Source organism: Sturnira hondurensis, unplaced genomic scaffold (genome assembly GCF_014824575.4).
Source record: "Sturnira hondurensis isolate 20B ecotype Veracruz unplaced genomic scaffold, ASM1482457v3 Scaffold0019428, whole genome shotgun sequence".
Taxonomy (NCBI): domain Eukaryota; kingdom Metazoa; phylum Chordata; class Mammalia; order Chiroptera; family Phyllostomidae; genus Sturnira; species Sturnira hondurensis.
In genome coordinates, this window is record NW_028092059.1 from 3,748,556 (window position 1) to 3,820,644 (window position 72,089).

The window sequence follows — 72,089 nt, forward strand, 5'->3', positions numbered from 1 at the left end:
ATCTGTTAAATGAAATATAGTATTTAGGAAATGGTAGCATAGAACTTTCCACCAAACCTATCACATGATGACCCCCTCTCCCTGCAATTATGCTTCTTTACTCAAAAGTCACATATCTATGCAAGAGAAAGCAGTGTCTTGCGCAGGAAACAAATCACTACAGACCTCCAACTGTATTAAAATATATAGATGCTTGTGAATTCTCATGATTTGTAACTGCCCCACTGACTCGGCCCCTCATCTCCAATATTTTACACACCAGATTGGCAGGTTTGTAGACAAGTCTTTGTAGGATACAGAACAACAATAATTAATAATAAGTAAATATAATATATGGACAAATGACCCATGTGCCAGTCAAGGGCGTGAACATTTCAGGGAGAAGAGCTCTAGGGGCCAGGGCTTAGGCGATGCCTCATGTTTCCTAGCGAATGATGTTAAAGAACTATCTTTTCTGTCCACAGCTCATCTAGGAAGGAAGGGAAAGTTTGAGCTTTGTCCATGAGCTGAATGATAAGAGAGGATGGGCAAAAAAGGCATATCTTCTCTTTTGGAAAAAGAACAATTTTTTTATTGTGCTCATCTACCAGTGAAATATTTTTCACTCAACATATTTGCATTTACTTACTCAAAGTATTTATGTTTACCATTAAATCATATTCTATATGTATATAAACATTAAAAGACACACTAAAATACAGATTTTTGAAAGTTGACATAAAGATGGAATAAACATTTAAAGGTTTTTACTAATGTTTTCACTAATGTTTAAAAGTTTTACTAATAGTATTTTCATATTAGAAAGGCATAATATACACTTAGGGAAAGGTTTATGGCTAGCGATATTAACTATAAATACATATTTTAAATGGACTTGTTGATAATTTCAACTTTTTGGAAGAAGGCATGTCAATATAAACGGGTAATTGTTTTAGCCTCCTACTGTGGCTAAATGCCCACACCAATAGTAGAAGAAGCATCAGCTGTGCCTGTTTCTTGTCATCTGCCTGTGCTTGCGCTATGCTATTACATTCAATTTGTGGCTCCTTTGCTAGAATCTTTTTAAGCTTTCCCTTTAAACCCTACTTGGAAATTCTTTTTCCTCAAACTTCCTATCACTCCCTGAATGTGCATCACTCTGTGTCAGTAATGAGTTACTATCTGCATATTCTTGTGTATCTTTTACTCACATTCTCCTCGTTACCTACCTGCCATAATATGTTTAGCCACAGCAAGTGCTGAATAAATACTTATCAACTCAAAAGTGATACAGGGAGAAGACACTTATTTTGTATAGAAGCATGCTGAGACAGAAGAAGCTTTTCATTTTCAATTAGCAATAAATTATCCTTATTTCTTCTTTTATAAATAAAAACTTTAATTACAATTAATTTTCAGCAAAAATCACAAAACAGTGCTTTTCTATGAATCCCCTTGCCATGCCAACAGAATGATTACTCATACTCCACTAGAAATCTGGCACATTACATTACTTTCACTTATTTTTATAACATGTAAATTGTCTCACATCTGATAAGCCGGCAACAGAAGAACTCCCTAGAGATGGACTAAAATAATTCTGCAGGAGCAAGTGTCTTTAAATCTAAAAAAACTTTCAGAAAAGATCTTTGAATGTTATATAAAGAGAATAATAAATGTACATTAGCTAGTCTCTTCCACTAGTTTCAATATATAAATATAATATAAATATAATATAGTGTTTCATAAGATCAGTTTTTATACATACATTTATTGAAAATAATAGTTTTATTACAGTAAATGTCAATGATCTCACATCACATCTCCAACCTCACAAACTAGGAAACTTTAACATACATAAAAAGTACTAAAATAAATCCCAAATCACATACGGTGACTTTCTACAAAAACAGAAATCAAATCAATAAATTCACATAAACACCATGGCCAAAGTAAGCAAAAATATTTGTTACAAAAATCAGGAATATTTCACATCCCTCATATCTCATTTCCTCTGAAAAGTCTTATACTATGAATAACTGGGTTTGTGGGTTTATTATTTAACCTTCAGTTAAAAGAAAGTTACCCAATTTTTTTAAGTTAATAGTTTACTTAAAGTTCTTCAAAAGCGTGTTATGATAGTTTGGTTGACAGTAGCCTGAAACTTTCCTTACCTTTGCACTTGACCAATAGGGAGAAAGTCAAATAGCCACAGGTATCTCTTAGAGATTTTGTTTAGGACCATTTGCTTTTATTTCCCCTCCATATTTAGGTATTTTCCATTTTTAGTAGATCCATGGCACGCAAAATCATTCAGTGAAGCATAAGCTTCTAGATCCAATTTGTCTTTCATTTGGAGAAATATTAAAAGGTTTCATACTCTCCATTTATTTACACCAGGTGATGAAGAATCAACACGCCAGCTTTCTGAAAAGTCCCTTGCTGATGTAAATTGGGGGCAAAACGTGGCTGTAGAGCATTCTGTTCCAGAGAGCCCCTGCTGACAGAAGTTGTAAAGGTGAAGGCAGGGGTGCAAATGGGACCACCAAGGTCCCTGACATCTGCCACTATATTGGTATAAGAGTATTAAGGAGATGAAGAGATGAATGAAGTGTTTTATCCACAGGAATTCTAAATATTCGGGGATACAAGTGCTGCTAGAAGATCACCAAGGGGCTCACTGAACAAAATACGGTTCTTTAACTTTACCACTTTCGTAGAACCAGTCCTAAAAATAGGAATTGATTGTGGCACATATTAAGATTTTTCAGTCTTTTTTCCCCCATAACATTACTTATGCTCCCAGACAAAATTTGGCAAACCCCCTGGAATTTAAATATCTGTGAATTAATTGAAAAAATATAGTCCCTAAAAGAGGTAAAACAACCATAGCCTCTCAGCATTCTGGGAGAGAAAGTATGTAGACATTAAATCTAAGAGACATATGCCCATGTTTTAAGATAGTTTGTTATGCAGACAGGGAGCCACATATGCATTCTAATATTATGCTATTCCATAAAGTGGCTGACAAGAAAAGATGACATTTTTAACCTTTATTCTTAGTTTTTAATTGATTAAAAACAATCATACTTCTCTTAGAATCATTGATAAAAAAGTATCTTAATTATTCAGTCATTTTTAAATGCTAGAATCATTACCCACATACTTGTGTACAGAATATTAGAAGAAAAAATAATCAAAGTCTTTTTAAAAAGATAAAAAAGTACAAAAAGGTGTTTTTAATAGATATTTTTAGTTATCATTATTACTAGTTAGAGTGTTTGATAGTTTCTCATTTACTCCTGGAGAACACTAAAGAGTTTCAAAATCTATTTGCAATTTGTCTAACAGCAAAAAAAACAAAAAATATAATGTCACCAAAGTCAGGATTTTGCTGTGATTTTTAGTTTTATTTTCACACAAATAAAACTAAAAATCAGCCCTGGATGGTGTACCTCAGTGTATCGAGCTCAGGTTGTAAACCAAAGGGTAATGGGTTCAATTCCCAGTCAGGGCACATGCCTGGGTTGCAGACCAGATTCCCGGTGGGGGCCACATGAGAGGCAACCACACATTGATGTGCCTCTCCCTCTCCTTCCCTCCCCCATCTCTCTAAAAATAAATAAATAAAATATTTTTTAAAATTAAAAATCATAAAGAGCTGCCTGCCTGGTAAGCATTTCAGCTGTCATCATAACAGCAAACTTCTGCCTACACATGAGTGAGCCCCCTGTGAGTTTTGGTGGGGCACACGTGAATACTGACACAAGTAGTTTCCAGTCCACACAGAGAACAGCAGCTGTGCAATCTTAGGAAAAGCAAGGCTAAGGATAGGCATGGTGTGAGCAGATGAAACCCAAGGAAGAGGAAGCTTGGGTCTCTCAGTTACCTGCCATTAGGGAGACTCGAAGTGTGCTTCCTGGGTCAGCAACGTCAGCATTACCTGAAACGGCCACAGAAAAATGGGCCCACAAAAATGCCCACACCCTCGTCCCTGAAACCTGTGAATACGTTCCCTTAAGTGGCAAAAGTGACTACACATGGGATTAAGTTAAGGGTCTTGAGATGGGAAGGTTACCTACGTGTGCTCAGTATCCCCACAAGGGCCTTTCCAGGTAAAAGGAGGAGGCAAGAGAGTCAGGGATCAGAGTCATAAAGAAATTTGAAGGCCATTTCGAAGTTGGAGGAAGGGGCCATGAGTCGAGGAATGCAGAGAGACTCTAGAATTAGAAAAAGCAAGGAAACATATTCTCCCCTAGAGCTCCCAGGAAAAGAACATCTGGGCCCACACAAACCTATTTCTGACTTTTGACTTCCAGAATTGGAAAGTAATACATTTGTGCTGTGTTAAGCCACCAAGTCTGTAGTAATTTGTCATGGGAACAATAGGAAACTAAAGTATCTGGGAACTTCTTAGAAATAGTTGAATCAAAAACTTGGAGGGAGAGGGTGGCTGTTTTATTAAGACCTCCAGGTGAGCCTTTAAGATACTAAATGTGGAAAACCAGTGCTTTATATCAGTTCCTCTTCTTGTACAGAGTTTTGCCTAAATATATAGTAGGCAATATGCATTATAATGTCAAGCCACATCATACTGAAGAAATTGCTATCAAATGAACAATCAAATAACAGTTATGTGATATGTATTATCATCTATTGCTGTGTAATAATTTATCACAAAAGTAACATCTTAAACCAACACGTGTTCATCTTAAAGTTTCTGTGGGCACAGCTTACCTGGGTCCTCTGCTTCAGTCTCACAAGGCTGAATTCAGGGTCAGGGGCTCATATGGAGGCTCATTTGAGGAGTATTCACTTCTTTTTTAAAGATTTTATTTATTTATCTTTACAGGGGAAGGGAAGGAGAGGAGAGAAGTATCAGCGTACGGTTGCCTCTCGTTAGTCCCCTGCTGGGAACTGGCCTGCAACCCAGGCATGTGCCCTGACTGGGAATTGAAGGGCGATCATGTGGTTCCCAGGCCCGCGCTCCATCCACTGAGCTACACCTGCCAGGGCAAGAAGTATTCAGTTCTAAACTCGCTTACATGAATGAAGTTGGCAAAATTTTATTTTTTTAAGGGCTCTTGGACTAGAAATCTCTCAGTTCCTAGCAGGCTGTTGGCCAGAGGCCTGATTTTCTCGATGTACCAGCCTCCCTCAAATAGTGAGTTGTTTATCAACGCCAGGAAAGATTGTTTTTATATACCATTGAGCTATTGTCTATAGATTATAGCTGTCCAGATGAAAGTAACAGTCTCTTGTAAGCTAATCCCAGAAATGAAATCCCATCACCTTTGCTCTATTCTACTGGTTAGAAGCAAGTCACTGGGCCCATATTTGAGGGGAGGGGATTACACAAGGATGTGGATGCCAAGAGGCGGATATCATTGGAGGCTAGCAGAAAGCCTGCAGGTCACAGACCCTAAAAGGGTCAATAAAATGCCACCATCTCTTCTTCTTGCCTTTACACATTCTTTAGAAAAATTCATGGCAGAATAAAAAGCATCCTGCACTTCCTTCTCTTCCTCAGATTTCCCCCTCAGAACTCAGACTTGAAAGCCATCTGTCAAGACACTGCAGTTGAACCTTGAACAGTGCAGGGATTAGGGGAGCCAACCCACTGTGCAGTGGAAAATTTGAATATAACTTTTGACTTGACCATAACTTAGTTGTTCCTCAGTATTCCCAGGGGATTGGCTCCAGAACTTCTCCGCAGATACCAAAATCCATGGATGCTCAAGTCCCCTGTATAAAATGGCATGGATCAATGCATAGAGTTGGCCAGCTTTATCCATGGACTCCCAATGGCTGTTTGAACACAGTACAGGTATTTTTTTGTAAAAATTAGCATATGAATGGACCTATGCAGTTTAAACCTGTGATGTGTGAATCAACCGTGTATTGTACCATTCAAATCTGTCTCTCTGTCTTTGGTGTATAATCTGGAATTAAATATATTACCAATGAATATAATAATCAGAAGTACTAGTAATCAAACAATTCTCATGTAAATGCAGTATATGAATTAAAATGTTTATATTTACAATAAAATAGGCTTATACAAAGAAGTAATCCAGGAATGACAAATTCAGAATCACATTCACCGATAATAACTTTGACTAATAATAAAATGCACATTACTTGAAACAAATATCATAGTCATTGAGGGTAAAAATGTTTTGTATCAGCATGTATTTTCATGTTAGGAACTCGTTTTTATTCTCTCAGATCCATGTCCTTAACATTCACTTCCAAAAACTGATAGTGGAGTAATTCATGTTATATAACAGCCATGGTTTTCTAACATGGCTGTTAGAAATGTTATATAACATGGTTATATAACAAAGCCTTGTTTTCCCTCTGCATATTTTTAGGGGGGCAATAAAATACATATACTTTAGATTAAAATTGAGGTCATGGGCATAAGTCATTAAAAAAAAAGAACCATCTTATAGGCTTCATAATTTGCTCTCACCTTTGGAAAGCCACTTAAGCTTCCCTAGACTGTCTTAATTGTACCTAGAATGCTAACAGGATTCTTTTGTGACTTTGGGGGGCAAAAAATGGGGGGAAAGATTACCCTCGCGCCTCCTAGTTTCCCCAGTACAGGTTGCTATGGGCTCATTAGAATACTCCTTAGACTTTGTAAAGCAAAGCATAAATTACATGATGTTTTTAGGCAGCTCGCCTACTGAGGCCACGATTGAAAACCATGACAAAAGTGTTAGTCTCCACATAGGCGTAACAGAAGCACTTAGACACTGTACGTAACATGGAAGCCAAGGGGGCAGCCCCTTCACCAGGTGGTACAGTGGAAGAGGGACAGTTTAACTGCTGACTGATTATAATACTACAGTCTTTTCCCTAGATAGTTCTGATACTGCTCAATACTGGTGCAGAGCTGCCTCCTCCTTCTTAGACAACAGTCCTAAAATGCTGCTATGTGCAACATAATTAGAGACCAGGCAAATGCCTAAATATCCTTATCCTAGAATATTTCTAATAGTGCTCCACTGGGCAGTGCAACTTACAGAAATAATCAAACCCATGAAAAATCAGTGCATTCCCCCTTCATTAAAAATATGATGACCTTTGGGCCCCTGGACCAGAGATATGAAATAGGTTATTCTCATTAATTTTGATGCCCAGGAAATTGGTTTAATGCTGTTAAAAGAAAATATAACATGCTTCTTTAAATGAATAAAGGTAGAACAACATCTGAAATACTCCTAGAACGTTTATTTTTATATTAGTAGAAAATTATGCTTGATGGGAAATTAACTTAGTGTGTGACTCTTTTAATAGTAACACTTGACAATTTTATCATTAGAGTGGACACTTGAGAATCAAGGCCAAACTACAGAACTGGAAGGCCTTATTTGTATTAGGCATTTCGTGCCAAATGAAACATGTAGAACACCAAGAGGAAAAAAGATCTTAACTATACTGCATGTTTTAATTCAGATAATAAAAAACTGAAAGGTAAAATGATGCCAACATTTCATAATTAAGTGAGAAACTTTAGAGATATGAGTTGTTGGAAAGGAAATACAACTATAACTATTTATACTCTATAATATTGGCACTTCCTTTTCAACTGACAGGACATGTAGAATAAGTCAGTCTTCCACAAACAGAAATAAAAATCTAATTGAAATTGTATAACAAGTCCTCTACGACTAGCTCGCCAACAGGAGAGCAATGGGACAATAAACATTTTCCTACTTCCAGAAGAATAAGTTATAGAGAACTTTGGGTAATGCAGCTCCAAGAGTAAAAGACACAAAAAGAACAAAAGGCACAAAATGCTGAAATGTCCCAGAATTCCCACCTCAGAGGATGGCCAGAGGTGTGTTTTCTCCAATTCTGCTTTTGTATGATTTCTCTGAGGCCCTGTGTTAACTCTCACTGGTTCAAGCCATGGTAGCAAATAGTCCAGCCTCAGGGATTTGATACAGGAAAGTTTATTTCTAATTGCTTGCTCATGTTGCCATAACTGTTCTCCATGCCTCTTAATGCCTCTGGATATTGGCCTTCCCATCTCAGAGTAAAGAGCAAGGGAACGGCCTCACAGTGACTCTTATAGTCTCTCGTTGAAAGCGGTACACACCACCTACAATGTCAGTCACTCAGCCAGGCCTCGTGGCAACAGGACAGAGATGAAGAATCCTGTAAGAGGGGGAACCATTGGACAGTGTCTTCACCTATCACAAGTCATCACACTCAAACAGAACACCTCGTGTCAAGAGTGACCAGCTCAGGCTTTTCTTCATTATGATAAAGAAAAGAGCTGAAGGTGAGAGTTAAGGTCTGAAGCATTTTCTCCACATAGAAAAAAATCACCTTTGTCAGGGTGCAGAGGTACAAATACATTCTAGCAGGGGTGAGTCAGCTCTCCTTGGCTCATTGTCATGACATCTATAATTATCAGAATTTTACTCTGAAAGTCATATATAATCGCAATAAAAATTCTAAAAGGAATAGAAACAACACAGTGAATTAATAAGGGCCACCACATCCATTACTCCTACTCCTTATTGATCCTCATTGCAGATAGTCTCTCAAATATCATTCCAGAAATTAGTCATAAATAGACTCTGAGTTTTCTCATTTGAAAACTGAGAATAGTATCATGTCAAATGATTGCTGTATCAAAGACTTAAGAGATGAACAACATTTCGAAGAGTATGTTACACATAGCAAATTGCATACAATTGTTAGTTACTATTATTATTTTTGCCAAACACTGTTCTAAGTGCTTTGCATGTATTAGCCTGCCTGTGCACATACACACACACTCTACCCCAACCAACACCACACACACATGCACTTTAATTGTTATATAACAATATTGTCTTGGAATAGCTTTCCATGTTATTTTAAATATTTCCTACTCATTTTTGAAAGACTATGAAGTACCCCACTGAATGGGTTTAACTTCATTTGGTTAGCCCAAAACTTTTCTCAGGACTTTCTTACTTTTTGTTATCACAAAGAACACAGAAATGAACAACATGTTTGTGCTATAATATAAATCACTAGAAATGGAATCAATAGGCCAACGCTAAAAATTTGTACATTTAAAATTTTTGATTTAGCCAAGTTGTCCTTGAGTTAGTCATTGGGGTTTTTCCCAGGCCATGGTTCTTGTTGAGGTGCCCTTTTTCTCCCTCACTGAACTTAGGCATCACTATGTGATTTACATTGGCCAAGAAAATATTAGCAGAAATAACATGGTACATATTTCACTGCAGCCTAACCCATTCCCTCACATCATGTGAAAGACCATGTTCCAAAGAGCGGCTGCTCCCTCAGCTTGTCTTTTCCGGCGGACAGCGTGAAGGCAAGCTCTTCCCCTGCTCACGAGAGAGGGACATTTAGTGTAATCGAGAAATAAACCTTTCCAGTTTTAAATCTTTAAGAGCTTGAGATCATTTGTTTTCACAAACAAGTTTGTTAAAATATCAGTAATTATTACAATGAACTTGCTCTTCATTTACAAATGACATATGTAGCCCTGGCTGGTGTAGCTCAGTAGATTGAGCCTGGGCCTGCGAACCAAAGGATCATGGTTCAATTCCCACTCAGGGCACATGCCTGGGTTGCAGGCCAGTTCCCAGTGGGGGACGCATGAGAGGCAACCATACATTGATATTTCTCTCCCTTTCTCCTTCCCTTCCCCTATAAAGATAAATAAATAAAATCTTTTTAAAATGACATATGTATATTTATACTTGAATTCTTATTTGGAGAGAATCAAATTATAACCTGTTTTCTGTTCTAGGAAATTGGAAGAGATGCATAAATATTATATGGTGTACCTGACAAAGGCATGTTTCAAAAAGGGATAGATTACTGTTAAAATTAGGCAGACTATATTGGTTCCCTTCTCTGTGATTACTTATAATTTAAAGAAATTAGGTATTTTAATAAGCTATGAAAGCAATTTTAAGGTTGGTGATTCATTTTTATGATATTCACTGTGTATCATAAAATTGAGACAAATACTTGTCACCAAAATCTATGTAGTTACATAAAAATCAACTATAAAAATTTACTGGAGTGCCATAATCTTCAGTGGAATTAGAGTCTGGATTTCATTTTCTGATATGTGGGAAAACATAATACACCCCTTCTTCCGGTCATGTTTGTTATACTGCATTTTAAATATCTTTCCTAAATAAAATCCTGTAAAGCCAAAGATGATACACCACATACAGCAGACTGAACTGAGGGGAGAATCCTTGGAGCACTGCATTGTTGTTTTCCTGTCTGAACCGAATCACTCCCATTCAGTCACTATCCCTGGTCTGAATGGAGAAGACCTGAGTGCAAATCCATTAGGTCCAGACCAGCTTCCAACAGTGGCTGACTCTCCCTGAACGGGAGCATATTGCTTCTTGCCTTAGGGGATACCACAAATTTCTGATATATTTTTCATGGGCTTGTTTATGACCTCCATGAATGCTGGGATAGCCTCCTTCACACCTCCAGAGGTGAGCGGCTTGATCCTAATTGTGACCCCCTATTTGTTCCATATCTCAACAAAGGGTAAGAGCCATCTTGACCTTCGTGCGTCTTTGGCAACATCTCTAAATAAACACTATTGTGCGCTTCTAGGCATTATGGTTAAATTTGGTAAAACTCTAATTGTTCTGACAGCTCATTTTCATTACAGTTGTGAGGCTAGAGGAAACATTTCTTGGATACATTTCTTGGACAAATAAGGATTCTGACCAGATGTTGCCTTGAGGTCTGACACAGGAAAATGTTGAACTTTGAACTTCAGGCTGGACTGGGGTGGGAAGCGAGGCCTAGGAATCTCTGCTCATGCCACCATGTTAAGCTCCTCAGATTCCATGCTAGGAAATAAATGTTTAAATTTTGTTTTCTTTTTCAGGGGTGATGACTTCCCCTTGAGAATATACCTATTACTGGGGATCTGAGGAGAAGAGGAACATAAGAAGAAATGCCTGGTACAGAGTCCGGGTTGCCACTTCATGGATGTGAACTACCCCAGGATGCTGTAAAAGCACCACCATCCTCAGCCTGCACAAATGGCCGTTCTGTGCATTTGCTGCTCCACTGCTCTACAGGAGGGAAAGCAGGGCTCCCAAAAGGATGCTTCTTCAGAAGGAAGTTGCCCTGAAAGTACTCTCAGTCCCAGCAGAGAGCCATCTCAATGGACACGTTTTTTTATTTTTAAAAAGAAATGTTTACATTTTGTTTAAAAAAATAGGAGAATCAAGGAGAGAAGCCTAACACTAACTTGCATGAAGCTAAACAACTATGTCATAAGCTTACAGGAGTTCATGTTAAAATACCTTTGATTTTAAAGCTGAGCTATTAATTTTTAGTTTCAAATTTGTATATATTTTACTGAATGTCAATAAAAACCAGAGAACACATATGAATGAGACTTTATTTGTAAATCATATGAAATTTGGGACAACAACTAACTTTTGCTAGAAAAAAAATTAGTTACCCATACAGTTTTGCTTACAAAAACAAAGCCATGTAATGTCTCACTCATTTAAAATTTTGCTATAGTAACTGTTTCCCTTTTGTGTCTTCTAAGATTGATTTTTCTAGTAGAGCTCATTAGAGTGGTTTATTAGCAATTTCTATAACATATAACATATACACCTAAACATATCTCAGTGTGCAATTGATTGTTCTACCACCATCCCAAAATAAATATTGCTGTTAAATATTATACTAGGGGCTGTAAGAAAAATATAACATTGATTTTATAGGACCAACTCCCAAAATATTATATAATTATTTTTGGCTTTGTAATGATATACTTTAATTCAATAATTCAATCAGAAATTAGAGCTTTTTTCTATTTAAAGTAAACAAAGGCCAATTTGCATGTATTTGCTTCTATTGGGGTAAAACTCTTAGTGAAGCTATTTAATATTATGGAGGAGGAATGTTTTTTGTCAACCACATTATGGTGTGTGCTACAAAAGATTCTTGTCCTTTTCATTTGAAAACATTTTTAACTTGAACAGTTCAAAATCCTCTCAAAATAATTTTACGCTTTACAAAAAAGATTAGAAAATAAGCGAGTATTCACAAAGTAAATATTGAAAAGATACTGAATAGAGTTTTAACTGGTTTTTGAGAAATACAGTGTAGTTTGAGAAATACAGTGTGATGTCTGGCCTTTGGCATCTCTCTGTGTGTGCTGCTTTGAGTTCTCTGAACTTTCTCAGGTAGATCCATATTTCCTTTGTAGAAGAATTACCCATAAAAACACAAAATAAAAGGATATAGAAAAACTTACTAGTGACTGAAAACTGAAAACCAAATAAGTAAATTAACTAAAGCCTCACATCTAATTTATAACAATTGCTGGGCTGAAACAACTCTGTAGGCTTCAACTCTTGTGTTATCTCTTGAAACAAATAGCTTGCTGCCAAAGTTACCTGGAAGCTTCTTTGAAAATGGTATTGGATTAGCAACCCCAGATAATTTTTTACATAGATCATCTTATTAAAAGCCCAATAATATGAAAAACATTCTTTCAGCCACTTGCGACCATTATTTTAAAATTGGTATTACTTTAGCTAAACTCCCCATTGAATTTACACAAACTTGGATTAATCAGTTATCTGCTACCTTCATCTCCATACTCACATAGCCTCAGAAATTCATCAGCTTTAAAAATCATGGCCTGTAACCTGAAGGTGTGATTTCACACCCGCCTTACAATCCTTCCAGATTTCTTAGTCAATTCTCTTTTCTATTTTTCATAAACACTAATGGGAAGTTTCTAGGTCCATCCGATCACCTTTCTCAACACTATCAGAAAAGTTCCTCGGAGCACATGGGAGATATTAGAAAGACTGCAGAGGTTCTGCCACGTGATGTTAGGGCTCAAGCCATTTTTATCTTAATGGTATAATACAGGGGTGGCCAAAGGTAGTTTTACACTAGTATGTGTGAAAAATGCAATAATTAATAAATAATAATATGAGAATAAACTGAGTTTCAAGTACTCACAACTGTAACTACTTTTGCCCACCCAGAGACAGCATAACAGCTAAGAATTGGGCAGCACTGGGCATGTCAAGTAGACAGACCCGTTTCCTTCTCACCACTGCTGTCTCTACAGAAAAGGTGAAGAAGTATTTCTAACAATCATTGATAGAAGGTCAATTATTGTAAAAACTTAAAGGGGATAGTAATCAATCACTCAACAAAATTTTTGTGTTTGCTGTTATACATTTCATGTGAAATTTTTCAGTCAAAAAAGTTTTGGGTTTTTTGCCCTGACTGGTGTAGCTCAGTGGATTGAGCATGGGCCTGCAAACCAAAGGATTGTGGTTCGATTCCCAGTCAGGGCACATGCCTGGGTTGCAGGCCAGTTCCCAGCAGAGGACGCATGAGAGGCAACCATACATTGATATTTTTCCCCCTCTCTCCTTCCCTTCCCCTCTAAAAGATAAATAAATAAAATCTTTAAAAAAAAAGTTTTGTTTTCACTGTTAGAGGAAAAAAATGGAGTCCTCAGATTTTATGATATAACTCAAACATTTGTGTCCATATACTCTTTTTCTTGGTAACTAAAGCTCAGAGTTAACTGCATGGCTAATTCTTAGAAAAAGTGTTTTCCCACAAATTTTCCTTACTTTAGCTACTGTCATATTATACACTGGGATATAACATATCTAAATATTAACACATATTTATGATATATACATGTACTTTTGTAATGCACACACATATTTATACTTATAATATATTTATATATGTATTTATGTGTGTACATACATACATATATGTATGTATGTATGTATGTGTGTATACACATACACAATGAATGTGCACTCCAGTCTGCTCTCCTTGGCCATTGTATTTGAAGTCTGTCTGGAAAAAGCCAAGTCATTGTTAACATAACGAGAATGATTTGGGCAACATAGATGTAAACTGGCAGCCAAGAAGAGTGGACTAGAATGCACATGTGTGAACAATAATAACTTCATTATACTAATCAGTGGGTGTGGTAGGTGCTGTTGAGTGAGCAAGTGTACAGTGTGACCCTCGCATTCAAAATGACTGAGCAAGTATAGCAATGAATCTGTATCAAATTTTGCATAGAGTTTGAACATTCCTCCACAGAAACTGTTCAGATGATTTAGAAGGCCACAGCTATGGGCCACTGATGATTGGCAGCTTCATTGTGACAATGTGCCTGCTCATGCATCATGTCTTATGCACAATTTTTTTGACAAACATCAAATCATCCAGGTGACTCAGCCCGCCTACCACCCAAATTTGGCATCCTGCAACTTCTGGCTTTTCCCAAAACTAAAATCACCTTTGATGGGGAAGAGATTTCAGACTGTCAATGACATTAAGGCAAATACAATAGGACAGCTGATGGTGACTGGGAGAACTATGTGAGGTCCCAAGGTGCCTACTTTGAAGGGCACTGAAGTATCACTGTCTGATGTGCAATGTTTCTTGTATCTTGTATCTTCTTTAATGTCACTAGTTTTTATATTATATGGCTATATATCTTCTGGACAAACTATATATATATCATATGTATATATCATATAATATATATATCATATAAATGTAATATGCATGTCTGTATATAAAGCAGACATAAGCAGATAAAGTGAAGCAGATTTAAGAAATTAATATGACTCTTCTGTAGAGTGTTGAGAGAATTGATGAGAGAAGTTAAATCAATTACTTACCAACACATGAGTTGTTAACTATTGGCATATGGTAGACACATGGATTAGTTATTAATTTCCATCATACAAAATATATAATAAAGGCAATTTGTACTTTTTAGAAGCCCTGGCATCTTATATGGATTCAATGTTACATAGCACCCTCTAACCAAAAAATATTAAAGAGGAAATTTGATGTGGGAAATCTCCTTGACTAAATTCAAGAGCCTCAATAATCAAAGTTGGGCTTGTTTACCACAAAAGACATAACAATTTAATTAAGAAAATAACATAGTTAACACATTGTATTTCTTTAGATAACTTATAATTCATGAGAAAAGTAATACTTACTGGCTAATCAGAGGGAAATATATGATGAGAAGGTGGGATTTTAGACTATGTTCACCACTGAGATGGACTTGCAGAGTTTGGTAGGTGAATGTCTTTTCCAATATAGGCTTACTGGTACTGATGATATATACAAAGTAAGTGAAGCATTAGAAGCCACTCCAAAGATGTGTCCACAGGAACAGATCCAACCAGTTCAGGTTGTGGAGACGTGGAAGCAGGCAAGTTGGCAAGAGTCAAATTGGGAGCTGCCTATTGAAACAACCTATTGAAAGAATCATGAATAGAACGCTCATACCCAAAGAGATGAGTTGTGTGGTTAGAAAATCGGGGTTCATTCCCCAAGGAAGCAGAAAAGTTTTGTTGAGGTCATAGCCATTCCTTTTGGAAGGAGTAGTATTTGTATTTTGTGGTGTTTCTTGAAAAAAAAACAGTAATTGTAACAAAATTTGCTGAGAATGAGATATATTATAGTATGGTATATTACAGAAAAGGTTGTAATTCTTCTGTTAGTCTATTTATATCCTTCACTAAGTGACTTTACAGGTTCTCACGCCAAAAGCCAGAATTCATTTTCCCTTCTCCTCAATTTTGACTAGTCTTGTAATCTGTTTGGTTAATAGATTGCAGCAGAAGTGATGGTGTGTTAGTTCCAATCTTAGGCCTCAGAGGCTTTTCTTTCCTCTCTCCATTCTCTTAGAACCCCAAGAAGTCCTCATGAGAGCAAGCTCATGTTGCTCTGCGGCATGATCACAGCACACATGAGACTAAGATGAGCAACCCCAGCTGAAGCCATTCTACACTAACCAGTTCCAGCTGACCTGCAGGCCACCTCTCAACTGAACTGATTAATTAATAACCGTGGAGTATGAGCTAAATTTTTTTAAATGGTTAATGTTTTAAGTCACGAAGTTTTGTAATATTTTTAGCACAGCAAATGCTAACTGATGCAGAAATAATTGGTTTCTAGAATTGAGGTGCTGCCATGACAAAAATCTAAAATAAGTGCCATTGGCAGTGAGCACTGAGTAGAGGCTGGAAAAATGGCAAACAAACTCTTAGCAAATGCTGGGGGGAAAAAATAAATGGGTATTGGAGATTTAAAAAATGGCTATCTGTATTTTTTAGAATAAAATAATTGGCAAAAGTGTTCCCTACTGGAACTTAAAAAATAGAAAAATATACAATTAACTTTTCTTTTTGGTGAAAGAAATTTCCGCAAAATGCTGAAATGTCAGCTGCATACAGGTACAGGAAGAAAGGAAGGGGCTAAATAAAGAACTGGCCGATTTGCAAGGGGAAATCTGAGAGAATAAAGAGGGGACAGTATCTCTGAGATGTGAACTAAAATTCTTTCTTATTTTCATTCTTCCCATCCAATAAAAATTCTCAAAGTAGACTGCAGCTTGAGGAAAAAGATCCATTCAAAAGTATAGCTCAAGCACCGTTTTTAAAGCATTCTGAAAAAATAAATATGTTATAAAGTAGATTCTCTCAATAGACAAAATTGCTCCGTGGATTCTTAAGAAGCCAAATCCCAAAGTGGTAGTCAATAAGCCTGTCCATAGAGAGATGTCTTTAAAAAAATCACAGGTATAGACTTTAAATAAAAGGAGTGAGTGGGAACAAACCAAGTTCAAAGAAAGTCCACAGTAATTTGGAGGAAATATTATATGTAAAAGTGGTATCAACCTAAAATTTAAAAAAAATGATTTTACTTAAGTTCCAAAAAGAACTCTGGACTCCCAACTTTCTATGATCAGGAGGCTGACTGAGAGCATTTTCAAAGGTCAAGATGAAAACTGAAAAGAAACATATCCTAGAGGGCGGAGCCAGGATCCAAGTGTAAAGCTGAAAGGCACAAAAACAAACTGGAAAACCATTTCGAGAAAGCATGTCCTCACTTGATTCAAAGCATACTTACTACTCCAAGTTAAGGAAGCCTAACAACATTTTTCCAGCTGTATTTATAAATTGCTATGGACCTATGACTTTTATGTACCCTGCATTTTTCCTCTTTTAGGATGGTAGTATTTATTTATGTTATTTTATCCTGTACCAACAGTCTATATTGGATGTTTGTAGGACAGATAATGTTTTATTTCATGGTCTTTATCTCTAGATCAAGGAAATGCACATAGGGTGCATTTGTACTTGACATAGGTAATTACATTTAAGAAATCAAGCCTTATGTCATAGTTCTAGTGCATGAATTATAGAGATCCTCAGATAAGAAAGAGTATATTTTCCATGGGGAGGAATGTAGGAAAAAAAGTAGACTGTGGTAGATTCCAAAATTAGAATTCTTCCTTGGACCTACGTTCTTTGTAATGTGACAATACAGTTTTTCTCCTTAAGAGATGGTTTCTATTTCCCAATATCTTGAGACTGGGACAGCTTCATGACTTGCCTTTGTCAAAATAAATTGGAACTGTTCATGCAGCAGTTACAAGCCTAGGTCTCAAGCAAATTTAGTGTTCCACTTGTTCTCTTGGAACCACATCCAGCCACAGAGTACCTAAGCCCAGGCTGTCATACTTGAGGATGAGAGATCACAAGGAACAAGAAAGAGCCACCACAGTGCTACCATTCCAGACCAGTAGCTCTAGCCAACCAGGTCACTGATTTCAGATACATGCTTCAATGTGGGCGAGTCCAGAAAAAAATCTAGCGGAGGCCACCCTTAATTGTTGACTCACAAAATCATAGTTTAAAGAAACAACTTAGTTCTGAGGTGGTTTGAGACACAATGGGAGCTAACTTTGAGCATGTTTCTAAACTTTTCTCAGCTTCTCTTCTTCACCCAGAAAACAGTGAGAAAAAGAACCCACCTTTTGATCATTTAGCATACCATATATGCAATAAACACTGAATAAATATAAGCTATTATTATCCTTATTATTGTCTCTAAGAGAAAACGTCTTTACCAATATTATAATCAAAATAATATCATTTGTTGTATACCTATTGTCAGACCACTGAGCTTAACATTTTGCTTGTTATCATTAATCCTCACAACAAAATTCCAAGTAATTATTTTGATTTCCCTTTTATAGATGAAACAAATAACAAAGATTTTGAGTAACTACAGCCAGATCTATGAGCAAGTAATACACCAAGCCAGGGTTTAAAAGCCAATCTGACTCACATGAACAAGTATAAAGGACACATGGACAATAACTAAGGTGGGGGCGGAAATGGGAGGGAGGTGGGGAGCACTGGGGGGGGGCAGGGCTGGGAATATAAGACAGAAAACTACTTGAGCAAGAATTAAATAAAAATAAAAATTAATAAAAAGCCAATCTGAATCTATTATACCATGATCTCTGTGGTGGATTAAATAATGACCCAATTCTCTTCCCTATGGTATTATTATTTATCAGTTCTATTATCATGGCCTCGTGGTAAGTGACACACATTCCCCTATCCCTAGACTATAGCATTAGTCATGTGACTTGCATTGAAAATGATTAAAAGATATGACATAAGTAGAGACCTGAAATACGATTAGGCACTTAACACTTGTCCTCTTTTGCTTCTGTCATAGCCATCAGAAAACCCCTGAGGTAACTGATTTCCCTCCATTTAGGCACTCTAAATGAGACACTTGGAGCAGAGCAGCCCTGCTCTGTGTGTTCACAGATGCAAAACAATTATAGTCAATTCACAGGTGCATGAATGAGAAATACATGCTTAGTGATGTTTGCTATAGAGATTTTGTGATTTTATGTTGCCTAGCAAAATGTGGCTGATACAGCTTTCTAAAGTCTTCAGATGTTGAATAATATGGTAATAACAAAACATTTCAAAGCACAAACTATGCTATAACCTGGTATAAGTAGACAGAAGATAAGTGAATTTCAAACAAAGAGAGGAAAACAGCTCTTTCATATGTGACATAAAATTATAGTCTCAAATTTGAGCTATCCTGCTTAAGAAATCTATGGTTGGAGATTTTGTATGAGGTTTATATTTCTAGATTTGAGTGATTAAATAAGCTTATGCAGGGATGGTTGGACTCACCAGCCATGGGATGTTCAAACTGTGCACATTCTAAAGAAAAATTTGGTCCTGGCCTGGCCCCTGGGAGATAACCTCTACCAGGGATGTCCAACCTTTCGGCAGCCCTCGGACACACTGGAAGAAAAAGAGTTGTCTTAGGCCACACATTAAATACATAAAGACTAAAACTTATGAGCAAAAAGAAAGTTTTAAGTAAATTTACGATTTTGTGTTGGCCACATTCATAGCCATTCTGGGCCACAAGCAGCCTATTATGGTCTGTAGGTTGGACATCCCTGCTAGTAAGTCTTTGGAATATCCTGCTCAAAGGAGTGTCTTTATCTATCTGGGGCCTTGGGCCATGCCAGACAGTTTATGCTAACAACATAATTTATAGTGGGGCCCTTCAGTTACAGGTATTGGTGTGTCCTTTGGAGGAGCTGGAGACCAAGTTCAACCTTAGGGCATCCCAAGTGCACTGTGTGCCTACATAACCAACCCCAATTAAAATCCTGAACACCAAAGTACTGGGTGAGGTTTTCTTAGTTGGCAATGCCTATTATGTATCATTGCTGAAAGAATTAGGAGATGTCTGTGAGTCTCCACTAGGAAAGGCCAGCTGGAAGTTTGCATCTAGTTTCTTCTGAACTCTGACCTATGTGCCTTTTACTTTGCTGATTTTAATCTATATCCTTTCACTGTAGTAAATTATAACCAGGAGTATAACAGGTTTTTCCAGTCCCATGAACTCTTCTAGAAAATTACTGAACATGAGGATGGTCTTGGAGATCCCTGATAACAATGTTTTTGGCCTCATAAATTCATGGAATTCAGATTGCTTGACAGAAAAGAGAGAGAGAGAGAGAGAGAGAGAGCACTAAATGTATTGTACAGGTATGGTTACTAAATTCCAAGTGAAAAGTACTATAACATCTCTAGGAATCCTTCTAAGTATTCAAAACTGTCTTTGTAGCCTGGGTCTACTTTTTAAAAAAAAAAATAATAATTCTAAGGAATGTACACTTCTGGATTAGAAAAAGGCTGCTGTGTGATTGGATGGCTTCTGGTAGAACATTGCTGATATCTGATTCTCTGAGCGAGTGCTGTAGAATCGGAGCAATCTAAACTCAGTGAAACTGTGTCTTTACTCCCCTAAAATAAGAGCAATGGTTTTTAATGTTTTATTTATTTGTTTATTTTTGTTGTTCAGATACAGCTGTCTCCCTTTTCCTGTCACCACCTTCCCCCATCCCACCCACCCCCACCTCCTACCCTCAATCCTACCCGCCTTTGGCTTTGTCCCTGGGTCCTTTAAATACATCTCAAGCATTTGATCACTCATTACTTTATTTGATAGAACAATTCAATACAGACAAAACTGAGCCATGGAATCACATTATAAGTTGGGGATGGAAAGTGGAATAAAGAACTTTTTGTTTCATAAAAAGGCCAAAGTCTCTGGATTAAAAGCTGCAACACAAAGCACTTACAAGCCAGAAATAAAAAAAATTTAAACTCAAAATTGTACGTTCTTCTAGCAGTTAAAGATCAAGACTCTCAAATTATAACAGTATTCTTATTTCTAACATAGAATTATACACATTGCAAAACTACCAAAATAATTGAAAAGAATAATATATAACAGAATCTACATGTGGCCCTTAAATCCTAAAATATTCACTGTATGCTATTTTGCAGTTTTCCAACCTCTGTTTCAGAAGAATTGTGCTTATTCTCACCCATGGTGGTAGGGGTAATGATCAGAATGTAGCATCAGGGACTTCTAAGACTCCCATGTTCAGTTTCCTGACATGAGAGCTAGTTACGCTACTGTGCCCAGTAAGAAATTCATCCAGGTGTACACCTATGATGCCTTTATATATTCATATTACATTTCAACAAAAGTTTATATGTGTAAATGTAAGTATATATACACATACATATGTAAACATAAATATATGTTTACACATGCACCACCTTTGTGTGAATGTACATTTATATATATATGTGTGCACATACATATATGTGTGCATACATACATGTGTGTATAAACACGTGTGTGCATGCTTACCACCTTCACCACTATTTCATTCTAAATCACCTGCACCTTTCACTTGAATTATTACAATAGCTTCGCATAGATTTTTGCCTGCCCTGAATTATTTCTTCACAAAGCAGTAAAGTAACTTAATGTGCTCAAATGCTTTTTGGGGCTCTCACCAAATAGATTCTGAAAAGCTTGCTATGACTTGCAAGACTCTGTATGACTGATGTCCCCTCTTCTTCCCTGACCTCTTTTCCTGTTCATTTTATCTATCTATCTATCTATCTATCTTTGTTTTCATTGCTGAGAGTAGTGCAGATATTTCCCCCCATTCCCTCCTTTTACCCCCTCCTCTCAGCCCTTGCTTCCCCTTCCTTCTGGCCGTCACTGTTTTCTGTACCCATGGGTTATACATATATGTTCTTTGGCTATACCCCCTTGGTTTTTTTAATCCAGTCTGAAAGCCCTCCATGCTTATCCTTACAAACACCAAATCTAGCAGGCTTTCCACCTCAGGGTCTTTGCACTATAGATTACAGTTTCCTACTTATCGTGTCTGGATTCTTTCTCTCTAGGTATTTTCATGGTTTAACCCCTCACCCCTTTTTGGTCTCTATTCAAATGTCGCTTAACTAAAGAGGACAAATAAGAAGAATGTTTTTCCTTTGCACAGTTACACTCTTTCCCTTTACCTTACTTTATGTTTTAACAGTTTTTTCCACCATATATAACACATATATTACATTTGTGTTTATCATCTATTCCTCCCCTTGAGATGCAAACAGCTTATTTGTGACCATCAGTTCCATTCACTGCTTACCTCAATACCAATAGTAGTTCTTGAGATATAGTAGGTGATCAATAATGTTTAATGAAGAACAAAGTTGTCAGTGGTCATGGAATGAGGAACCCTATAAACAGTAAGATAAATTGGATGTCTCCGTCTTGTTTTTTTTAAAGATTTAATTTATTTATCTTTAGAGGGAAAGGGAAGGAGAGAGGGAGAGAAATATCAGTGTATGGTTGCCTCTTGTGCACCCCCTGCCAGGAACTACATCCCCTGCTGGGAACTGGCCTGCGACCCAGGCATGTGCCCTGACTGGGACTTGAACTGCAATCCTCTGGTTCGCAGGCCCGTGCTCAATCCACTGAGCTACACCAGCCAGGGCTCCATCTTGTTTTTTAAGTAATCAAATATCCTGCCACTATAGACTACAGTTCCCTCCTACACAGGTGTGTATTTGTACAGACCAAGAACTCTGACTCGAGCATTGTCTCTTGTCAGTTCCTAGGTGGGTGATTATGGTAAGTCTTTTCCCTAGGCTCTTAATCAGAGATGCTTACTGCAACTACTTCATGATGCTATTGAAAGAATCTGAGCAGTTCCATATGTTTTAAACTTGGCAGAAATAAGCACTAAATATATACTGTGTATTGTTGCTACTATCAGAATTATTCTGGTGCCCACAAGGTATTTGTGAATACTTACATTTATCGTATTTTGGAAGGACAGTGGAAGTTCTTTACGCTCAGGGCTAAATAATTTGAAAACGTAATTGGCTGGTAAGTGTTTACTAAGATGGGAGATAACAAGGCAGAAAATACTGGCTTACATATTCATATTCTAGGCTAAAGCAGTAACCAGAATAAAATAAACAAAGGTCAATTTTGAAGGAGGGGTGGGATTAAAGAAGATTTGAGAAGAGTAACAAAGTAGAGAACAAATAGGTTGGCTAGGGCAAACAGGCTTCAGCTAATAAAAGAGATACGGAGAACTAAATAAAAATAAAAATTAAAAAAGAAAAAAAAGAGATACGGAATCAACAGCAGGGCCATGAGAATGCTCTCATCAACCAAGCAGAACCAGACTGGGGTGAAGGGAAGAAGCTGACAGGTATCTTCTGTGTCCGGCAGGCATACACATTGGAGATCAACTCAGTCGATATTTTATTGATTACTTTTAAAGACAGTTGTTCAGTACTTAACTCCGCACAATGAGAAGGTTAAAAAAAAAGAAAAGAGGAAAGAGGGGAGCATCTCACAGCTGTGACCAAATTCTCATTAGTAGATTTTACCATAATCTTAAATGTAATTTATTTTCCAGGCAAATTTATCAATACTGTCCAAAGTCTTGATTGAATAAAATTTTCTATATATATTATATATTTCTCTCTATATATATATATTATTTTTATTTTATTATATATATAAATAAAAATTTCTATGTATCCATTTATATTTATATATATAAATATATATAATGCAGGTAGTATTCATAAATTAATAATTTAACTTAAAACAATGAGTGGTTTTAGGGAGGTATAAAAAGTAATATAATTCGTGCCTGCTCCAGCTCAGAAGACTCAGAAGACTCTCCCTTGCTAGACACTAACCTGCTGCCACACAAACCAGGGCTTCATCTGACTCCTGAGACTTACGGCTTTCCTGGGCTTCACTATGATCCAGTGCACCAGGGCACATGCCTTCCTGGACTAACAGGGAGGCTAGCGACAACGTACCCCCGATCCTGAAGGAGAGCTGCTACATGAGGATGACTACTTTGGGACCTTCCAGAGAGATGGGAGAACTGTGTAGCTGGCTTAAGATAAGAATATGAAGAACTTTTGGGGGTTTTGTTTTATAGCCTTTTGGGGAACAAGAGGAGTGCTGGGTCTGGTGGGAAAGGAGGGCTTGGAGCATAAGTGCTCTGAGCCCCTCCAAAGTTGGAATATTTTAAATAAAGACCAGTTCCTTTCAGCATTAATTGTTGGGCCATTCACCAGGGCACCATGTGAATGGTCTCCTCTCTGCTGGGCTACAATATTATATTCTACTTATATAGTAGAAATACACCTCTTTTTGTATATAAAGATTTTATATAAAAAGATGTTATTTCAGCATCATAAATGCTTAATTCCCCAAATGCCATTCAGTTACTGGATAGTTTTAAATAAAACAGCCCAATTATCTAATATGGAACTCACTCTGAAAGTAATTTTCCATCCTATTAGTTTTATATCACAAGTGATGCAGAACATGCTTCAGACACTATATATCATCTCCCAGTGTGATTTATAAAAACTCAGACTAACAGAAAATATTCAGATCTTGGTTAATTTGTTACTTATTTAAAAACTGAAATGTATTTTCCAGTCCAACTACAGACTATGTTCTATACAAACTCCTTTCAAATCTAGTTAATTGCACAAACAAACAAAAACACCCTGTGATGCTCTCTTCCGAAGTAAAATGTGAATCTGAAGCTAGTAAATGCAGCTGTGAAAATTTGAGGATCTGTCCAAACAGATAACATTAAGCAAAAAAGCTACTGTATCAGTTTTCCAACAGATTACTTGATCATTCCATAGCTCGTGTGACATTGTGTAAACAGTAGTCTGATCTGTCCCAATGTTTTTTCCTATTCTGTAGATGGAGCAAATTTGGTATTTACTCCATTACTCATTCTTAAGTGGATAACACTCTTCATGTCTGTCTTTCTCTTACACCACACACACAGCTATACACAGAAATTACACTAAGGACCATATTTGGGAAAAGGTTCATTTATACAAAGCTAAAGATAAAAACCACCTTAACTGTTAAGACCAGAAAAGCTGATCAGCTTGCTTAAATTTATTACCAACAGCTGCTATCATAAAACCTTTTGCACAGATAACCATTTTCTGGACACAAACAGCAGATTTATCAACCAAGAACTCTTTAGTCCAAAGTGCATGTAAATAGATATTTCGAGAAAATCTCCAGCAGAGCCAATGTTCATAACTCCTAAGTGGTACAGTAACTGATAGTCAAGGTTAGTGAGCAAAATGTTTAAGGTTCCTATGTTTTTATCAGAAATACACATACCTATCACAATACCACATTTGAAAAAAAACAAAAAAAAAGTTTTGCCTTTGGTCATTTAAAATGCTACATAAAAGTATATTTTAGCAAAGTATGCAACGTTGTTTAATTTATTCATGTGAATTTATTCATATTCAACTGAAACTAAATCTAGCATTAATTCACTGGATCTGTTATTAATGAAAATTAACCTTTTTTTCAATTACATAAACACAATAGTTATTTGCTGAGACCTTCAAGGTGCAGTCCCAATATAGTCTTTATAGGTATCATTTAAACCTGACCCCTAATTTTCTAGTTGTTTCCATGAATATCTAATCCTAAGTATTCATGTGGACAAGAAGGAAGAAAATGTATGCACTAGCTTACCTTAATTAGATCAAGTTATAGGGAAATTCAAGAGGTATTTATTAGTTGTCAACAACCAGTAGTGTAGTTATTGTGCCTGTTTATACTTTCCCCATTGTTATTTAAATTAAGATAATGCTCTAGTTTCTAACCTAGTCTTATTCCAATTGTTAGGCAAATGAACTTCATTGATTTAACAAATAAAAGGATGCCACTTGTTTTGTTGAAAATATCATATATTGAGGTGACATCTAAAAAGGTTTTTCCAGATGTGAAGATGATAAAAAAATCTCAGATGAAAATGTCATGGCTTATCTACATTAGTCATGACATACTCACTGGATAGCATGGGATAATCTGTTATACCTCAGCTGCAGGGTAATGAATAGAACTTCATCTCTACTGAGCATCACTAACAAATCAGGGTTTCACATGTATCATTCTCCATTTGTAAACATTTTCACCTACTAGAACTTTAAGAACACCTGCAATCAAAAATGGAGTTCTTTAACATTATCCCTTACCTCCCACCTGGTCATCTACAGTTTTATTATATTAAATTCAAAACAAATAGTCATCCCTGCCATTTGTCTTTAATAATTCATTCTGCGTTAAGTTGTGATTAAAACCTAAAGAATTTTGCCTAAAAAAAATCACAGAAACACAAATCTTCACTGTGGATTCAGATAAAAATGGTTATTATTAGATATAATAAAAAGGAAGGAAGGAAGGAAGAAAGACCTAAGCTTGGGGGAATGATCCCAAGATAAAATCAAAAGTGAGTCAAATGAGAGAGCATTTTTTTGGTAATTCTTAATAACTTGAGATTGTTAATTAGACAAAGTTTTTCTCAGAGTTGTCAAACTTCTAAACTTAATTCGTCTTTAACATTTAATGAGTTATGTTTCCTTTTGTGTGAGATGAAGTCTATTTGTGCAAAGACAATAGCTAGAATTCTCCACTCTAATCTGTCTAAAATTCTAAGGGAATAAGACAGTAGTACTTCCCAAGACTAACATCATTATTCTCAAATTATTTCCTCTTTGCAGACCCCACTGTCAAAGCCATTGAAGAGAGCAACTCTGCTAAACCAGTATCAACTTTTGTTTTCTTCTCAGATTGTATATGTGCAAGAAAAGAAAAAAGAGTGTCTCTGACACATGGGATTCTTCTAGGTAGTGTTAAAAACGCACACAGTAGCTTTTATACTTCTACATGGAAATGAGTTTCAATATGAAGAGAAACCTGCTAAGTATCCTGATCAATCAAGTGTAGACATCAGTTATATTTTTAAAAAGAAATACATTAAAAAATTTAAAGTAATTTAAAAACATGTTAAATTAATAACATTATTTGTTTTCTTCTATTTGACATACCATGTTAGATCAATTACTTTACCACACATGTCCATGCTGCATTCACCTCTCAGGAAAATGACATTTATATACTAACCTTCCTTGAGAAACAAGCTTATGTAACTTTTATTTAAAGATGTCACTCTATCCAACAAAGCTGTCATTTTAGAATGGAACAGGTAATGAAGCAGGTAAAATGCTTCCCAGGTAAGTGAAAGTTAAAGGAATTCATGATCACAAGTCCTTATTATATGAATTGTTAAAGGGACTTATCTAAGAAAAAATGAAAACTATCAAGGTTCAAATGATAGCAAACTCACACTCCCAACAACTGAACCTAAAAAAATAAAAGCAAACTAAGCAAACAACTAGAACAGGAAGAGAATCACACAGATGGAGATCACATGGAGGGTTATCAGTAAGGAGTGAGAAGCGGGGGGGATTGGGAGAAAGTAGAGGGAATAAGAAGCATAATTCGTAGGTACAAAATCAACAGGGGGAGGTAAGAATAGTATAGGAAATGGAGAAGACAAGTTATATGTACGACCCATGGACATGAACTTGTGGGGCAGGGAATGCTGGAGGGAGGAGGGTGCAGAGTAGAGGGGGATAGAAGGGAAAAAAAATGGGACAACTGTAATAGCATAATCAATAAAAGAAACTTAAAACAATGTTGCAAGCTTCTACTTTTAATGTTTTATAATGTCTTTAGTTTTTATAACTTCACTTTCTCTAAATTTATGTTTGTTATTATCCATACCAAAAGACAAGATGTTATGAAGATAAAAATCTACTAAGGGCTCTTTACCAGTCACTTCTGATAAAGATTTAAAGAATATTTAGACCACAAAGTAAACAAGCCTTCTTAAGGACATATCTATACATCAAAAAGCAGGAACAGTTTACATTCCTACAAGATTAAAAACACTTTTAGTTGGACTCAGAAGAAATTAGGTTACATCCTGTTTGAAAAATCGTAACAGTACTTAATAATTAAAGAAAGTCATTAGGCAAATAATAAGAGAATTTTGAAGGGTAAGATTTTGTTAAGAATAAATTCTGAAAACATTCTCATGCTAATTGGTATGTCTTTACACAACAATTATGTAGAAAGAAAAAAGTAAATTGGTAGTAAAGATGAACCAGAACTAATTTTTTTTTCTTAAATCCCCATCAGACAGGTTCTGATTTTGAAGAGCTGCAATGACAGTTTAAGATGGAGGTATTATCAAATATTCTTTACGTGACTTTCAGGCATTTCACTACGGTGTGCTAAGTCAATATTCTAACAGTCAGAAGAGATATATGTTAACATTTATAAAAGCCTTCTATCATGAAAATGAATTGCTCAAATGTAACCAATTTTCAACACGTCACCCCAATGTTCATTTCCATTTTCTCTCTCATGCAGGGAGCTGGCTCATAAAACCCCTGCTTTTCACGACCCCAAGTTCTTCTTTATCCCTAAATAACCAAATCCTCAAGAGAGCAGCAGACAGCTGAAGAGGACAATTTATTTAGAGAACTATTGTATGAGGAAGAAAACAAGTTGCCATTTCCAATTTGGAACATAATTAGGGAGACAATAGCCTCCTGACTGGTGCTCTTTGTTCCCTCTAGATATTTATGCGGGACAGTAATTGGAGTGTATTTTCCTGCTTCATTTCACATTGTCTGGAAAAGGGTTTCTCATGCTCCATGACTTTCTAGTTAGATTCAGAAGAAAACATCTTGCAGTTACTGCCCTGTGCTGTGGCCACACATCACTGCCTTCTGGACAGTGTCAGCTGCTAAAACTTTTCCTTCTGCCAAACAGCAGAGTTAACAGAATTACTAGAAGGAAAAGTTGGTGACGGGGGGATTGGGTGAGTGAAAGCTTTCTATCTGTTATTGGAGAACACAGGAAAGGTCAGCCGCCCTCTTTTTGAAACAATGGCATATGCATTTCAAAATTCAATTAATATAAATATATCAAAGCATTTGGTCAATGAATAATATCAAATGAAGTGCCAACGCCCATTGCATTTCCAGGGAGATCCTTTCTCCTTTTCCTATACAAGCAAAGAAAAACTCGTTTTCCTCATCCCTTGCCAAGGGACTGTCCAGCTACTCATGTGAAAAAAAAAATCCCCATCGGCACTCATCCCACTGTCCCAATGACAAGCAGTGGGACAAGGGAAAACACATTAATATTTACTATGAAGTAATTACTGAGAACTCTCCCTGCTCCAAAGCACAGTGTGTGCATATTCAGAATAAAACTGTAAAAGATGAATATTGAAACCCAACCTATATATTGAGCGACTACCCTGACATGTTGATCAAACCTCACATCTGATTTATGATGTAGTTATATCAGCCTCACTTTTTATAACTAAAATTGGAGTTTAAAACTTAAGTTTCAAACCAAGTAACACAGTCATGAAGAACTGAGACTGACCCTTTCGTTCATCTCCTCACTTACTTCACTGCTGTATACTTCACTTAGAGAAGTCAGTACCTTAATTTGACTTACACACACTGATTTTAAAGAACCAAGAACACTTCGGATCTTCTGCAATGGTGTCAATTTTACAGAACACAGTTTTTTGAGCTGTGAATATCTGCAAGCACCAGGCCCAGGGCTCAGCACATGCCCACCAATGGACTGGCTCAGATCATCCCCATAAGCATCAGAGAGAAAATTGCTTGTCAGCAGTACGTTCAAGTATTTTATAGATACACCATCACCATGGCAATTTGCTAGCCTTCTATGACCCATACTCTGGAAAATGATGCAAATTTGTGAAAAGTTTTATGCTATATATTAAACCTTGATATAATTGGAGTATATTAAACCAGTTAAATATCCTTCTTTTTTCTAAGCTATATTAAATGCTAACATCTGCTAACCTTTGTTTTTCAAGCTTTTGACAAGTTTGGGGCTTTAAAACTTGACAATATATTTACCTTAGCATTTAATATTGGATATGCTATTCAGAATGTGATTGTGTTAGGCTGCAGTAATAATTAACCCCCAATCCTGTTGCTTAAAATAATACAATAAAAGTTTTACTCACACATTTTTTCACTTCTCATTGAAATACATTTGACATATCATTATATAAGTTTAAGGTGTACAACATGTTGATTTGATATAGTTGTATATTCCATTATCATATTAGTTAGCACCTATATCAAATCACATAGTTATTTCTTTTCTATGGTGAAATAATTAAGATCTAGTTTGTTTGTAAGTTTGATGTTGATAATATCACATTGTTATCTGTAATCATTATCCTGTGTGCACTGTTTTTTCCGCATATTATGTGCCTACCACAGCTGAGATAGAGCTCTGTTACTCATCATCCTCATTCTAAGATCTGGGCTCATTGAGCAGCTGGTGTTTGTACCATGGCCAGTAGCCAGGAGAGAGCATGGCAAATCTCACACTGGCTTCCAGAGCTTACAGATAGTGTGACATGTATCATCTCCACTCACATTTCATCGTTCCGAACCAGTCACATAGCCAAACCTGTCGATAACAATGGTAGAAATGCAACCTGACCCCTTGTTCATGTGGACCAGAAATATTTCATCAACAGCTTTAGTGATTAAAAAGTGTGCTCTTTGGTTGCAAAATATGTGTGGATCAGTCTCCTTCCTGAATGTAAACATTTCCATCCTCCCCAAAGGAAACAACCCAATGCAGTTATAGTTTTAAGCCCAAATAAAATCTGTAAGGAATGACATCAAATTCTACCTACAAGCATAAGGAATCACAGATAAGCAACATGTAGAGTTTCAAATTATCAACCATCTTTCACAAATGACATGTCTGAAAATCTAACAAGTGGCTTCTCGCTCTAACAGACTATCATGTCCCTACTTAGTTTTCTATTTGTCTGTCAGGCTGATCCATGGGTTTAGGCCCCAAGTCATCAAGATGAGACCTGGCATTAATCACTGAAATTTATGATACTTTGAAAGATTGCACCTGATTAATGGAGCTGCCACGCTTTGTATATTTTCATAGCCACACGCATTCACAGGCAGTGCCGGTAGCATGCTGAAATTGTGGGAGGACCATTAGATAAATGGGGGATTGGCATAAGTCCTGGAATCTCTGTCCCTTTATGGTGAAAAAGCTGCCACATTTCTTCAAGGACTACCTAAGGTTCAAAGCACCTGTTTCCCGAGAAATGGTTTTACAGTAGCCTAATCCAGAAGCCAGAAAGTTAACTTTTAAAAGGTTTTAAAATCACTAGATTCCTGAAAGTTTTAAAGTTCTGGCACCCCTTTGTAGACTGTCATTCACCAGTTCCCACTTTGTTCTTTCTCCTCCTCTTTGAACTCTATTAATAGACTAAGTATCCTCGTGTTTCTAAGTGGCCTCAGTTTCCTCGTGTGAAAAACAGAGTAATAACGGTACAACTTTCAGAGGGTTGTTATGGAAGCAGATGAAATAGTCACGTAAGCTCTGTAGCCCTGTGCTGGGCATCTAGTAGAATACCTATCCATAAATGTGATATCCTGATATCTTCAATCAAATAGCATCCTTCAATTAAACACCAAATGAAGATTAAATGAAATAATTTAAGTATAGCCATCAAAGTTTGTAACACTGTTTCTAACTTTCCTTAATTTCGAGTTTGCATATTTTTAGATTCCAGCTTAAAAATCTGCATTATTTCATGGCTGTCTTTTTGCATCAGTGACTCTGGAGTTAAATGGTCACATGCACAATGCTCCTGGGTGGTCTTCCTCAACCTAAACCTGGACTAACCTTTGCTCGGGCTGACATCGAGGGAGATCACAATCCAGGGTGGTATGGCCCTAGGCAGGCGAATGCAAAAGCACATCATCTAATGAGGAACAAAGTAAAACTCAATTAAATGAATGGGAACAAATTTCCTGGAAGTGATATCCACATTCCTTGAAATTCCTTTTTATCAATATTTGTTCCTCTATTTACATGTGTTTAGTTAAAGTTTCCATCATTGCCCACAGTCATAGGTAGACCTCCCAGGTGTATCACATGTGGGAAATTTGAGGTCTGCACTTACCTGCTTTCTCCACTACATTCCACAGAGTATGAGCTCACCCTACACAGCTGGCGGGAGCTTTTGAAGTTCTTTTCATGTACCCTGCCATGCTTATTAAATCCTTTTTCCATGTTATTTTCCTTACATAAACTATATTATTTTGCCTACCTAACTGCCAAAAATACAAAAGAATGCCTTTAGCCATTCAAAGATCCTTCTTTTTATTGTATAGAAACAACTTTTTTAAGTCCTAAAGTTTACAGACTTAAACTCTGGGGTGGGAATATGCACCTGCTACAGTGTCTAACTCTCACACCTGGGACATGTATTTTAAGGTATCCCTTTCTTGTTCATATCACAGGTTTGTATTTTTCCACAAATAATTTCTGAGCCTTGTCGACTGACTTATTTTTGATGCTGGAAAACAGGCTACCAAACCCTGTGGAGAAAACCCCTTTTAGTAAAAAGGAAAACAGGTGGAAATTGAAGGTGGCATTTACATGAACAGTATGGGCAGTTGAAAGCAAAACCTTTCTGATTCATGACTTCTTGATCATCTTGACAAAAGCCTGAAGAATGTAAAAACTGGAGATTAGGTATGACATAACAGGTTTTCTAGACCTGAGTGCTAGGACAGGGTTCTAACCCCACCCTTCTTAAAAAAGTGTTTATGTGTTTTAAATGAATAGTATTTTTCAACTCATGTAAACACAGCAGAAGGGTCGCTTAAGAAATTCTGCCTTTTGCCAATGACTACAGATCCCGTCCCTGAAAACAGAGCCTGGCCAATTCAACACTCTATAGTAGACAGTTTATACCTGGAAATTTCCAACAGGAGTCATCACAGGACAGACATAACAACAGAACAAATAATATAAATTTAGTGTCTGGATAGACTTGAGTTGTGATTCTAGATATTAATTGTGTTTGTGTAATATTTATAAGCTTCATTTTCTTCACCTTAAAAATGAAAATAATACATATTACCTGGCAGGGTTGGGGTTCTTAGGACAAAGAAACCCTCAGTTGACGTTATTTCCCTTCTACCGGCATTCCTAGCTCTTCTCCCTCAATGGCAGCCTCCCACACAGCTGGTTTGCCTGTTATTCTGTCCCCGGACTTCATCATTTAGGTATTGTGCAATGGTAATTAATCCTCAGGAACCCTTTGATTTAGGTAATTTTATCTGCATTTTTAGAGAAGGAAATGGGTGTGTATAGAGGCATATTGATCAGAGTATAGTCAGGAAAGTAAATACCACTCTGGGTATTTCAAACAGAGGGACTCTAAATTTGAGAACTGTTTACACATGTGATGGAAAAGCAGGGCTCTCTCAGGAACAGCTGAGGGAGCGAAGCAGTTATCAAAAGCGGGAAGTTCCTCCCCACCCAGGGTTGGAGGTCAACAAGAAAGAAAACCAGAACCCAGGAAACCCTATGGGAACTAAGTCAGGTAGATGTTAGGAGGGAGCTGAAGCTGCTAGAATATGCAGCCATTGCTGAAAGCACACTGCTGAAGTTGGAAGAGGACCGGTGCAGTTACATTCCTGAGGTCAGGTGACCGGTAAACCGAAGAGCTGAATTAGAATCCAGATCTTTCTAATTCCTTTGTATGGACTGAACAAAATGCTATAGTTGAAAAGGCTTATAAATCATAAATTATAATAGACAATTATGCTATTATAAACCCCCTTCAAAAAATAAATCAGAAAGAATCCTTTGCTCCAGAACTTAGCACTGTTTCCTCAAGTGATTTCATCTGGTCTGATAGCTTTGGGTCAAAAACAGACCTTCAAAAATTTTTTTTAATAAAAGTGAGTTTTTGCCAATATTTTCATTATGGTATCTTTTTAGTCAATAGATTTCACCATAAACTCTCATTTCCAAACAGAAAATCAGAAGACTAGCGTAAATATACAGTAAGATAGGACTTTGAGTTGAACTTTTTTTTTGGGGGGGGGTTAATCTTATTTCTGTGGTTGAATTACACTTTTGAAAAAAATATTATATAAAGCAGAAATGTTTGAAGCAATGAGTAATAAGACTGGACTCCTGAAATGTAGTTCACATCCACCTCATTTCCTAAGTCAAAATCTTGGGATAATATGTAAAGGAGTTTGCAGTGAAAGATAGTCAATCCAATGTGTATTACTTATTCATACATTTCAAATGGCAATGAAACTAGCAAAGGTATTCAATGAGTGGTTTTTACTCCCATGAAGTAGGGAATGCATAATAGATGGAAAAAATAAAGGGCTCACTTTGCAATACTCACTACAGCCCAATACAAGACTGCTTAACGCAGATAAACTTTCCAAAGTATTTGTTGAAACTGCTGACCTAACTACGTGAAACTGCTGTTGAACTTCTGCCAGCGACCAAGGGCTCTGCTTGAATTCCATTTCACAGTTTTTGGGTTTGATGGCCTTTAGGCAAGCACAATTCATACCCGTTACATTGCTTGAAAAGATCCATCTGAGAAACTGTTACACAACAAAGAAGCTAGCACACATTATCCTAAAATATTACTAGGCTTAACGAAAAATAAAAAGTCCTCTGATTTCTTATAGTTCTATGTGGCACCATTGGGATTTACATGCAGAAACTGCAAAGTATTAGTATCTATGTACTGGCTTTAAAACCCAATAAGTGTTCGTTATTTCAGGGATCTGAAGTTTAACCAGTTTCTCACATTTTTCCAACTAATCTGTGAATAAGGAAGGACATTTTGTTCTACAAGCTTTGTAAGAAATAAAAGTAATTGGATTTTGTATAGAGTTCAACTAGTTGTTTAGCCAAACTGTGAAAAATGATAGACAAAACAAGAAGGGGTAACTGGTCCCTTTTACTTATAAACACAAGTGACCAAGAACTATAATGAGGTGCATTATTATAGCAAAATTTCAATGAAGTAATGTTTCCCACTGGAAATATAGTCATAATTTTCTTTGTGATGATTTGTCTAAAAATATTATTTGTGGCATTAGGAAACTCTAGATTTGAATATAAAAAGTTGCTTCGGGTGAACTGTTTAAAGATTTAATTAAGGACAAAATTAATAGAAAAATCCCTGAATTCAGATCAGTACAGAAAAGAAAAAAAATAAATGATTGGGTTAGGCAAAATACACAACAGGCCCTAAAAATGTTGAGTATAAAATTAACTCATTCCTTATCAAGGTAGATAAAACCAAAGAGCAAAGAAAACACAGAATTTCATTATTGCATCACCAATCAATAAGTACATGACTGGTAGTAACTGTATCATTGCATAATATTACAGGTAAGTCAGTTTAGGTTTTAAAATGATGAGAAACAAGAACTCTTGCTAAGTCAGACTACAGTTTTGAGAACTGGGTGGGATGGTTTTATTTAGCTGAGAATGTTTCCATCGGTGCTTTCCCTATGGTTTTATGGTTGTTTTGCAATTGTTTCAGGATTGAAATCTCTTTCCCCTCCCTTTTGAGGGGCTAATGTGATTCTTAACCAGTAAGATTCAGCTGGACTGACACCTCAGGTGGGTAGAAGTACCTAACTCCTCTCCCAGGCTGGGTCATGTCACTATCTTCTTTCCAACTGCAGATTTGTAGTGTCTTACTATTCTAGCTACTTACATGTCTCTCCACCTGTTCTGTACATTCATGGGATGCAGGTACCACTCTGATAACCTCAATACATATAACACGAGACTTGGCAAATGGGTAGGCACTGACTAAATGCTTGCTAGTTAACCTCAGAAAAACTCTTTATAAGGCCTGAGATTGGTAAAGAATAAACCTTTCCATTTTGCCGAATTCTGTTCTACAACAATCTTTGGTTAATGAGTTTTGTTTCACCTCAGCCTAAACTTTAAAATACTAGTTGTTCATGTCAGGAAAAATGCAACCTCTCAGTTTTTTCAAGGAAGAGACTGAAGTCTAAAGTCATTATCTCAACTTTAAATAACTATGTGGACTAAGTCATATTTTAATTGAAAATTATATTTTAAGCATTATTTTTTAAAACTTGAATCTATAATAAAGCTAGAATAAATCACCTAAAATGAGAAGCAAAGAAGAGGGGAGACACTGCATTACTAGACCAACTACTCTAATTCTTTAAATTTTACATTCATTATTTACCTTCAAAATTAAAAAGTTCAGTTTTGAATCTATAGGGTTCTTCATATTTGGCGGTGCCTGATGAATCAATTGTTTCCTTGAAGAATGTTCTTTTGGCAACTTAGGGTAATAACATGTAGTTTGCTCAGTTTCTTGTGATCCTATCATCAGTGATGCATCATCACAGTGTCCCCTTGCCTGTCAGGCTCAGTGGAGGGGGGTGAATGTGGGTACTTAATTGCTCTCTCTCGCCAGAACTGGCAGCTGTTATTAAGAGTTAGTACACATGGGCACAAGGAGCCAGGGGAGGTGTCTTAGCTTAGCTTGAACATATATGCTGTACCTGAAAAAAAACTTATCTCCAAATCTGCCAAGCTGACTTCTTGCATGATCATAATGTTCCTTAAAAAAAAAACACACTAAAATCAAAACCCTCCATCTGGAGCTATGGTCATATCATTTCCATCTATCGCTGGCTTCAAAAGACTGAATCTTTTACCATGCTATTTGAATCATTTAAAAAATAAAAGAGGATGGAGCCTTGGAATGGTTTCTCCACACAGAAGCTCAGCTGGATAATGCTTCTGAATTTTAACTACAAAGTACCCATGCTTTGTAAAGCCACAGACTTTCCATTCAGGATATTAAAAACAAAAAAATGCTCCCAGTGAGATGTCATTCTGAACTTGTTACTTAGCTAGTTAAAGCCTGCCAAGTATTAGGTATTAATTTTCACACAGATTTTGTTTGTTTAATATTTTATTAGAAGTACAAATTTGCACCCCTAATATTTTTTAAAAATTTAATTAAATTTACTGGGTGACATTGGTTAATCAATTTAAATAGGTTTCAAGTGCGCAATTCTATACACCATCTATGTAGTGCCTTCTGTGTTTACTGCCCAAAGTTATAACTTCCTATACTTCCTCACTGGGTTAAAAAGGATATATAGTTTAGAGGAGAAAAAAAGAAAGAAAAGAAAATTAATCATCACATCCAAAAATCTACTAATGCTAAAAATCATCATTTCTTCATGTTTATATGAATATATAATCAGGTATATAAGCACTATGAATCAATATGTAGCCATAATCATTGCATGACTGATCTCCTCCGGCAACGCCCTAAACAACGTTCACATGTCAGGAAGGGGAGATGAGGTAGGGAAATGAGGAGGGAGAAATGCCACTGAAGAGATCCCAGGAACCGATGGTCATGGTTCCAATCCAAGCTCAACGAATCGGCCTTTGGTCTTAGATAAAACACTTAACATTCTGAGACTATTCCCTCACAGATAAAATGAGGATCATAGATATAGTCATGACCTAATACACTGAGTTGAAGCTACAAAAAAAAGAGTGAGAAGTCTTTCTCTCTCTTTAGTCCAAGAACTAGAGAAAGGAAAAGTGGTTGTAGGTGCTCTAGAGCTAACACGTTTGCCTGAGCATAAACTATGGACCTGTCAACTTCTCACAGGATGAGTTGGTCAAATAGAACTTTATGCATCAGAAAAATAGGTATAATAGCAATATCTACTTCGTCGGGTGGTTTTCAAAGTTAAATGCACATCAAAGAACATGGCATGGTGACTAAGTAATAAGAAGAACTCAATAAATCGTCACAGCTTCTTACAGTAATGATAATGGTAGTTAAAGACATGGTAATTTCAGCAACCCAAAGTCAGTCACACCAGAGAGAGAAAATGCCTTCGAGGTTAGCAAAACTTAGGAGAAACTGACTGAAAATAGGAACATTATTCAAAAAGGCAGATGTCAAGCCAAAGCAAGATTATTTAGCAGAAGAAATGTAGATACAGAGGAGCCACTGAGGAAACAGAGATATCGAACAGGGAAGCACTGTCAGTGAGGGATGGGGGGATGCTTGTGAGTACAGCACCAACAAACAGTTGTATTTCCACTTTAAAAACTCACATATCAAGTTATGAGGTGCTAGTAACATTAAATAAAGAATTGTGATAATTCTTTATTTAACAAGTCTTTGTTAAATAAAGAATTATTAAACAGCCCTGGCTGGTGTAGCTCAGCAGATTGAGTGCGGGCCTGCGAACCAAACAACCGTGGTTCAATTCCCAGTCAGGGCACATGCCTGGGTTGCAGGCCAGTTCCCAGCAGGGGACTCACGAGAGGCAACCGTACATTGATATTTCTCTCCCTCTCTCCATCCCTTCCCCTCTAAAGGTAAATAAATAAGATGGTTAAAAAAAGAATTATTAAACAACACATTTTCTTGTGATTCTAACATTGCCAACTATCTGATTATTTTTTATTTATGTACATAGATAAAATATGATGAATGGGCTAATGAGAATCCATTCATTCTGCTTGATGTATGACTCACAATAAATCAACATTTAACATTGTAAATTTCTACCTCAGTCTCTGTGAGCTGTGACAGAAAAGAGACTTTAACACCAAAAAATAGAACTAGTTGATGTTCTAAAAAACCAGATTGTGGCTTATAATACATTTCTTTAAACACTGCTTTAAAATGTTCTTAGCATTTGACCTCTTTAAATGTGATTTTTTGATTTTCTAATACAATTCTAACATTATGTAACCCATTAGCCTATGAGCAAATCATCAACATTATATATCTTGTCAAAGTCCAGCCTGAGCTTCCTCCTATCTCCACCCACCCTAACAATTCCCATACACCAAAAGGCTGCCAGTTCAATTCCTTGTCCAGGTACACACCTGGGTTATAAGTTTGATCCCCAGTCAGGGCACATGCCAGAGGTAACTGATCAATGTTTCTCTCTCACATCTCTCTCTCTCTCCCTCTTTCTCTCTCTGCCTCTCTCCCCCTCTCTTCCCCTTCTCCTTTCCCTCTGTCTCCAATAGGAATATAAAGTAAACCTTAAGAAGAAAACATAACAACTTGAAAAAAAGAAAAATACCTAGATGTCAAGAATTTGAAGTTAGAAGAACAAAGTACATGAGGTAACACTTTAATATAAAGATCTAAAAATCTGAGATAGAAAATTTGAACTCTAAAGGAGCCCAATAGGTAAAGAGCAGGATATCATTAGAAAGGTAGGGGCAGGAGACATGCATGGTCTTAGTTCCAGAAAAGCCATAGAAAAACCACAGATTTAGAATTATAGTCCCTGAATGAGACTTGAATTACTTGAATCCTGAGAAGTCTTCCCTGTTAATGAAAATGAAATTAGAGAAATTATACAACTTGGCCTAGAAAAGTCTCAACTAAGTTTTGTGTTTGACTAAGATATATCTATGTGTATATGAACATATATACATAATTGACATATAATATAATTTACATGTATACTTATTTTTATTTTATTTTAATTTTTTATTGTTGCCACTATTACCAAGGTTCCCCATCCCAAGCTATTGCCCGACTCTGACCTTCACCACATTGTATATTTTAAAAATAATTTTAGTACAAAGGAATAAAATCATATAAGTAAAGACATAAAAAATAGAATAGGAATGTTTCAAAGGGAAATTAAATAAAGAAATGAGAAATATTAAAACTAAGAGATTGTAAGAGGTTAACATCAAATAAAGCTCACATAAAGATGAAAACTAAGTGTAACTATACATTATCTAGGAAGCAAAAGATAAAGATGGAGCTAATTAATACAAAGCAAGAATTACTGAGGATTAAATCAGAGGATTCAACTTTTGTTACATAGCAGTTTCAACAGAAGAGAATAAAGTTAATTGAAGATGGGGAAATTTCAAAAAAAGAATGGCTAAATAATTTCCAGAATGGGTGAAACACATAATCCTGAGATAAGCAAAGACATTAGCCCTAATAAGCAAAGCATCTCTGCCTGGTGTGGCTAGTAGATTGAGCATCAGACTGTGAAGCAAAAGGTTGCTGGTTCAATTCCCAGTCAGAGCACAAGCTTGGGTTGCTGGCCAGGTTGCCAGTAGGGGGCTCATGAGAGCCAACCACACATTGATGTTTCTCTCCCTCTCTTTCTTCTTCCCTTCCCCTCTCTCTAAAAATAAATAAATAAAATCTTTAAAAACATAAGTAAAACAAATTTTATTTCCAATTAATAAGTATAAATTCAGACCTAAATGCACGCTGATGAAAATAATTCTTTAAAAAGATAGGTAAACATTTTAAAGAAGATAAAGTTTAATATAAGCATTACTTATGAAACAACTAGATTTTATAACAACTTATATCTCAGCATAAATGTAAGAAGACAATAGAATAATAACTTCAAATGTCTCAGAAAAAATAATGTTCACCTAAACTTTAAAAGTTCCAATGAAACAATTTCAAATATTAATGCAAAATAAAATCATTTAAGAAGAAAATTAGATCATTTCAAATTCTAATTGGAACATCAATTAATGATGACTCCTTCATTAAAAATAAATTAATTCTTGAAGGTAGGAGCAGAGCACACAAAGTAATGATAAGCAAAGAAATTGCTTATAATTTTCTAGATAAATTACTTAAATTTTGATAGATTTAGACTAGTAAGTAATTTGTCTTTTAGATCAAATATTTAAACAATAAAAAATCACAACTACTGAGTCAGTGGGCAATTAACAGAATTAGAATAAAAAATCTAGGCAATTTAAAAGTGATGGAAGTAAAAATTTCTAAAGTCCTTTGAATTATTTAGAGAAAGTAAATTAGACAGGATTAAGACAACTGGTCATATTAACATTTTGAGGCCAATTACTAAAATAATGAAAATTGAACAAATACTTTCAAAAAAGTAGAATGTGGAAAGGGAGGAATAAACTATTAAAAATCCAATGGAAGATAAAAAGGTGGAAAAACAAGCAAGGGATATATACGGTGTAAAGAAAGTAGGAAATAATATAGAAGTAAAGCCAAATATTCTAGCAATTACAATAAATCATTGTCACATTCAACCAAAGACTGGAGTACACATTCTCACATTAAAAATAACGAGAGAAAGTCAGTTGTAATACAGTTATGAAATTATTCAAAATAGACTAGGCTATGCAGTGATAAATTAATTCCACTATTTCAGTGGCTTAAAGAAACAAATAGTTCTTTCTCCCATGAACTTGAAATACCTATATTTTTTTGACCATAAGATGCACGTAGGTTTTAGAGGAAGAAAATAGGGAAAAAAATTGAAGCAAAAATTGTGGTAAAATATTTAATAACATAAATAACATAGTATTTCACCAATGTAAATGTAAACAGAACTCAACAGCAGCATTGACAACCATTATTCCTCCCAAATGGCAGGGGTGCATTTTATGGTCCAAAAAAATATGGTGTATTGGCTAGAAACGCCCTGTTTATGAAACATGATCACCACACAGAGGTCCCTCATTGGCCAGGTTAGTCACCACTACAGTGAGACTGGGAAAAAGAAAGCTGACATACACAATTCAGTGAACACTGTATCTTTCAAACACACTTACATGTAACTCAGAAATATTGAAAATAAATGGATAGGAAAAGATACCACTGGCAAATTAAGCCAAAAGAAAGCCAGTATAGTCATTTAATAACTATGAAATTAACTTTACATTAGAAGAAATTGCCCTTGTGGAAAAAATTAGTAGGAAGATATAGTAATCTTTAAATCACATGTATTTAAAAAGGCAGTTTCAAATATATTTAAAAATTGAAGAAATATAAGGAAAATCCAATAAATCCACTATTAAAGAGATGAAATACATATGACAAAAATATATTAGTAATTATATATACAAATATATTAGATATGTATATTCTACATAATAAAATATTTTAATTATATGAAAGACAGAAGGCATATGGCACACATGAATGACAATAAAAATGTGATGTAATAAATATGCATTTATAAACATGAGACTACATTTGATAGAATGAACATTTTTTCTAAACACGTATGAAATTTATAAAAATTGACTTATGTACTATCTATGAACCCAAACCATAATCAGACTAAATCCTCTTGCCAAAGTGCAATAGAATTAGAATTTAAAATCCTATGATGCACCAATACATTTGAAAATTTGAATTACATTTGTAAATATTTCTTTAGTCAATGAGTGAATCACAATGGAAATAGTACAATATTTATAACTGAAAAAATAAACTATTATGCATCAAAACTTGTGAAGTATTTTTAGCTAACACAAAATTTAAAGTTTTTAAAGATGTATTTAATGACCAAAAAGTGAATAAAAAAACCAACACACAGAAAATGAAGAGAGCCCTGGCCAGGTGGCTCAGTTGGTTGGAGCCTCATCCCATATACTAAAAGGCTGTAGTTGATTCCCAGTCAGGGCACATAACTAGGTTGAGGGTTCAGTCGTTGGTTGGGGTACATAAAAGAGGCAACCAATTGATGTTTCTCACATTCATATTTCCCTCTGTGTTTCCCCCTGTGTTTCTCTCTGTGTGTCTCTCTCTTCCTCTCTCTCTCTCTCTCTGTCTCTCTCTCACTCCCCCTCCCCCAATCCCTCTCTCCAAAATTAATCAACATATCTTTGGGTGAGGATTAAAAAAATGAAGAGAGATGGCCCCCCAAAAGTAGAAGAAAGGATGTGATGTGAGAAGATGTAAATCAAGAGACAGATAGGATAGCAAAGAATCAGTAGAAAGTGTCAGTGAAACCAGAAAAAGTGCTTTAAAAGTACAAATTAAAGATTGATTTGAAAACATTACTAGCTAAGAAACAAGCCAAAGATACAAACAGAAATTATTAGAAATTGTAAAAATAGGTTTACAAATATAATCTGGAAATACTGCCATAAAAACTTCACTAAAATGTACATTAATTGCATGTCATTATGAAAGATATAAAAATTCAGTCATATTGATACAGAAAGACTGAATAGGGAAGATGGGGAAAATGAAATTTCTAGTAAAAAATTTACTCATAGCAAAACACCCTTCATTAATAAATAATTCTTTCTTAGGTAAATCCTTCTACAGATTATGTGGGGGAAAAAGTAAAAGTACTCCCAACTTATTTTACAATACTAGCAAGACATTGGTACAAAATTGGGCAATGACAGAATAAGAAAGGAAAATTATGGGCTAGTTAAGCTTTTAAGTACATATGCAAAAATCTTAATTAAATGATTGATGAATCAAGTTATGAAATAGCTTTTGTGATGAGAAGGGTTGACTCAGTAATGGAAGAATGTCTTAATTTTAGAATATCTATTAATGAAATCTTCTACTTTAAGCTATCATATAATCATATAATTATCTTAATAGATAGAAAAAAAGCATTAATAAATTTGACATTTAATTGTGATCCAAAACTAATAGCAAGCTAGCAATACTAAAGAGTTTCCCTAGGTGTTCAAGCAAATATTATAGTAAATATCATATTAAATGGTGGAATTTTAGATTTATTAGTTTTAAATCAGAAATAAGCAAGGGTGCTTATTACCACCTTTATTAAACAATGTACTTACTGTATTAAAGAACCAATTTAAGCCAAAAAATTGAGAAATTTCCGTTATTAACAGATAATATGAAAGTGCACTTAGAAAATTCAAGAGACACTAGAAACAAAATTTAGAACTAATGAGAGAATGCAGTAAGTACAAGATAAGTATGCATAACCTTTCTTATTCCCCAAAAATGTATTATTAAAAGAAATTCTACTCATTAAAATAAGAAAAATATATAAAGTACCTAAAAGTATATTAACAAAAGTAATTTTTAAAGAAAATAATTTTTTAGTAATAGAAAAAATGAAGATCTGGCTAAACATGGAGAAATGCCATGGTCATGAATGGGAAGTTTCAGTATCATGAAAGAGACAATCCTCCTAAAATGAATCTATATTTAAGTAAATACCAATTGAATCTCTGGAAACTTTTGAAGAATGTGAGAAGCTAAGTCAAAAACTAAAGTGAAGAATAAAGGGCCTGTAGTACCCAAGATGAGTTTCAAGAAGAAGAACACAACACTTACTACAAAATATTAAGCATTTTTATACAGGTAATAGAAAATGTGTGTATTTGTATATACATTGAAATGTGTAGCATATACTCTATTTATATAAGTATATGATGTATAAATTACATCATGAAAATATAATATATTTATATATTATGCATTGACTTATTTATATAATTTTATTTAATATAAAATATACTATTTTAAACTTAAATATATAGCTTGTATGTATAAACCATATATAATGAATATAATTGGACTTTTTGTAATTGAATGGTTTAAAAGTTAGTCTGAGTACAACTAAATGATTAATAATCAGCACATTAAAAAAAGGCATGTTATCAGAAAAATCACCTGATGAACATAATAGTTACTATATGATAGAAATAATAGCACAAGTCAACTGGAAATGAGTGATGTATATTAGTCTAGATCTAATCATAAGCCAGAAAATGCACAGAAATTTAAACATGGGAAATTGGTGTAATTACTTTACGAATTACAAAAGTGTAATAAGACTACTCAATAGCTGAGTGAGGGTAACCTAGGAAGGGCAAACTTGGAATGATAGCCCCCTCACACCTTCCTGCAGGCTGGGGTTGAGAAGGTATGCTTGCAGAAAAGTCCTCCAGATGGTGCGGACAGAGCAGTCCCAGAACTTGAAGTGTTTGCCCCAGGATGTTCTAGAAAGATGATCACTGGCCATCAGCCAGGACTGAGCAGTTACCAAGGAATTGAGTGCTTGGGGCACACAGCTAAACACCAGCGGATTTCCCCAACACCTGAGCCACTGACCCACCTTGCAGCAGGAGCATGAAGCAGCAGAAGAAAACAAACCAGAACTAGGAAGAGAAGTCCTCTACCAACTGGAGTATCATTCAAGGGGCCCTCTCCTGACAAAGCTTGATATCACGTCACTGTAAAGGAGGAATGTTAATGATGCCAGTCCATTTGGTAGAGCAGGTACCAGCAAATACTGAATCTTCACTATTTGAAATATATGAAAACATGTTTATTCTTACTACTCAAGGACTGCTAATTAAAATACCAATGGAGCGCAATCAATTTCACATCAACAAGTAACATTTTGAAAGACTGAAATACGAAATTTTGGTGAGACTTTTAGAAAGTCTCATGAAATGTGATGATAAACACTTACATTCATTAGTAATAGAAACAGGCAAAACTAAAAATGCTGATGTATTTGTATCTTATGTTTCTACAAGTCTACGTACATATTCTAGAAAACCTTTGGGGCTTATATAAAAGAAAACATAAGAAAACATGCATGATGCTCTCATTCAGCGTCATCCATAACAACAAAAAATTAGAAAAAAACCCTCCCCATATACCTACTAATAAACAAATTATTGTATACAATGGGATGTTTATACAATGCAAGTCATGAAATTGAACTCCAATTCTACACTTGTCTGTCAGACTTTCTGCAACAATTCTCTCCCTTGTAGTGTATACCACAAAATTGAGCATTCAATATATAGTATCAGTGTAATTTAGTCAAGGTTCAAATTTTAAAGTCAGCACATAGGGTGAAATTCACGTATAGCTAAAACTACCCTTTAAACTGATGCATTAAGTTTGTGTATAATGTTGTATAGTTTGCTTATGTACACTAACATTTGAGAACTATGGAGCAAGGTGAAAGAAAGCTTATAAATCAATGGAATACTTGTACAATGCTAGCTATTAAAATAACGCACATGGACTATGTACCAATGGGGAAATATCTAGGGAAGAAAATCAGTGAAATGAAAACAAGTTTCAAAAGAATAGCAGTATGATAACATTAGAGAGCTTATTTGTAGCCTTATATAATTACAAATATCACATATTTAATAAACACATATATAATAGCAAAAACAAGGTAATATTTAACATGTAAGCAATGTAGATTCTAGTTTTGTTCATGGTATGAGAAACATGTCCAATTATAGGTAGATAGATGAGAGACAGGTAGATAGACAGACAGATAGATGATAGGGAGGGAGGGAGGGAAGGAGGGACGGAGGGAGGAGGAGAGAGAAAGAAAGGGAGGGAGTGAGGATATGGACAACTAATTATTCCAACAATATTTATTAACTACTTTACCCTTTTTTCTCCTATTTTAAATACTACTTTTATCATGTACTAAATTCTGATATATGTGTTGACACAGTTCTTGGCTTTCCATCTCTTTCCATTTACCTATTTTTCAGCCTCTGCAGCAAGACACTATATGTCTCAGTAGCAAGTCTGAATATTAGATACAGTAAATCAATCATCTTTCCTTGTTTGATGAAATGATCTGAGCTAATCTTACCATTTTCTCAAGAACTTTTTATTTTTTCTAAAACTCTTGAACGAACAGACTGAATCAGACTCAAATCAATCAAACGTTTACAGAGCACCTACTGTGTGCCAGGTTTGGAAACAAGTACCTTCCAAATTAAAAGCAAAATTTAAAATTTAACTCCTATTGATATGTATTAACATTTTAGAAACTCAAATTTAAAACTGAAAAAGTAAACCCTGTAGGAAAGGTGAAACAATTTTATAATTCCTTATCTAGGAATAAGATATTTATCTTAAAGACAAATTTGAAAGTTCACTCATCTGATTTAGAAGCTTCCTTTCACCTTGCTCCATAGTTCTCAAATGTTAGTGTACATACGCAAACTATACAGCATTGTACACAGACTTTATGCATCAGTTTAAAGGGTAGTTTAAACTATACATGAATTTCACCCTATGTGCTGACTTTAGAATTTGAACCTTGACTAAATTACACTGATACTTTATATTGAATGCTCAATTTTGTGATATACACTACAAGGAAAAGAATTGTTGCAGAAAGCCTGACAGGAAAATGTAGAATTGGAGTTTAATGTCATGACTTGCATTTAGGCAAGAGACAGACTTTCAAATGAAGGGAATACCTTGAATGATGATACACAGGCAAGAGTAAGATGAGGTACTTAGAGTCCTAATGCACTTATCTGGCTCTGCAGGTTTAGTACTAGACAATAGAAAAGGGTGTATTTATATTGTAGTCTATGAGAATTGTGCAGTGTCAAAGAGTACAGCAATATCTGCCAAACTAAATTATTCTAAAAATAGTAATGATGTGAATCTCATTTAATTAGGTAAGTAAACTGCTCAATATCAAAGAACTATAGATCCTAAAACTGAAAGAAAAAGATACAGGCAAGTAAGATACAGTTGCCATTTCTACTTTGCACACTGGATGATTGCTCGAACATAACCATAATAAATGTCCGGAATGTGGACTTCTAACATTATATGAAAGCAGTGATCACCTTGACTATTTCTTCTCTGAGGAAAATTGTGTTAATTAGTGGTCACTATTTAATTATGTGATCTTCCTACCACTCTTCAGCCATTCACCATTAGACTAAGCACAGCTGACCAGCAGACTGGCAGGCACAACCTACATGCAGGAAATTTAGTTATCAAGAGCTGCCTACACCTTTTTCCTCTCCTTTTCTTTCTCATTAATTTAGTTTTGAAACACTTCGCTCACATATACATATGTAATCACATGTCATATAACATATGCATACACACTCATACTTTTTAATTAGAAAAATATCATTCTACTTTTTGGTAACCAGAAAACCCTGAACGTTCAGTGGCTTAATGTACATAGGTTATTTCCTGACCATGCAAAATCCACTTTGTGTCCGGTGGCTCTCTGGGGCAGCTCCCCTCCAAACAGTGATTTAAGAAAACCAGGCTAATTTGATTTTGAGAGCCTGCTATTTCAGCATGCAAACTCCAAGGCCTCTGGGCAGAGACGATAAGAAGTGGTGAATTCTTACTTCATTTTAAGGGCCTTTATGTGCTCATAGCTCTCTGGTAAGAAATAGTCACACTGTCACGCTTAATTCTAAATGGGCTAGGGAGTCTTTCCACCCACAAGGAGAGGGAGAAGCCCAGATATTGGGAGCATTAGTCATATATGTAGACTCTATACTCTACATATCACAAACATGCATATAGAGTTTAACAAGTACTTACAAAAGGAATAACCACCTACCAATAGTGGGAAGAATTAGAGCCCTGCACAGAGCTCTGAAGGCCCTCAGCATGCCTTCACAATCATAAGACTCTCCCTCCTCCCCGGAGGTGACCACAGTCCTGATGGGTAATCATAAACTGTGGCCAAGTGACCAGCTGACTTCAAGGTTATTTGCCAAAGAAAATATAATAGTGTCACCTTCAATTAAATTTAAAGTTAACCAAATTATTCTCTGAACTGATATAAATGTTTCCAGTTTATATTTTTATTTACTGAACAAGTTTTCTAGCACAAGAAATTTCTGACTGGCATTAATATGCTATTATATTGTTCTACCAAACCACATGTATAATATATCATACTATTTAAAGATATTAAAGTATAATAGCTAAAACATAATCCAAGCTTATTGAACCATATCATAAAATTCTGACACTGTTATTTTAGTATTTTATTTTAATTAACTGAAAAAGAAACATGTAAAATTGGATAAAACTTACATGAGGTTTGGTATAGATTACATATTCTTTTTTCTTTATTTTTCCAGTTGTTTAAGTAATTTGGATTTAGATTTAGTGTGTTTAAATGACCTCCTATTATGTAAAAAGATCCCCCCAAATAAAAAGATGAATAGATATCTACCTGCAGACGAGCACTGGGGAGGGTGCTAAGCAATTATACAAAATTGCATTTTCACAGTAACACAAAAAAGGCATAGTTTAAAATAAGTTTATAGAGACACTTTAAAGTTTTTCCTTTAATATCTTATTTTTATGAACAAAGGTCAGCCTTAATTATCTGCTGTGGTTGATATTCATCAGTTAATGTTCCTCTCTGGCAATGCCCCTTGCCCAGGTCATGTGCTCTCCGTAGGGGCAGCCGTCCTGTAATGACTTGTCCAAGTGAGAACATAAAGGCCATCCTTGGCTCACAACTCTGAAAGGCCCAACTTCTTAGTCTCCATGACAGCTCTCAGTGTGCCAGTCCTGTTTCTGTCTCCTTCCCTGACACAATTTTTTATTGCAAGGGCACTCCCATGTGTCAGTCCTTTAGAGTCTACTTCCCTGAGAATTCATCCTGCAATAGCCACCTCAAAATTAGCAACATTAATACAAACACACACACACACACACACACACAAATAATTTGTGAATGAAAATCTTTTAGCCACATAAAATATCTTCTAGAAAAAAAAATTAATGCTTACCTTGAGAAAAAATCTGAGTTAATAAAAGGACCAGTTTAGTGTGTGCAGGTGGGAAGAGAGCAAAACTATGACTAAATAATTGTGAATAGCTGATATGCAGGTTAATATTTTTCCTAACCTACTGTTTTGTGTATTTAAATATACTCATTAATAGAGTTTGGCAAGATTAAAAAGAGATTAAAAATACAATTGGCCTAGAGAAAAAAATAAATGTAAACACATTAAATAAGACCACTTTGCCACACTAAAAACAAAACAAAACATTAGTTTAAATAACTTTTTTATTGAGAAATACAATTGGTTAATTAATTTTGTATATTATAGAATATATGCCTATTCTGTGTATTCTTTTTTCTTGTTGTTTACTTATTCCTATTAGTTAAAATTCATAAGGTCCTTGTGAAAGAGTAGTAAAAGAATATACTTTGAAGTTATTTCACAACTTTTAAACCATCCCCTTGCTCAAATATAACGAAATAATCTTTCCAATTAAGAAAAAAAAGCCTATAAAAGTCTCCAATGCCATTGGTTCTGATATAGCATCTAATTACATGTTCATTTCCTAAAAACAATTATTTACATATATACTTAATATATATAAATTGATAGCATCAATGGTTTACTATCTCTCTATGGAACTCTTCCTGGAACCTCGAATTTGGAAAGCTAAGTAGGAACAACCTGGAAAGTTTTCTGTATCTGCTTCAGTCTGGTTGGGTTGTGGGGACTAGGAACTAGCAGGAGGCAAGAAGTATGTTGATGAAGGAAACAGGAGCTTTCTATAGAGAGGGCAAAGATTTTCAACCTTTTTTATCTGATGGAACACAAACTAATTAGGAAAATTCTGTGGCAAACCCCAAAATATATTGTTTGCCAATCTGACAAAAAAATAAGTATACTTTTGATTCTTTCATACCAAATGGCTATTGCAATGTTGGCTGTTGTCATTTTTTTAGTTGACAATTTAAGGGAAATGTGGTCAGTGCCCTGAGTAAATAGTCAAGTATTGCACGTTTTAAAAATTCTTGAAGCCCTGACAGTCACTTTCACCAGCTAAGTTATGTCAATCGCTTTGATTTCTGGGTTCACATAAATAGAAAAAAACCTTGACCATATGTCTGCATGTGATTCTCTACCTAAATGTAAAGAAAACATTATGTTTTTAAATCAAACTGTGACAGGCAATGAGAAGTGGATACTTTGCAATGACATAGAACAGAAGAGGTCATGGGCAGCGAGATGAACCACCACCGACCACACCGGAGGCCTGTCCTCACCCAAAGAAGGCAATGCGGTGTGTCTAATGGGGGTCGGGAGGGACTCCCTGTACTAGGACCTCCTTCCGGAAAAACCAAATGGTCGATGTCAATATAGACTGCTCCCAGTTGGACCAACGGAAAACAGCATTCGATGTTAAGTGTCCAGAATTAGTGAACAGAAAATGAATCCTACATCAAGATAAAACAAGTGCACACGTTTCTTTGATGCTCAAGAAAGAATTCACAGGTTGACTGGCAGGTTCAGATTCATCCACTGTATTCAGCAGTCACTGCGCCTTCAGACTGCCATCTACTTCAGTCTTTCCAAGATTCTCTCAATGGAAAAAAATTTCCATTCCCTGGGAGACTGCAGAAGGCACCTGGAACAGTTCTTTGCTCCAAAAGAGAAGTTGTGGGAAAACGGAATTCTGAAGTTGCCCAAGAGATGGCAGAAGGCAGTGGAACAAAAATGGTGAGTATGCTGTACAATAAAGTTATCGATGAAAACAAAAAAATAAATAAATAAAATTTCTTGAAGCACACTGATTGACAATCACTGCTATAGAGGCTTGTAGCGGTAATAGAAAAGCAGCCTAGTAGTGATCTAGCACAACTGACCAGAACACACTCAAGCCTTCAGTCACTCAAATATCCACCTCCCCTCTGACTACAAATTAAATGTCAAACCTCATAAAGGAAAAAAAAAGTAGATGAATAACGACTATTGTCTTGTCTGACTAGAATTAGTATGCCTTATTATTAGGTTATTTTATGCTGTGGCCTTCGATTACAGGTCAATGGTGGAAGAAACATGCATCTTCGTCTCTACTGCAGCCAGCTCCATGGCACAGTGGGGAGTAAAAATAATTAGCTACAAATCTGACTGGATTAAAATCAGCGTTATAGTTGGAGAGTTCAGCTCAGCCTGTTCATCCTACTGGCAACCTCTCTTTATTGAACCACCCGCTGTGCTGTTAGGCAAACCGTGTGGGAGCCAGAGAATCCAGAGCTGAGCTGTGCGTCCTAGTCAGTGGCTGCTCTCAATGGTCCGGTGAGTGCAAGAAAGCACCCATTAAAGAGGAAATGAGTAGTAATGTTTTACCAGAAAAAACAAAAAACAAAAAACAAAAAACAGTTTTCTGTCTTTTTCTGAACCAACACTTAAACCGTTCTCTTGCTGCTCCACCATCATTTACTTTTTACATTGTCCTTTGTGTTGCAGTTAATAGCAGAATTTTATTTGTACTTAAGAGATCTGAATAGCTCTTGAGAAATAAAACATGCATATCAAACTCAGAAAAACTTTATGTTGATTCCCTAGCCTCTTCTAAAATTTGCGTATTACCATTGCACAAAATACTCCAACTCAGTAAAAATAAGAATCTATGATGGCTAATTTTATATGTTAATTTGTCTGGACCACATTGCCCAGACATTTGGTCAAACATTATTCTGAAGTTTTGTGTGAAGGTGTATTTGTATGAGATTTGCATTTAAATTAATGGACTTTGAATAGAGAAGATCATCCTCCATAATTTTAAGGGTAATCTACTCAAATTGGTTTTATCCAATCAGTTGTAGTCCTTGGTAGAGCAAAGACTGCGGGACGCACAGCCCCACAAGCAGGAAGGAATTCTGCCGGCTGACTGCCTTCAGACTCAAACTGCACTGCTTCCCCGGGTCTCTCGCCTGCTTGTCTACTCGGTAGATTTTAGACTTCCACAATAATCTGAACCAATTCCTTAAAATAAATCTCTCTCCTCCTGTCTCTCTCTATATATACACACATCCTGATGGTCTGTCTCTCTGGAAGACTCTCATAAATACAGCACTCAAATTCAACCTCAGTTACCTTGAAACCCAATGTTGTTTTGGTTTGTTTGTTTTATCCCCAATATTCTCTTCCATGGAATAAGTGCATGACAAGGGCTATGTACAGAAATCCTGACTCTGGACTGGTGTATCTGCAAGACAGCAGTAGATAGCACCTGCTTAGGTAAGCGTCAATTGATACCTTTAAAATGATTATACTGATGATTTTTAAAACCCTTTTAATTATTCAGTTAAAATAATGTTCAAAAATTAATAAAAATCTCATTATTAAGCTCTAAGTTTCTTTTTAGTATTTTAAGCTTCTAATCCTTTCAAATTATTATCTAATTGTATTTAATATGACAAAACTTTTTATTAATATCAATATCTTTAAATTGCTCTAAGTGAATGTTTCCTCTACATTTGAAAATTCTATCTATCAACATGATAGGTGGTCTATTTGCGAATCATTTAGTTTCTCCATAGTTATCACATTATAATAAAATTAATGTTGTACATCATATTGTAAAGTACCCTGGGTGATTAATTTAAGGTGATTCCAGGTTTTCAAAATAATTAATCAACAGGGGAAATATGTTCCTGCCCTTCCACATGAATTGATATCTGGGCAATGAAGCAGTTATGGGAGTAACCAGTACTAAGAAATCAAGTACAATAATAAATATCAAAATCTCATTTTTCCTAATTTTCAGTTCTCAAAACCCTTGGAGTTATTTTATTCAATTTAAATGCCAGTCTGTTTTAACATAAGCTTTAGTAGTGAGAATTACTGATAAGTTTCAAGACTGTTCTGTTTAAAAATAAATAAACCAAAGCCTTCTCAACTCCCAATCAAAAAAACAAAAATATTGCTTTTGGCCCTGGGCTTGTGATGGTTAATTCTGCGTGTTAATTTTGGTAGGTTCTGTGGTGTCTACTTGTTTGGTCAAATACTACTCTAGATGCTGCATTGAAGGTATTTGTGGATGTGATTAACATTTGGAGTCAGTTGATGTTAAGTAAAGCAGCTTACTCTCCATAATGAGGATGGGCCTCATCCAATCACTCAAAGGCCTTCAAAGCAAAGACCGAGATTTCCCACAGATTTCTCCTCAAGAGCACAGCATAAAAACCCTGCCTGAATTTCTAGCCTGCCAGCATGCCCTATGAATTTCAGACATGCCAGCCCCCACAATTGCATAAGTACAACATGAGCCAATTCCTTAAAGTGAATCTCTCTGTCTCTCGCGTTGTATGTGGGTGTGTGTGTATAATATATAACATATAAAGTTGAGTCTTGAACAATTCAAGTTTGAATTGCATGGGGCCACTTATATGAGGACATTTTTAACACATACAGTACTGTAAATTTATTTTCTCTTCCTGATGATTTTCTTAAGAGTTGTTCTTTTTATCTAGCTTGCTTTATTATAGGAATACAGTATATGATACATATAACATAGAAAATATGTGTTAATAGACAGTTTATGATATTGGTAAGGCTTTGGGTCAATAGTAGTTAAGTTTTGGGGGAGTCAAAAGTTATGTGCTAGTTTTCAACTTTGCAGGAGGTCAGCACCCCTTACTGTGTATATTTTTATCTGTATTCTATGGTTGAGTTTCTCTGGATAACCCTGACTAATACAAGCATGTACAATGTAATGCACATTCTAAAATGTAGTATCCACTTCTTACATCAGTTTTAAAGTTGGAAAACCTATGCAAATTTTATTTGCATTTTTCAATAACTTTGGAGTATATACTCTTTTACTTATTCTTACAACCAGGATAGGTCTGAAATATAATAGACAGTCATTTTTTTGTTAATTCTTTTAGTAAATAGCACCCTATTGTTGGCTGAACACACTATTTTTGATTTGGTTTATTCAAAAACAAAGTGACCTGATTTACAAACCACTAAGCGCTCTTTGCAGGTGTTTGAAGGACAAACAATTGGACTCAAGGTCATTCTGTAGAATGAAAACCAAAGCCTAAGTGTTAAGTATCCAACCATAATCTATGTTTCACATCAGAATGAAAAGGAGCCAAGTTGAAAACCTGACAGTAGTGAGTTTGAATTTCCTCGCAACTCAACCTAAATTTCTTTCTATCTACATTTCATCCATATCAAATGGTTAAAAATTATATTGTTAAATGCAGAGATTTATAATTCTTGCTCTAATGTTATGTGTTAGGCAACCTAATGCACTCCATAAAGAAGTCCACATCCTAACCCCCAGAGCCTCTGAGTAGGCAGTTACCTCCTTACATGTCAAAAAAAAAAAAAATACTTACAGACCTGAAGTTAAAGATTGTGAGATAGGAAGAGTATGTGGATTATCTGCATGGGCTTCATGTAATCAAAGAGGTCCTTATAACTGAAAGAGGAAGGTAAAAGATTTAGAGACTAAGAAGGAGGCACAACAATGGAAGCAAGGTTCAAACTGGCATGGCCACAAGCCAAGAATTCGGGGGAAAGGCAAGAAATAAAATTTCTCCTAGAGCATCCAAAAGAAATGTAGCTCTGCTGAAACCCAGAATTTAGAACTTAAAACCTATTTTGGAATTCTGACCTGTTAAACTGTATAATAAAAAAATGAGATATTTGAAGCCACTAAGTATGTGATAATTTGTTAAGCAATAGAAAACTGATATTCCTTGTTATTTCCATAGACAGGTCAGAGTTTCTATGAATCTTAAACCTCTCACAGAATGTCTATAACTCCAGATGTATATGGTTACTCGCCTTGCTGTAAGTTCCCATAGCAGAAACTCTGCCTTGCAAGGATTAGTCCTCAACATATTAATTACAGATTTGTTTGCTTATCTTTTCACAGCTGCATTTGTGAGTGTAGGAATCATGTTTGTCTTGTTCTCAGCCGTATTCTTAGCACAAAATCAGGGCCTGACATACAGAAGATATCAGAAAAATTTTTTAAGTATCTAAGGGGACTAAATGGTAAAGGAAATAAATAAATGATGTGAATAGCAAATAGATTAGGTATAGATAGATATAGATATAGATATAGATATAGATATAGATATAGATCTTGCTTTACCCTTAAGGAAGTGAAGAAGGGAGCTGGAATATATACAGTGGAGGGATCCCCCCCAAAACCGGAATTATCCTCTGAAGTTCAGGCTGCTTGTGGAACAGGCTTCCACTGTTAGGTGGGTGTTGTAGGAACCCATCTGTATCAGTGTATCAGTACTAGCTGGTGTTGTTGTGAGAGGCTGCATTTGGCTTCAGTCCTGCTCTGAGTGTTTGGCAGTTTTGATGAAAAACAGCATGACCCTTGTGCCCCACCCTCCCTATTCACCTGATCTTACCCAGAGCAATCTGTCTTTCCCCCCATGGTGCAAAAAGTCCTATCTCACAAGAAATAAAACTTCCCCTAGATCATCCAAAAGAAATCAAAGGGGAGCATTTTGCCAGTGTGGAAGAGGGGAAACAAAAAATAGCAAATGCACTAAAGGCATCAAAATCAATGAGTTCAAAAACTTATGAGCAGTGGGAAAAAAGTCTCAATGGGTAATTGCATTAAATGGAGAATACTTTGACAGTGGCTGATGTTTAAACATGTAAGAATAAATATAAAAATTTTTATAAATTAATTCTTTTTTTCCTTGGAAATCCCCTCATATTTCTTCTTAAAGTGAATAATGATTTTGGGATAGAAAAACTAAGAAATACTCCTGTCAGTGTTCCCATAAGCCTACTCTTACGTGAATAATTTTTGCTAACCTCACTCAGTAGTTACTCCTCTCACAGAATTTATTATACTGATTAGAATTCAACTTTTGGCAAGTTACTTCACTTTTGTGAAACTGTTTTCACATCTGTATAATAAGAATAAATGAGACAAGAGGATGATATACTAGACTTCCTGAAATCTGGGTTATAGGGAAAGAGAAGGAACTTGTGAAAGTTTTCATTTAAGGAATAAAAAAAACACAACATGGTAATAATTGTATCTGGATGGTTATGTAACAATCATACTTATTAAACATGTAAAAAACATTTCTTAGGATAAAATACATACATACATATGCCATTATATCTCCATCATAATCACCATTAATATCTTCATTTTCTTATTTTTGCAGAACCCTCAGTACTAATCACTTACTATATTCATGGTGACAGTAGCAATTTTAGAGACATTTTGGCAATTTTCTCATATTTCTCTAGAGTTACCTAGACAAAGTTACTCATTGCTACATAGTTCATCAGTATTTCATTGCCCATTCTCTGACCATTCTCATCTTCCCTGGTAGCTTGCAAAGTAGAACACATTGCTAACCATATACAACTGCCTCATTTCAATAATCTAGATGACTGTGAAACAACTGTAGATTCTCCTCATACCCATTCACCCAGCTCTCACCAGTTGCACAGAGGAGCACAAAGGGAAATTATGTTCCAGGAATAGCCCCAGGTAGTTTATGTCCCAAATAGGACTAGGGCAATGGCTTACACCATTTCCACAGTATTCCCCTCTCATTTGTGTCATCAGTGATGTGATAAATGGGCTTGTGGGTATAAATACACTGCATCTTATTGAGCTCTTAGTAATATAAATGATATGGCTTCAGGAAAATGACATTTAAGAACTTCCAGCTTGTAGAACCTAAATAAAAGTCCATTTTTCACCCTGGCTGGTGTAGCTCAGTGGATTGAGCATGGGCCTGCAATCCACATGATCACGGTTCAATTCCCAGTCAGGGCACATGCCTGGGTTGCAGGCCAGTTCCCAGCAGGGGACTCACGAGAGGCAACAATACATTGATATTTCTCTCCTTCTCTCCTTCCCTTCCCCTCTAAAGATAAATAAATAATAATTTTTTTAAAAGTCCATTTTTCACGTCTTTAAAATCTCAATACAGAAAAAGAAGTTAATTATTTTCCCACTACTCAAAAATTGCTATGAAGGATGCTGAGATACAACGTGCTCAGTTATTATAAAATAAATCCATTTATTTTTAGATTAGTGGTTATCATGATATTCTCAGTTTTAGTCATGGCATTGAGTCCTACTGGAACCTTTCCTATGAACCTAATAGGAGTATTCAATATACCAGCTGATGAAAAACAGCTCTCGCAACAAATTCTTCAATCTTCCAAACCATGAGTTCATAACCAGAAAAATAGTAACCAGATTTTATCATAACCAGAAAAAATATTTTTTTAATTTAATTCTTGTTCAAGTACAGTTTTCTGTCTTACATTCCCAGCCCTGTCCACCCCCCGCCCCAGTGCTCCCCACCTCCCTCCCATTTCCACCCCCCCTTAGTTATTGTCCACGTGTCCTTTATACTTGTTCATGTGAGTCCTTCCCCTTTTCCCCTGTGATTCTCTCCACTCTCCCCTCTGGTCCCTGTCAGCCTGTTCTGTATTTCAGTAAAATATTTACCCTGAAATAGCTTCATTAATCCTTTGAATTCATTAACAGAGAGCCATATCAAATTCTTAATTTTGCTTCCCTATAAGGGTTTTTCTGATGTATTAAAGATAATATCAGTTAATATTAAAATGAATTACATACATAATACACATAATACTCACTAAAGGCACACTATTTCTCCACAAGAATTTATTTTTAATTTTTATTATTGTTTTATTTTTTCTTGTGAGTTGTAATTTATAATGATAGAACATGAAATATTCAACATGATAGAGAATTAGTACCTTTTCTCATTTTTAACCCTCTCATGGCTAAAGGAAGGAGAGAAAAATTATCATTTTTTATACTTAATATATGTCTACTGCATTCACCTGCATTCTCACTTCATCCTGGCAATGACCCTTCTATAGAATCACATGAAAAGTGAAATAACTCACTTGCCCAGTGAAGCACTGCGCTAAAATGCAGACAATAATAATCTACTGCCCCCAGGACCTCAGAGAAAAGATTAGTATGAGATAAAGCATTCGGGAAAGATAAGAGTAGTCCAGTCTGGCTTGTCTATTCACCCCCCATGGAGTTCTGAATCAAGACTTGAACACCAGCACTAGACTCAAGAAGGCGGCCTCCCATCCTGAGAAGGGACAGGACAGAGCTAATGGGGTCCTGTAATGGTAGCGTATAGCCATCTTTCCAGACAACTCATATCACTCTGTCTGCACTCTGGGTGATGGTCAAGTGAAGGAAAACTAAACAAAAAATTGGGGGATGATAACCAAAGGAAAGGCCAGGTCCCTTAGGAAACCTGGGGCTCAGACCCCATGAAAGAAAGGTTCTGATCAGCAATAGGTGGCCCTAGTTTCCTTCCTGGAGAAGGAGTGTGTACTCAGATCTTTCAAGTTTCTTGAGTCCACAGAACCATTTTGAGGTGGCTTTTTGCCACGTTTACAGCACTGAACAGGTTAGCTATCCTCTGTTCTTTGATTTCTTTTCCAACTTGGCAGCTCCATTTCCTCTCGACTCAAAGGTGCTTCCTTTCTCTGCAAAGGCACAGGATGCCACTGATGCAATCCCAGAAGAATGTGTGCTTTGGGTTGTTTGCCCAGCTGTGGACAAGGGCTGAGTGAAAGAGGGAAGTAAAGGAAAAGGTGGGGCACACACACTGGTGCTGGCTCAACTTCTCTCCTTCACCTAGAAGCTGCATGACCTTGGGGAAATCAGACTAGTGTCTCATATTCTGCATTTGTCAAAAATGAGAGAGAGGATGTGATAACATGACACCTGAAGACCAGCCATGGCTAACACAATGGGTTTCTAGAAGTCCCTTCCAAGTTCTAGTCCAAAATTGTAAAAATAGGAACAGCTAATCTAATTGGATGTCTACTGTGTTCCAAGATCCTTGTTGATCATCTTACATAGAGCATCTCTATTACTCACAAAGTCCTACATCAGCTAATTTCACAGAGAAAAACTTTCAGAAGGTTGAGTAAATTGTAGTGGTAGAGCTAAAAGCTTTAGCTCTTGGCCTACCTGACTCCCAACCTTGTGCCCTTTCTTTTGTGAGCTGCTGCTCTCGACTCTATGATTTATACTATGTGTCATCAACAGCCTCTGTGACTCTTTCAGGTTGAAAGCAATCAACCATGTTTCATGAGCAACAGTCTTTGACAGCTGAATATGCACAAGAGAAATTTTGTGTTGCAATTAAAATTACAGCAAAGTTAATCAGACACATATTTAATGATATGTATAACAGCTATTGTGCTACACATCATTAGGCATAAATGGTAAGCTGTTCATGTGAATGAAAATAATTATTTTTACATTGCTGAAGCAAGCATGATTATACTTAGACAAGAACTGAGATAGGACAAAAATAGAATAAAAAGAGTGGTTTCACTTATTTATTACTAATATCCATGCTTTATGCTAGGTGTTTTATATGCATTATCTCAATCCTCTTAACAATATATGAAGAACATTACTAATAATAAACCTTTTTGCCCTGCCTGGTGTGGCTCAGTGAATTGAGCACAGGCCTATGAACCAGAGGATCGCGGTTCGATTCCCAGTCAGGGCACATGCCTGGGTTGCAGGCCAGTTCCCTGCAGGCCAACTCCCAGCAGGGGACATGCGAAAGGCAACCATACATTGATGTTTCTCTCCCTCTCTCCTTCCCCTCTAGAGATAAATAAATAAAAATAAAAATCTTTAAAAAATATATATATATTTTTTTTTTAAAAAAAAAACCTTTTTTACAGGGGGGGGAGACTGAGGCTTAGAGAGGTTAAGAAAATTGTCCGAGGTTGTCCCCCTAGTAGTTGCTGGGGATGATGTACCAATGCAGGTAGTGTTACTTAAAGTATTTCCACTTATACATTCGTGTCCTACAGCCAGCTCCCAATGGAAGAACCATTCATTCTTCGTTCCCATTTCAGCACCTTTGCTCTTAATGGGAATTGCTATCTTGCTTGCAACTAATTTGGCCTTAGAGCACCTGTGTTCATTCTGCCTACCCTATTAATTATAATGTATGAGTAACTCTGCAACCTCCTGTAACAGAAGCAAAAGTCCATGGACATTTTTTTAATCAGGAAGGAAAACAGTGAGAGATGTATTAAGACAAGCTAACTTATGGTTAGAGTACTAGTAGAAACCCAAACCAAAATTCAAGTGGCTTCCAGTTAGAAATTATATTGCGTGTCTATTACAGGATTAAGGCTGAAAGGAAGTCTCTAAATCACAGGGCTGGCCATGCTGGCAGAGGAAAGAGAGGACTGAAAAACCTTAGCTCTTTCTTCCTCAAGAAAAGATGCCATGGAAAGTAAGTGTGGGTCAACAGAAGCCAGTTGGGGATCAGATCTGTAGAACTTCAACAGTCACCGAAAGGGCTTTCTCATTGATGAAAATAGGGATTTAAAAAGGAAAACTTCAAAAAAATGTACTAGCTTTGAAAGTTTTCTTTGAAATCAGCCCTCTGGTACCTGAAAGGTCAATTGAGGTATCTCTTAATATTGGTGCATTCCCTTTCCTATCTTCATTCTTTCTTTACCTCCACTGTCTAGAATCCTGAAACTAAGTAGACAGTGAATGTTGAGACATCCTGGTGATCTATATAGCTGTGCTTTCGGCAGTCTCTTGGATACGAATTATGTATTTATAAAGCATATTATTCCCTTAGTGCTAAAGAACATGTATCAGTTCTGAAAACTGTTTCTGCCCTGGGATACCCCCAATCACAATTTCAAGCTTGAGTCCACTGTGGTAAGACACAGAGCTAAGCTGTCCATAATAGTAATAAGCATTAGCCTGATGAATTTAGTTCATGCATTGATTTGAATGACCTAACCACAAAGGAGCATGGATTTATATGGCAATAAGTTATTGAAGTGATAGAATACTTAATAAATTTAATATTAAGAAGTGTGAGCATCAGTGACCAAATTCCTTTCTGGTCACCAGTTAGCACTACTTTAATAGAGAAAATATGCATTAAATACTTTACAGAAAAGATGGAATGGTTCTGAGTCAGAGCTCCAAAAACCATTAGTTAATGTGATATTTCTGTATCTCAATTTCTTAATTAAACAATAGGAAAAAAATTAGATGTCTGAGGACCCTATGAACCACACCCAGCTTTGTCTCCTCCTCAAGCTTAAGTGATACAGAAAAAGCTTTCCTTAGATGAGGCAGGAAAAAGCCCCCAGGGAGAAGCTGAATAAAGAGGGAAGCAGATCTTACTTAGATACAGGGTTTCAGGTTTGAATGAGACAACAATGAAGATGGTTTTGCTTCACAAAGATCCAACGGACTCAGAATTCACGCTGGATAAAGACAGCACTGATACGTTACAATGCTTTAAATATCCCTATGAGAATTGGGTCGGATGGGTGGCTTTGGTCTCAACTTCCTTGAAAGCTCTTCTGTTTGCCTCATAGGGATGATTTAAGATTGGAGTTAGCAACTGAGGCAGAGTCCCTCAGAACTATTAGAAAATCTCCCAGCATTATGGAGGTCTGGCATCTCTAGTTCTGAGACGTGGAACCTTTCCTTTGAAAGCCAAGTTCCTTGATACCAGTTGGCCTTTCTCACCCTTCACCTTTCCCCTCCTTGCTTGATTCCAAGTTCACTCCTTTTCTTAAATCTCTGGTTCCAAGTTTCCAATACGATACACAAAGCTCTTTCTGACAATGACATTTCCATTGCTCTATACCACCATTCTGACGACCGCAGTGAAGTGTGACCATACTGATTTTCTGAAAGCCATCTCAAAAATATCAGTTCTGCTGAGTCAGTTGTCCATGGGAGGGGAGACTGGGAGCAGGAGGACAAGTTGTTCCAGGACTATTGTGCTTATTGAGGAAAACAGATAAAAGGAGAGAGATTCCTAAAGAGGAAATGGTTGATGGGCCAAGGAACAAGTCTACTGAAATGAGTTGTAGATTTAGAGATGGAAGACAGAGTTCTACTTTCTATTATGGAATAACTCAGCATATGTAAGATGTTTGCTATCTGATTTTTCATTTAATCTTCAGCCAAGTGTGGACTGAAAAACCCACTCCTTAGATGTTAAGAAGATTAAAAAGTGTAATCAATTTGAAATTATCTATATGTAATTTTTATTATAATTACTATTATTGAATATATTGCTGTTGTCTAACACAGTAAAATGAACAATTACAATATTTGGGGGTTTGTTGATAATTTTAAAATTATGATTTTGAAAAAAATAGCAAGAAAATTTTCTTAGAAAAGTGCACATATTAAAAAATATAGCACATGATTTCAGGGGGCCCACAAACTCTTTGAAGCCTGGCTGTAAATTTCCAGAATGAAGTAAAACATAGAAAAATTCCCAAAGATACAAAATGCTTAACTTTAAGTTGAAACATTCTGAAAACCTCTTTTTAAACATTATGTCTTTATTGTATGATTTGTTCCTACTATCAATGCAGCCACCTACTCATTGCTCACTTCTAATTATTAAGATTCAGAAATTCCCAGCAAAATAAATAGCTCAACAGGTAACTATGTAAAGAGTGTGGCTTTAGGAGGAATAAGAGTTGTCTTGGTGATGTCATTTGTTTCTATGGAACCTGTTTGGAAAGCTGTGTTGGCAGAAGCATGGATTTTGCAGACACTTCTGTCAACAAAGGATGCATGTGTGTGCATGCGGGAGTATGTGCAGAAAAGAAAGATTGTTAAGATTATATATAATATACATATATACGCATATAATACACATATATTAATATGTATGTGCATATAGATATCTCTAAAACTAAAAGAAAAATATCTTAAAGTCTGACTCAAGAATTCAGGATACTAAGGATTCTAAGGATACAGTATTCTAACGATACTTAAAATCACTACCTCCTCTGTTCTCTAGATACTAAGGAAGCATCATCAGAAAGCCAGCGATCCCTTGAACATTATTTTTTTATTTTCTATGGATAACTTGTTCTTTGAGTTTTGACACTGCTGTCAGCATTATTATCCCGGAGAGTGTTTATTTAATTCAACAGATAGTCACTGAGTATAAACTATGTTAGATTAATAGGGACAGAGTCATGTGAAGTAACGAATAACATTAGGAATGCACAATGTAACAGGATTAGTGCACACTCATGTTGTACAGAAGAGGAAGTACTACTATCTGAGAGGGATCATGGGATGCTTTTCTGGAAGGTGCCTTGAGACGTATGCGATCTTTCCAGAAAGAGGTAAACCATTATTAATATAATGAGAATGGTTTGTGTGATATCAGTGTAACCTGGCAGCCAAGAAGATATCAGTTACACTCTGGCTCCAAATCTGAGACTCCTATCTGAGCTCTAGAAGGTACAGTGCATTCTGCCCCAGATCAAGAGATTTCAAAACATCAGGAGTTTCTCATTGTTTCTGTCTTTTGAATCAAGTAAAAATACTCTTCAATATGTTAATGTTGAAATTAAATTGTTAGAAGCACTAGTTATGCTAACAAAGACACTAACATGTGACTATTTACATTTACATTTAAACTAATTAAATTTTAGAATGAAATTAAAAATTCAGTTCCTCAATTGCACTAGCCATCTATCGAGTGTTTGGTAGGCATAAATGACTAACAAGCACTGTATTGCATATCTTAGATAATGGAACATTTTCAAGGAGAGTGAACTGTAATGCATGTATACGAACAATGACAACTTCACTGTACCAGTCAGTGGGGGCAGTAGATTCCATTGAGTAAGCATGTTTACAGTGCGGTCATCACATTCAAAATGAACAAGTAGAATATGAAATCTGCATCAGACTTTGTGTTTAGCTTGAACATTCCTCCATGGAAATTACTTGGATGATTCAAAGGGCACCAAACTGTGGGAAACTGGTGATTGGCAGCTTCATCCCAACAATGAGCCCACTTATGTATCAAATCTTGCGTAGAGTTTTTTTTTGTATTGTTGTTGAGTTTCAGTCGTCCTCCCTTTTTTCCCATTGCTCACCCCTACCCTGTTCCCCACCACTCCCACAGTCAATTCCCTCATTACCCATGAGTCCTCTATTTGTGTTCCATTGTTTGTTCCTTCCCCTTCTTTCCCCCATTCTCCCCGCTCCTCAAATCACCCAGGTGACAAAGCCTCCTAAACCCCAGACTTGGCACCCTGTAACTTCCGGCTTTTCCCCAAAATAAAATCACCTTTGAAGGGGAAGAGATATCAGACCATTGATGAGATTCAGGAAATATACTGGGGCAGCTGATGGTGACTGGGAGAACTGTGTGAGGTCCCAAGGTGCTTACATTGAAAGGGACCGAGGTGTCATTGTCCTATGTGCAATGTTTCTCGTATCTTGTATCTTCTTCAATAAATGAATCTATTTTTCATAATACTTGGATGGATACTTTCTGGACATACCTCGTACACGTCTGTCCTCCAGAAAGATGAAGCAGTGAATAAAGTCTTTCAGAAGTGAAGATTATGTGATAAACAACAGAGTTTGGGAGGCAATAGGTAAAAGAGAGAGTACAAAGAATCTTAGAGTTCTTTCATCTCATAAAGAGAGAATTCAATTACTAGCTCATTACCTGTCCTGATGTGCAGCCACAGGAAAAGTAGTTACATTTTCTTTCAGTACCTTACCTTTAATTCTATCCTTAATGGAGTAAGAAACTCTTTTCTAATGTATCTGCTTTAGGTTTACCTGTTTGTTTGTATATGGGACCTTTATGCTAACACTAGTAATAAATGTCCAGTGAAAATTTCTCAATTTATCATTCAATGACTATTTATTGAACACCTACATTATGCTGGTTTCTATCTACAAAGGCAATCTTTCTAAAGACCTATTTTCTTCAAATTACTGCACAATGCTTTGAAATTCCAGCCCTTCCACATTCTGGAATAAAGATTTTCAAAAATTATTTTCAAATGTATCTAATAAATTTATTCCTTCAGCTAAAATTGTGTACTTTTGCCTCTTAATTTCTCCGGCTGTGCATCAATATTCTTGTCAAGAATATTTTTCCCTCATCATGTCTACCTATGCCAAACTGCATTCATGAAACCTCACCTTCTCTTCTACCAAGCTTTTCCATAAAACCCCTGACCAAAAATAATTTTCCCTTTCGAATATACTATCTTGAATAGCTACTGCTCAAATACTTCCTCATTTTTGTACTACATCTTAATCATCAGAATTAGAGCCACATCTTAAACTTCTTGCTATCTCTTATAGTAGCCAATGTAGTGCTTAGCACATCCTGCTTCATATTTAATAAATGCTCAGTTTAAAATTTAGATTAAATCTTCATATTCAATTCTAGAAGATACATTTTAATTGCTTGGATAAAGACTGAATTACATTTAGATTACAAGGATAAGAAAGGTCAATGCTCAGGCCCAGAACTGCTCAACCATTCTTATAATCACCTTCCTTTGAATTACGAGAGTTTCAAAATGAGATAAAAGGTTTTGAGCATGAAATCATCTGAATTTCATTTCTTCTGCATAATTTTAGCTTTGCCAGAACCCTGATAGTTCCCATTCGTAGACTTTAGTACATCATTGCTAACATCAAGAAGGCTGTATCTCCAGATCGCACTGCTTCCCCCCACCCTTTCTGGAAGTGTTATATTTGAACTATGTGAAAATCAGCAAAGAAGTTCTCACTGTTATGTTTTTCTTTCTGCTCTGGGAAGAATCAGCACCTAAGGCTATGTCTACATTATTTATACCACTTTGATAGATTAAATCTTAACTGTACCATAGAGCTTTTAAAGACATGTCTGTAAATGTCCAAAGATTCCACAGGTGTTCATCCTGACTGCAAACAAAGACTCTTTTTGTGGTTGAAAACAAAATTAAAATGTAACAGTGTCCTGTAAGCCATGGTTTCTGCTTAAAGCAGATCCTTGATTGGACAAGTCAGAGAGATTTGTTACTCTTGACACATTTTTGGAGTTCAACAAAGTAGTCTACATCAATGGAAACATTTCTGTGATCTTACTTCTAAAATTAATCTCTCTGAGGGTGACATTTAATAAAGTAACCATAATGTTGGTATTCTACCAATGTAACAATATCCTAAAGGACTTTCATCCTGAAATATCTCCCAATTCTAAAGTATTCTTAAAACAGTTTCATTCTTTTCTTTGCACCAACTCTACAGTGCAGATTTTATATGTTAATAAAAGATAAGAGTTTTATTTTTGAAAAGTATTATTCACATGACCCCTGTGGATATTTTTTTCTGTTTAGAACCAGAGGATCTGATTCTATTCTATAAAACTCAGGACTTGCTGGAGTTAACTTTCAAGCAAGTGGTAATTTCATGAGTTTTTCTGAAAATAATTATAACAATCTTTGATTCAATGAAAAATAAGCATGTTCTCACCAATCTAAAGTCCACATCAGTATATATCATTGATTCACTCAAAATTATAGTTGCTGTGAGATAAGTCATTGAAATATTTAACAAAAAAAGAAAAAAACATGATGATAATTATAAGTTAGAAAAATTATAATCATGTTTTCCTCAATAAGATAATTAAATTCTAATTGGATTTTAATTTTCATTTTTCAGATGTCAGTTTTAGTACAAACCCAGTTACTCTTTGAATTCAACCTTTCATTCTTCAACTCTCCTTTGTTTTTTTATTCCCCCATCCCACTTTTTTTCTATAGTATTACTACAGAAATCTCTCACCCTGAAGCAGGGCAAAACAAGATACCTTTTATAAAGATTGAATTTGAAATGTAGGAAGAAAAGACATATAAATGGAAAGGATTTTTTGGAATATTTATCAGTGGTCATTCTTGGGCCACACTAGACTTTTTTGCATTCCTTTATTTCTCGAAATGCCATACACAACCTTTCTAAATCAGGTTATCAGAGCTGCCTAGTAAAATTGATATAATTTTACTATATCACTAGTGATCATAAGATTAACTACATAGGCAGGAAAATATCAAGGCTGACTAGGAATCGATCAGTTACACTCTGGCTCCAAATCTGAGACTCCTCTCTGAGCTCTAGAAGGTACAGTGCATTGTACCCCAGGTCAAGAGATTTCAAAACATCAGGAGTTTCTCATTGTTTCTGTCTTTTGAATCAAGTAAAAATACTCTTCAATATGTTAATGTTGAAATTAAATTGTTAGAAGCACTAGTTATGCTAACAAAGTCACTAACATGTGACTATTTACATTTACATTTAAACTAATTAAATTTTAGAATGAAATTAAAAATTCAGTTCCTCAATTGCACTAGCCATCTATCGAGTGTTTGGTAGGCATAAATGACTAACAAGCACTGTATTACATATCTCAGATAATGGAACGTTTTCATCATCACATAAAGTGGAAATTGAAGCTGAAAATTAAATAATAAATAATTAAACCACATCAATAATTAGGAAATATTTTTAAGTATATGAATATTAAGCTTTACACAGGACATATTAAAACTTGTGGATATGCTTAAATAAAAGGAAACACATATTCTTAAATGAAAGTGTCAGAGAAGACACTTTTTATTTTATAGATAGATAAAAATCAGAAAAATGTGAGGACATTAAAATGAAGAAAAAGAAGAAAATAATAAAAAACAAATTCACACATGGAAAATGAATGCACAATAGAGTTAATCAAAGCCAAAGGATGGTTCTATGAAAATATTAGTAAAATTGATAACCAACTAGCACAAGTCCAAACTTAAAGGCTAACAACAGAAGTGGACAGTATCAGGAGTGAAAGAGAGGACTTCACTAGATTCTACAGACCATTTTTTTTAATATTCCTAATTACTCTTTAATTTTTTTCTTTTTCCATGGACACTACAGAATATCTGTGTCCCAGATGCCTGGGGCATTTATGTTGCCTCCCTCGAAGTTCAGTACCCTCCTTCCAGCTCACTCTGATATTTTCCTCTGGACTGTTTCCTCTGTGATAGTCTTGCACTTCTTCCTGCACACGTGTCCAAATGTCCCTTTCCTCTGTCTCATTATCTGGTATTCTTTATTTGGCATGCTAAATTGACAATTCACTAATTTTGACAACTTTTTCTTCTTTACTGTATTTTATTTTATTTTATTTTATTTTAATTGTTGTTCAAGTACAGTTTTCTTTTATTCCCACCCCAGATTTTTTTTAAAAAAATGAAGATATTATAATCAAATCTAGGCCAAAATTTCAGCAATTTCAATGAGCTATAAAAAGCCATTAATAAAAACAATTTACCAAAATTGACAGATAGAGAGTATAAATCTGAATATTCTTATGTCTAAAAAAGAAATTATGCCAATTATTTAAAAGTTTCTCACAAATAAAACTCCTAGGCCAAACAGCTTCAACAATAAATTCTTCCAAATTTAAAAAAGAATCCTAATATTGCTGAAACTTTTTGAAAACAGAAGGAGAACCTGTCTCCAACTCTGTATGAGGACAGCATAGCTTTGATATCAAAACCCTTCCTTACAGGAAAGAAAAGTTAGAGACCAATTTTTGTCATGAATATAGATACACAAATTCTTAATAAAATGTTGGTAAATGTAATTCAGATGTGTATAAAAAGAATGATTTACCAGTCTAGGTTGGCCTGACATTTGAAAACCAAATCCATATGATTTACAATGAAAAATCATAGTCATCTCAAAAGATGAAGAAAATACCTTGCATAAAATTCAACTCTTATTCATGATAAAAATGCTATTCAACCTCTTTTGGAGGTCCCAGAAAGTTCCATAAGGGAGGAAGAAAAATGCGTAGTATTTGGAAAGGAAGAAGTAAAAATGTTATCATTCCCTATCAACTGGAACCCTCATTCACTTCTGGCCACAATAAAAGTTGGTAGAACCCTTTTAGAAAATGCCTTGGAAGTATCTACCAACACTGAATACGTAAATACCACACACCCCAACAATTCTCCAAATGACATTTACATGAATGTTTACAAGTGTACTTTTAACAATAAAACATAAATATTGCTCAACATCTTGTAGTAGGTAGATAATTAATTGATTAAGAAAGATGGAAGGATGTAGGGTTTTATCCATCTTTTGCAGATTCCCGTGGATAGGGATATCAGATTTCAGAGAATTTCTTTCTTTTTATTTTTACTGAGTTTATTAAGTTGACGCTGGTTAACAAAATCATACAGGTTTCAGGTGCATGATTCTTCAACGCATCATCTGTACATTGTCTTGTTCATTCCCATCCCAAGTCAATTCTTAAAGGGCCAGAAAATGAATCATTCATAGATCCAATTATGATAATACTCAAGGAGACTAACTCCTGCTAACCAAGCTCATAAGAAATTGATACATCAAGTAGAATGGCAGTTTATTAATTTAACCAATAAAATGATATGGCTGAATGGGATGTAAGACTTGTGTAAGCATAGCTGTTAGATTTTTCTTCTTGGCAGGTGCAGATGGAAAATTGCTTAGGTATCAGAACACTTTGTAAGCGGGGTTCAGGGCACGCCGAGTTGGGCGAGTGCATCAGATGCTTACTGATCTGGTACTGAGAGTTTGATATATCTATTTCCACAAACATCCTTCTTACCAAGGAGACATATGACTTCTAAACTGCTTTTTTGCCTAGAGCCAGTTGTATTATACATTATGTTTGATTTTACAATTAAATTCAGTGTCAGGAAGATCTTGCTTAAATCGAGCCTACAGATTGTATATATTTTAGGCTCCTGTCCAGTCTGGCAAATCAGGACTCATGATTGCTAAGAATGTCCTTATATTTCTTTTAACATGAGTATAAGAAACAAAGTGAGACATGAAAGCTTGAGAAGATAAGTTTGGGGCAAAAAATTTTCACTAAGTATAGAATTCTGGTCTGTAATTTTCTTTTCATACTTTAATATTTAGCTTGTATTCTGATCATTGTTTCTGAAGAGATGTCAGCCCTCCTTCACACTGGTTATTTTCTGTATATAAAGCATTGTCCTCTGCCTGCTTTCAAGACAATATTTATATTGAAATTATATTTGATAATTGTTAATTATACTGTTCTTGTAACTTAGAGTAAATATATTATATAATGAATATTTCTAAAAACTCCATTCATATGACCTCTATATTTATATTAGATGTCTAGTCAATATTTCAAAAGTAATTTTAATGATACCTCAAGTCGCTTATATGTGGAAATTACACAGAATTTAATAAATATGCTATATTTAAAGAGTGAACATGGTAACAACATACTCTTTGTGAGAATGTACAATTGTCTGATTGTGGTAGTACAAATATTAGATATTTATCCTGTGCACTTCCTTTGAAACACACATGCCCATTAACAGTATAGTTATAGACATAGCGTCCAGCTGGAAATTTAGAAAATTCAAATATGTTAAGTGATGGGAAGATACCACAAATTCCTAGCATAGTATTATGTTTAGTATCCATGTTATATATTAACATATCAACACCATACTTCTGGTGTTGCATAGAAAGTGTAGTAACTGCTGAGTTTGTCTGCCACTTGGACTCCAAGAATTTTGTGACTCTTCCACTGGTTTTTACAGCACTGCCACAATTCTTCCACTAATATAATTGTGTAGTAAGTCTTAAAATAAGGTAATATAAGTCCTTCAATTTCCTGAGTCTTCCAATCTGTGAACATGGTATATTACTTCATTAATCTAAATTTTATTTTATTTCTGCTACATTGTCTAATTATTTATATTCTACAGGTCTTTTATATATGCCAACTCAGAATTGTTTATTAGTTTTAAAATGTCAAAAACTCATTTCGAGCTTCCACATTTGACTTTATTACATAATGTATCTGTAAGTCATGTTTTTCCAGCACTGTTGTGTAGATGGTATCATTTGTTATATTTTGCATTTTCAAGTGTTTGGGGCTCATATATTAAACAGAAATTCAGTTTTAAAACTAGACTTTGTATCTTGGGATCTTCAATTAAGTAGTTTTAGTTAGGAGATTTTTTGTAAATTAGCCAGAATTTCCTTTGTGCCTGACTATATTATCTGAAAATAAAAAACAATTTACTTTTTCTCTTTTTAATCTCTGCATTATCTTTCTCCCTTACTCATACACATTCCACAGTTTAATCTAGGAATCGGCAAACTTTAATAGTAAGATAAATATTTTAAGCTAACAAGTTATATATTCTCTCTTGCAGACACTGAACTCTACCACTGTAGCATAAAAGCAGCCAAAATAATATGAAAAATGATGTTGCTGTGTTCTAATAAAACTTTATTTACAGAAACAAGTGACTGACCTACAAACTGGAGCTTACTGATCCCCAGCCTGCACTTTTAGGAGATGCTGAGTAGACATGGTGAATGTGGATGACCTCACCTTGTTTCCAATCTTAAGGGGACTGTTCATTCTCTCTCCCACTAAAATTAATGTTAGCTGCATTTTCATTTTGATGATTTTCTTTATCAAGTTTTCTAATCCATAGAAGGTAAATCTCTCCACTTACTTAGAGTACCCTTAGGTTACATTGAGCAAGATTTCTTTACTTTTAAAATGCTGAAAGTTTTTTCATAAATGAGTGTTGAAATTTGCCAAAAACCTCTTTTGAACCTATTTGTGATAATCATCTCATTTTTTTTGTTTTATCCTAATATAGTAAACTATATTACTAGGTCTTCAAGGGTTAAACAAACTTTGTATTACTAAGATAAATGTAAAATTATCATTATTTATTATCTTTTTTAAATATTGCTGGATTGATTTTTGAATACTTAAAGATTTTTGCATAAGTTCATAAGGATATCAGACTTTAATTTTCTTGTAATCTTTTTCCTAGTTTTGCTGTCAGGATGATACTAGCTTCATAAAATGATCTAGGAAATATTTGTTCCTATTCTGTTTTTGAAAAAAATAAAGTGTAGTATTGGAATTATTTCTTCCTCAAAGTTTTGATAAAATTCATCTCATAATGTCTACAAAACACCCATCAGTGTCTGTTGCATTTGGTGAGAAAAGGCAATTACAGATGCTCTTGACTTATAAGAGCATTAGATTATTAGATTATTGTATTAGATCTTATATTATATTAGATTATTTTATCACAATAATCTAAGTGTTCTGAGCACATTTAAGGTAAGCAAGGCTAAGCTATGAGGTTTGATAGGTTAGGTGTCTTAAGTGAACTTTCAACTTAAGATATTTTCAATCTGTGATGTGTTTATCAGGGTGTAACCCCTACATAAATTTTAGAGCATTTGTGTAACG